A 72,089-nucleotide genomic window follows, 5' to 3' on the forward strand; every position below is an offset into this window, starting at 1 on the left:
TCCTTAATGAAGCTCAAAGAAATTCAATATTACCTGTTTTCATTTCAACTCAACATTTGTCAAATTAAAATCCTGCTCGAAATTTATAAAAAGAAAAGAAGAGCAACGGAGGAACTGGAAGCAAGAAAAAAATAAGTATAAGTTAAGGACCTTCTAAATTTCAATTTGGTAAATCAACAAGCCAGTGGGTGCTCAATGGCCCTTCAACAAGAACCCTTCTTAACCAATAAGTTCATAATTTAGGTCTAGAATCCTAATGTTTCCTAAAAGATGCATTTTCAAGTTCAAGATTCAAAATTTTTATAATTTTTTTACTATTTTTTTATAAATAAATAAATAAAATAAAGATTTTAATATTGGTTTATGGAATGGAATGGAATGAGATGAGAAAAACATAATGAAAATTTAAATGAAGTGTTATAGGATAAGTCACAAGTTCCATTATATTCTTACATAGCAAACATACAATAAATTCTTACAAGGATACTTTGTGAAGGTGATAGCTGCTTAAGTTTTCTATCAATATCATCATGGCATGTGACCAAAAGATGATAGTTTATTGGGATTACAAAGAGTTAGTGGTCCTCACATTAAGAAATATAAGTTATTCAAGTTAGAAGTGGTGGATTAGGGTTCTTGTCTTAAAGGCTTCTGTCACTTGTAACATTTTGGAAGATTTGTCATATCTATTCCTTAAAAAACTAAGGAAAGAAAGCATATCACTTATAACATTTTGGAGCATTTTGCTTTCAAAAAATTCTCATATTCTAAACACATTGTTTTCTCAAAATAAAAGTATTTTTTTTTTTTTTTCCGCGCAAAGAAAGGCCTGGGCTACACACAAGATATAGAGGTCTTGTCTATGGAGCTTGTCTCAGATTACTAGGCTTACCAGACCTCCTTTGCCCCCATGGGCTGAGTTCCTTCTCTTTTTGCCTTCATCTCTTTACCTAATGCTACAATGAATAAAGTTTACTCCATAAATTTTCGTTATAGGTTCTTGGCTACTCCACAGTCCACCTTTTGGGCAAGCATTTTAGCCCCAGCACATTAGTAAGTACATTATTCCAACTCTCAAACAACCTCAGCAAATCTGGCAAGGCCCACCCTTTGCTTGGCTTGAGCTTCTTAGTTGTTGGTTCAACAAATGGCATAGCCTACCCTCCTCAGCACCAAGTCACCCAAATAGTGAACAGTGAATTTTCTAGGCCTCTCTCCGGCGCCGCACTATCTAGCTACCCTTAGGGCCTGGGTTTGCACTCTTACCTCCTCGAGCAGACGATCTTTTGTAGATATCACAATCTCAGCTCCGAAACCTAGCCTTAACATGAATGGTGCCTCCTGAACCACCATCCTACTAGCAGTGTGATAGATAATTCCATAGAGGAGATAGGCAACTCCATCCATTGACCATAAGCATTTTCTAACTTGGGCCGCAAGCATTTTGACATCATCTGGGTTTATCTTCTCCGCCTAGCCACTGCTATGTGGGTGGTGCCCCACAGCTGAATACTAGAATTCCATCCCTAAACTCTTTGCATTTAGAACTCCTTAAACCTGCTATAATTGTATGAAAAGTGATTACCAGACGTGATATATGTCATACCTGCAAACAACAAACTTCTTGAGAAAAGAGGCAGTGAGGCCAACACCTCAGTATCCACCCTTAATGAAATAATTGATGAGGGAGACCAAACCAGGGTCACTGACTAACAAGGATGTCAGCTTGGTGGCAAGTCTATGTGGGATGTCTGCCCACTTCTGCCAATAATCACACCTTTTGTGCAACTCATATGCATCTTTCTGCATTGTGGAAGCTAGTAGTACCTTAATTTGCCCAGCAACGTACCATGTGAAGGACTTGTTAACTTAGTTGGCTACCATAAATTAGTCTTGCCCCACTTCTTGTCTCTGCTTTACCATCACTGCCGTGCCATCATGGAATTCAGCCGTCGGCTGAACCCGCGCCCTTGTTAACAAGGGTCCCGGCAGTGCTGGAAGTGTGCTGAAAACGACGTTCTTCAATTCCACGCTGTGGAACTTCTACTTTCATTTGAACCCACCCCAGCACTTGCATGTGGGTTGGGGCTGTTTGATTTTTCTTCCTCTTGGTGGTGCTGCTCCATCTCTACTTGTTCTACAAAGTACAACTTGGACCAATTTTTTTGTGTTGCCAATGATAATTTCGCTACAAAGTTTAGGTCTGCCCCAAGCTTAACTCCCTTAACCATGAAATAAGATCAATTTGAATAGCACAAAAGATTAATCCTGTTTCACAATCTTCATCTGTCCTGCGCTGTGGGTTTCAATTTCAAAACACCAATATTGTGCTTCTAGGATCCAATCTGAGAAACAAAAAATTTGATTTCTTTGCTCTTCAAATTTTCCATCTACATCTAAATTAGAAATCAGTGCCTTTTACCATCTTTGAATCCATTATAAAACATAAAAATAAAAGAAACAAGAAAAAAGCACCCAATAGAGTACTATATGCAAACATGAGTGTTCATCCATACGTTGAATTGCAACAAGGCTCTAACAAAAATGCACATAAAAAACATACCACACAAAGTGCCAAAAGACACCAAGGCAGGTGATAAAACAAACTAATGAATGCAATAGACATGCCACAGTGACGGAAAAGAAGCATGTATAAATTTTAAACAATGTCCGGGTGCTTACAAATGAAGGAACAGCAAAACAGGCCATGCATCAATAGTATCATACAAGGCATATGCAATCAGGCAAGTCATTTGCAGAAGTAAAAAATCAGACTCCAAAGACTAGAGCAGATTATACAAATGTACAGAACCTGATGATCTCCACTGGTTCACCAATGCCTATTTCATGTGTACCAGACAAATTATCATGGGCGAAGTGAAAACTAAGAGATGGAATAGCGGAGTAACAGATTATCATCGGACAAAGAGGGAAAAACAACTTCAACTTCCTTTTCTGTAATAGATTATAGATTTGAAGGTAAAATAGCACCGAGTCAAAACATTCAAAAATAATAAACAAGCAGCCCAATGCACAAAGCTACGGCATATGCGGGGTCCGAGAAAAGGGTGGACCACAATAGGTCTATAGTATGCAACCAAAAAGCCTGACAAAAAGCATATCTAGCCACTTAACAAGTTAAATGATTCAGAGATAAATACAGGTGCTGCCCTGTTGGTTTTGTCAAACATGAGATTGTCATTGGTTGTATTGCCATAGAAGGAAACAAGCTCAAATTTCAGGGCGCAAAATATGTATATATTTACAGCTTTATGATGGACAAACACTAGAAAAAACAGTATGGCACAGCATAACTTCTCTTTGTAAGATTACAATAATTTACATCAGAAGAACATGCGGAATACCTGGCACAGCCTATGTCTACAATTACAAACACAGAGCAAAAGAGGGCACCCTTTTTTATCTCTGTGACACCTACACAGTAACTGATTGTTCTGAAACAGAAGCCAAGCCCTGCATCAGTCTAACAATCTCAATGGTATCATCTAGATAATACTTTGCCTTGCTAGGTTTTTGACCAACAGTACATGCAAACACTTCTGCCCTGGGAGCTATGGATGGACCTGCCATAGAACTGCTGATCACCTCAAACATGTCTTCATCCGATCGATCATCTCCTATGCACAGAACAAAATCTGGTGACATGCCCCTCTCTTGCATGGTAGAAAGTAGCCGTTTGGCTACAATACCCTTGCTTACGCCCTGTGATATATATGAAAGCATATTAGGTGCTAAATGGAAAATTTTTACACAGGATCCATTTCTCAGGTTTATTTCCACTATGTATGGGCAATGGTTTCAAAAGCCTGCTTAATGAACCGTGCTCTTGGCAAAAAGGATGAATATACTTGGTCCATAATTCTCAGCACCCTACGTTAGCTTAAAAGAATCTAGAATCAGCCATGGCTGTAAGGCACTCACCTATCAGCTGGGCACATGCATGTCATGCGCTCCAAATTTTGCACACATGAAGTACATGCGCCAGGATGATGGGCAAGTGCCTACCGTAGCACCCTCAGCAAGCCTATAATTAGATATAAATGCAACGGAGCTATGATGCTATCAGTTATGACAATAATAATTTCAAGTCAAAGGTCTAACTGTTAACGGTTTCATCCATATCTAAGTAATTATGCACATTTTATAATTCTTTATCTCTTTACTCACTGCAATCAAAGATATCTCATTCTGCATAACATGATCAGCATTGACATGCTTACACTTGCATATGAACGCTGTAGGTTCATAGGTCTAACTATCATTATAGAGACTGATCAAAACAGCATCTCCACAGATGGATTAGATTCTTGAAAATGATATGAGTTGACCAGAGGAATGCCCTTCCCTTCTATCATAATGTAATTCTTCTTTCTCATAATCCATTCTATTTATCATTCATAAGTTCATAAAAAAAATGTGGAAAAAAAAAAAAAAAACATAATTTTAATATAAGGGATTAACCCTTTAGGATCCTAAGTTTCAGGAACCTTGTAGACTTTCTAAAGATGTGAAAATTGTTCGTGTTTTGTTTGTGTTTTGTCCATGTTTAAAATGTGAATTTTGAAAATGTCATGTTACTAGGTTAAGCATATCAGTGAAATTAGGAAACTAAGATTAAATGAAAATAAAGATTTTAGAAATGCAAAACTTTACAGGAATTTTAGTTTCCTAGTACCAAACACCAGCAAAATGGTTTCATTATTTGCTTAACCATATCAAGGTGATGACAATACATTCACTCATTAAGACTGTTAACATGATTCTGCAATATTTTTTTCTCCTGGAAGGAACTTGTTTTATTCAAAAACAAAGGCACATGAAAGCACACAGCTTATGCAACTAAGTAATTCCTCCACCACTAACCCAAACAATCTGACCAAGACATGAATCTCAGCCACCCAGATGCAAGGTTGAGTTGTATCACAGGCAGACTTCCAGTTTGTTTATTGGGTTTCAATGTCACCCACAACTCAACAGAGTGGCATTCACCATTCAGTAGAAATACGAAGATAAAGTTCTATGAAATGTCTTCTCTCCTTTCTGTTGTTTCTTTCTTTCCATTTTTGCTCATTTTCTAATTTGATTTTATCTTTTATTATTATTATTTTTGTTTTCTGGTGATGTGGAGTAATATTTAACATAGCAACATCAGAACTGAGTAAGGAGTATATAATTCAAACCTGTGGCTTAACCTCCACTATATTCTGCCCACTCTTTGCCGTAACTGGCTCATTGGCAAGAACACTCTCAAGATGATCTAGAAGTTCCTTTGCTTGGCAAGATCCAAAATCAGGATCTGCATCCTCATAACACCAGACAAGTGCAGTTTCGTTGTCTTCAATGGTAGACCCATCCGTTGTTTCAGTGTAAAGCTTCATTACTGGTTCTGCGATCTGCTTCCAACTACAGTCTGCCACTGGCACACATGTTTCCCAATCTGCATCTTGTCTCAACCTGCAACCATTCAAATGTAAGCTTCATCTAAATCCCAAAATCATAAATCCAACAGGTATAGCACTTCTAACCTTAGAAAATAACCATGCTCAGCTGCAATTCCCAACTTCTCGCACGGAGAGAACCATTCGTTGAGCGTCTTTCGGCTCCTAGCACTCACAATGAAAACAACATTGTTCTTATCGCTACACAAGGTGTTCAAGATATCTATAGCCTTAGGGGATGGGCTCTTGTCAATGGAACCCTGAGGCATCAAAGTACCATCATAATCCAGAAGGATCGCCCTAATTGTGGTCCTCTTATAAGCCGAAACTATGTGCTCCATTGAGAGCTTCCTAAAGTTGGAATCAAGTGCAACCACTCTAAAACTTAACCCAAAACCAATACCCCAACACCTTCGTCGGACATGATCCCTACAAGTCCTCTCCAAATCTTGAAGAAAGCTCCGAGCCCAGTACCCTACATCATGGGTGCTCACATATCGGTAGTGTTTCTCATGCCGGAGCTGTTTCTCAGGCTGAGGCATTTCCAGGGCACAATCCATAGCATCAGCCACCGCATCAATATTCCATGGATTCACCCGAATTGCGCCACTCAAAGACGGGGAGCACCCAACAAATTCCGACACAACCAACATGCTCTTCTTAGGGGCAGATGGATCCAACCCTAACACCTTATCCAATTTATCATTCCCTTGGCGGCTAATTACATACTCATAAGGGATCAGATTCATCCCATCCCTCACGGCTGTGACCAAGCAACACTCTGCCACAACATAGTAAGCAACTCGCTCATAGAACTTGAGTGGCTTATCTATCAGCACCACTGGTTCGTACCCTTCCTTTCCAAATGCTTCATTAATTCTTTTCACAGTAGAATATGTCTCTGCCTGTACTTCCTTCACATCATTTCCCCGGCCCCTAGCCGGATTCGCTATCTGCACCAAAACCACCTTCCCCTGCCAATCCGGATTCTGCCGAAGCAGCTGTTCCATTGCCAACAGCTTCAAACTTATGCCCTTAAATATATCCATATCATCCACACCAAGCAACATGATCCTACCCTTCTCACCAAACTTCTTAATGAGCTCAGCCACCTTAGTTTCGGTTTCTGGCAAGCTCAGGACGGACTGAAGCTGCCCCATGTGGATACCAACAGGAAGAATTTTGATGCTCACAGTCCGACCATAATACTCTAGTCCTATATAACCCCTTTTGGATTCATAGCTAAGACCCAGCATCCTACTACAACAGGAGAGGAAATGCCGCGCATAATCAAAAGTATGGAACCCAATTAGATCAGAATTCAAAAGGGCTCTCAAAAGCTCTTCTCTTATCGGCAATGTCTTGTAAATTTCCGACGAAGGGAAAGGGCTGTGCAGAAAAAACCCAAGTTTCACTCTGTTGAACCTTTTCCTCAAGAAGGTGGGCAAAACCATGAGATGGTAATCGTGAACCCACACGAAATCGTCTTCTGGGTTTATCACTTCCATGATCCTGTCTGCGAAAATCTTATTAACGGAGACATAAGCCTGCCAGAGCGACCGGTTGAACCGGCCGCCGAGCTCCGGCGATAGCGGAAGCATGTAATGAAACAAAGGCCAAAGCTGTTGCTTGCAAAACCCATGATAGTGTCGGTTAAACAGATCGGTGGGTAAGAAAGTGGGAACGCATTTGAAGCTCTCAAGGAGGATTTGGGCGACTTCATCTTGATCGTTTGGGTGGATTTCCTCCTTCAGACAACCCACATATATGACGTCAATTTCATCAGCTCCTAATCCATCCTTAAGCTGGAGAAGAAGGGAGTTCTCATCCCAAGTAAATATCCAACCCTTACTATTTTCCGATTTCCTCTGAACCCTAATCGGGAGCTGGTTAGCTACAATGATGATGCGATCCCGCTGAACCGACGAGGAAGACGAGTCGCAGGAGACGTTCCCCGACGCAACGTTGTCGAGATCGGAAATTATGCCGGCGACATTCACAATACGCGGAATAAGCCTGCCGATGCGGCCAAGCGATGGAGGCTCGCCGGAGGCGAGCTCCAAGAGATTCGAATACGATTTGGAGACCATTTTTCTGGTTTATACAGGAAACCCACCAAATCAAAGTTGCTTTTCTTTGCAAATATACAAGGAAAAGCTCACTAAATTGAAAATTTTCACACCTGCGGGTGATTTTCCAGGAAATTATCTCTAGAACTTTGAAATAGAAGGAAAATTTGGCGTTCTGAGCTCAGAGGCCGCGTTTTATGAGCAACAAGAGAGATGTGGGGAGGAGAGGAAAGGAAGACGATAGTGCATTTGTGAGAAGAAAGAGCATTATTCTTCACTGAAGATATGCTTTAAGAAGTGAATCAGAGCACGGACGGATAAGCCATGAAGCTTCCAGTCATGGCGATTACAAATTTAAAACCAAAAGGAATATGGAATAGATTCAGATCACAGAGCTACGATACACACTGCAAGAGAATCATTTGGTCGAAATGAATGAGCCCATGTGAAGGGGACTGGGAGACGCAAAGATCAAAGTGATAAAGATGAAATTTTAAACGAAAAAATTGAAGGAAAAATATCAAGAACAGTGACGAAAATAATCAGTTGTTGAAATTCGAACTCATCAGAGAGAGATAGAGATAAGATCATGAATTTTGGGAAAAAAAACAAATGCTAATTTTAGCAGTGGTGCGCCTCATGGAGCTTCCACAAGCCACTTCCAAGCACTGACACGGACGCTAAAAAGCGTATGAGAGTGGATCTTTTTTTTCTCGAGGAAGCAGCAGAAAAAATCTTCAAGGGAGATTTCAAAAACAACACGCCTCAACGATGAAACGCTGCAAATTTAAAGTGCTATTTACCCATCAGGCTTTGGGAAATTTTAGGATGGCTTGTGGGCCTTTAAACAATTGTAAAAAAACAGATAAAATGTAACATTATATTTGGATAATTGACAAAAACATTAAAAAAAAATTTCCCCTATTAAGGGAGATCCACAAAATAAATGCTAATTATAAGTACACAATTAAATTGAAAGTTATAATTTTATTTTTTTTTTCTTCATTTCTGCGCACAATCAATACACTATCAAAATCGATTCACTGTTTGTCGCTTATCGTTTTATTTATTCATTTATTTTAAAACTTTTAATCAAATTCAAATGAAACCCTTCACATGACAACTCATTCAAAGCTGTGTCCGTTCAAAGTGTCCACATATGTATTGACTGAATCCACCACTAATTATAAGTACACAATTAAATTGAAAGTTGCAATTTTTTTTTTATTTTCTTCATCTCTGCACACAATCAATACACTATCAAAGTCGATTCACTATTTGTCGCTTATCGCTTTGTTTATTCATTTATTTTAAAAATTTTAACCAAATTCAAATGAAACCCTTCACATGACAACTCATTCAAAACTGTGTCCGTTCAAAGTGTCCACATATGTACAGAATTCACCACTAATTATAAGTACACAATTAAATTGAAAGTTGCAATTTTTTTTTCTTCATCTCTGCGCACAATCAATACATTATCAAAGTCGATTCACTGTTTGTCGTTTATCGCTTTATTTATTCATTTATTTTAAAACTTTTAATCAAATTCAAATGAAACCCTTCACATGACAACCCATTCAAAGCTGTGTCCGTTCAAAGTGTCCACATATGTATTGACTGAATCCACCACTAATTATAAGTACACAATTAAATTGAAAGTTGCAATTATTTTTTATTTTCTTCATCTCTGCACACAATCAATACACTATCGAAGTCGATTCACTATTTGTCGCTTATCGCTTTGTTTATTCATTTATTTTAAAAATTTTAACCAAATTCAAATGAAACCCTTCACATGACAACTCATTCAAAACTGTGTCCGTTCAAAGTGTCCACATATGTACAGAATTCACCACTAATTATAAGTACACAATTAAATTGAAAGTTGCAATTTTTTTTTCTTCATCTCTGCGCACAATCAATACACTATCAAAGTCGATTCACTGTTTGTCGTTTATCGCTTTATTTATTCATTTATTTTAAAACTTTTAATCAAATTCAAATGAAACCCTTCACATGACAACCCATTCAAAGTTGTGTCCGTTCAAAGTGTCCACATATGTATTGACTGAATCCACCACTAATTATAAGTACACAATTAAATTGAAAGTTGCAATTATTTTTTATTTTCTTCATCTCTGCACACAATCAATACACTATCAAAGTCGATTCACTATTTGTCGCTTATCACTTTGTTTATTCATTTATTTTAAAAATTTTAACCAAATTCAAATGAAACCCTTCACATGACAACTCATTCAAAACTGTGTCCGTTTAAAGTGTCCACATATGTACAGAATTCACCACTAATTATAAGTACACAATTAAATTGAAAGTTGCAATTTTTTTTTCTTCATCTCTGCGCACAATCAATACACTATCAAAGTCGATTCACTGTTTGTCGTTTATCACTTTATTTATTCATTTATTTTAAAACTTTTAATCAAATTCAAATGAAACCCTTCACATGACAACCCATTCAAAGCTGTGTCCGTTCAAAGTGTCCACATATGTACTGAATTCACCACTAATTATAAGTACACAATTAAATTGAAAGTTGCAATTTTTTTTATTTTCATCTCTGCACACAATCAATACACTATCAAAGTCGATTCACTATTTGTCGCTTATCGCTTTGTTTATTCATTTATTTTAAAATTTTTAATTAAATTCAAATGAAACCCTTCACATGACAACCCATTCAAAACTGTGTCTGTTCAAAGTGTCCACATATGTACTGAACCCATGACTAAAGATATCAACATCGATTCATTCAAAATCCTATTCTGTTAGAATCCATGCCCATGCAAGCATTGTGTGTTCTTCAATTGATTCAACCTCATTATCTTCATTAAGTGTCCATTATTTAGTTCACTACACAATTTATTGAATTTAAATAAATTTAGTAGTGTCAGATAATCAATTTCAATGTTCATATGTTGCATTTTTTTGAATTTTTATGATATGTTTTTTTTTTCACGTTCATTTAATGCTCAATTATGCGCACAATTAATATTCTATCAAAGCAGAATCATTGTTTTTCACTCATCTCTTTGCTTGTTCATTTAATTTGAATTTTAATCAAATTCAAATTAAACCCCTTCAAATGCCAACCCATTCAAAGTTACATGTGAATCCACTACCAAAGACATCAACATCAATCTCTTCAAAATCATATTAGGTTAGAAATCCATGCAAGCATTTGTATCTTGTTCAACTAACTATTCAACCTCATTATCTTCATTAAGCTTCCATTATTTAAGTCACTAAACAATTTATTCAATTTGTTAGATTTTTATGTCTTTACTTTTTTCCTTCTCCTTTCATCTTCCCTTGCTTTTTTCTTTATATTCTAATCATCTTTTAATTTCTCTGGAATAATAAATCTATAAATATTTAGCAAACAACATATTTTTTAAAAAATTTTATAATGCATTTTCTTTCTTTCTTTTTTATCGTTTTCATTCAATGCTCGATTCTGCAAACAAGCAATACATTACCAAAGTTGATTCGTTTTTGTCAGTCATCTCTCTCTTTATTCGTTTATTTTGAATTTTAATCAAATACAAATTAAACTACTTCTAATGCCAACTCATTCAATGTTGCTTCCGCTTAAGTGATTGTCCATAACTATAGTGAATCTGCTATCAATGAGATCAACATCAATCCCTTCAAAATCATATTCGGTTAAAAATCCATGCAAGCATTTGTCTTGTTCAATTGATTATTCGACCTCATTATCTTCATTAAGCTTCTCTATTGTTCGTGAGTGCACAATGCAAGCCCTCACACACAAACTTGAAAAAATCACGGAACAAGCAATGCAATCACTCAATGATGAACAATACAAAATAAGCAATCACTCAATAGTGAGAATAAACGAAAATAGCAATCAAAGACACAAGATTTACATGGTTCAGCAATTTGCCTACGTCAAAGGGAGCAGCAATTGAATTTTCACTATCAATAATGTCAAACTTACAATTAGGGTTACAAAATATGATTATATATGAACCTTAAGCATACAGGAACCTTAGAACCTATGTAAATCATCCCTAGAGAAAAATCCTCCAATCCCCCCAACCTATTGATCTCCAAACTCAAATTTTGTAACGTGCACTAAACGAAATCGTCGATGGTTTAGGCCAAACTATTAACGATTTGAAGTGAAGAAGAATTTCTTGCATTCTTCTTGAAACCATCAATAGTTACATTCAACCCGTCGATGGTTACCCCTCAATTCTGAAACCGTCGAGCACACTATCACTGGTTTTCATCTTGTAGACTTCTCTCTTGTTCCTCGCTTCATAGTGCTTTTCTGGTGCATGGGTTTCACTCAAAATATGAGCCACAAACCCAATAATCTCCACCTTGGCAAATATTCACCACTTAGGAGAATTCTAAAAGCATAACCGCTGCTCCACCTAGGAAAGTAGATTGGGGTCGACTCTCGTCTAACACTGGGAGACGTTGATCAAGTTCAAGCAATGCTTGAACTTGTCCATTTTACCGGCTTCATCAGCATATAAGCCGCATTGTCAAATGTATGAACGTTCTCAAGTAGAATTTCTCCTAAATCAATCAGTTCCTTGACCCTGTGAAACTGCACATCAATATACTTTGTCCTCGCATGGTACACCAGATTCTTCGCCAAATAGATGGCACTCTAACTATCACACTGCAGCTGAACTCCACCTTACTGGACACCCAACTCCCTAACCAATCTCGTAAGACACAACGTTTCCTTGGCAATCTCAGCCACTACCATGTGCTCTGACTCAATAGTAGATAAAGTTACAAGCGTCTGCACAATATACCTCCAACAAATAGGTCCTCCCACAAGGGTAAATACGTACCCTATGGTAGACCTTATGTCATCTAAGTCTCATGTGTAGTTAGCATCCACGTACCCTACCACTAATGGATCCCTCTGTTGTCTACTGAACATGATATCATATCTGGTTTGTACCCCTCAAGTATCTAAAAACCCACTTGACCACATCCCAATGTTGTTGACCCGGATTTGATAAGAACTTGCTCACCACATTGACACTATATGCCAGGTCCAATCTTGTATACACCATGGCATACATTAAACACCCAATTGCACTAGCATAGGGGACCTTCAACATATTATAGCGACCTGAAAGTTATGATAATTTTTTTTCCATATAAAATAAGTCTACTTTGAAATCACAACTATAGCGCCCTAAACTCAGTGGGGCCCATGATGCTAATATTTCGTAGATAATTTAAATATACAACCAACGGAAGCAAGATATAATTTTACAACCATGCATACCAGAGTACTACGTCTCAACCTTAATATCAACATCTCCCAAAAACATATTACAACCCCGAATAACCAAAGCAACTAGATATAAATAAAATATTGTCGCAACACTACTCACTCTCAGCTAGCTCATCTAGGTCCCGCATTTAAGCTCCTAGAATCGATTTCCTAAAGGTCCTGAAAATTTTGTATATTTAATGGGATGAGACACTTCTCGGTAAGACAGAATAGATTATTGTCAATATGTGGCTAATATGAGTTCTCATGAATTTAAACACATTCTTTAATTTAATTTATTTGACAGATATGGCATTTGTACAACATAACTCACACCTATATAGTTGAAAATACACATTTCTTTCATAATATAAAATAGTTCATTTAAATAAATTCATTTAAATAAATTCATTTACATAAATTCACATATATGCGTAGAAGAAATCCCCTTTTAGACATACAACATCATCATGTATAAACCCTAATGATCGGGTTGTGCGGTCTGAAGACTAGACCTAGCCCTGGCTAGCCTACCACAAGGCTAAGTCAAACCTCATGTCTGTAAGTCCGATTTGCCTACCTAGCCTGGTCTAGACTCTAAGAGGGTACACAACCCTTCCATGGCCAAATCGACTTTTCATTACCAACACTTCTATCCAGAACAGTGTGGTTGCACTATCTCAAATACTAGCTACGGTACCGTGCTCTCATCACAACCGGTCCTCAGGATTCTTAAACCATATAATGCAATTTAAGTAATAAAACTATAATTAAATTCTCATTTTCGTATTTCAGCATAACAATCAAATCAAACCCAGCACTCAGCCATCATATCAAACCCGGCTCTTAGTCATCATATATGATTTCACAAATTCCACCACATTTCTAGTATTTCCATCAAATAGTTCAAATCACATTTTTACGATAATATCACAAAAATACTCAGATTCAAATATGCAGTAAAATATAATGAAATCTCATGCCACACAATTTATTCAATAATTATAATTATATATACTACTAGAAAACGTGTCATTTTATACCTAATATCTGTTTTACTGAAAATATCGGTTTAATTATCTCCACCATTTATTCAACTCAAAATATGTATTTAAAGGGAAAACGGAGATAACCAATTCTACTCACTTTAATTCTTTACAAAATACGTATAATAAATCAAACCAATAATTTTAATCGATAAAATCATTTAGAAAATCTACTACAATAACCGAAAAATCAAATACTTTAATTCAATCGGTTCAATTTTAAAATAACAATTATTATAAAATTCTTAGGCTCACAAACACCAATTTAATTAACTCGTAATAATAATGATGATAATCCAAAATCTAATTTTCATATGCCAGAATATTCAGAAAAACGTGTATATAATTCCTATAATATCATATTACAATTTAATCAGTTAAATTATAAAAAATTCTAACATAATTTATTCCCCTTACCTCACCCCAGGAGTGGTACCTACAACACTCCTACAACAAATTCACTCCAATTAAAATGTTGGTGGCTGAGATAGGAACCTAGTGATATTTTTGTTTTTCAATCGGTGCACTTATCATCGAGAGATAAAGGAGAGAGAGAGAGAGAAGAGAAAGAGAAAGATAAGGGAGACGTGAGGAGATAGATGAGATGGCGCAGGAATTTGTGTGGGCGGGGTCTCAATGAATGAAATCAATTTTGGTTTCCTGAGGCTTCCTTAAGCCTCGAGTAACTTATAAATATATATATATATATATATATATATATATTATATTATATTATATATATTATTAAATTAATAATAATTATTTATTCTTTAATTAATTCATTAATTAATAATTTTATTTTTTTCTTTTTTTGAAATCACTAAATTCTCCCCTCTTTATAAAAAATTTCGTCCTCAAAATTTGCTAATCAACATTCTTTCCATTTAAAAACCAAGCACTTACCTAAACAACCAGACTCATCTTAGTAGTGTTGGGCCTTGTTAGATAGGTGTGGGTACCTCTGACATATTTCCTTCTCTAATATCTCAAATGGCATAATATATCTACAGCTCAGTTTACCTTTCTTCTCAAATCTTATAACTCCTTTCATTGGTACAATTTTCAAGAATACGTTATCTCCTACACCAAACTCCAGCTTTCGACGGCCGGTATCTACATAACTTTTCTGTAGACTCTAAGCTGCCTTAATTCTGCCCCAAATCAACTGGATTTTCTCAGATGTTTCTTGAATCAATTTTGGCCCCAAAATCTGTCATTCTCCAACCTCGTCCCAATACAATGGGGATTGGCACCTTCAACCATATAACACTTTATATGGTGTCATCTCGATTCTAGTATGATAACTGTTATTATAGGTGAATTCCACCAGTGGCAAAAATCGGATCCAGCTACCTCTGAAATCTAACACACAGGACCTTAGCATATCCTCTAAGATCTAAATCATTCGCTCCGATTGTCCATCAGTCTGTGGGTGAAATGTAGTACTGAAAGTAAGTTGAGATCTCAAAACTTCTTGCAAATTCTTACAGAATCGAGAGGTGAACCGTGGATCTTGATCCAAAACAATGGACACAAGCACACCATGGAAATCCAAAACAATGGACACAGGCACGCTATGGAGTCTAACTATCTCCTGCACATAAAGTTCTACCAGCCTATTCATGGAGTAAGTGACTCTGATTGGAACAAAATGTGCAGTCTCTTTTAGTCGATCCACAATTACCCAAATGGTGTTTTGTCCATGCAATGCTAACGGTAACCCCATGACAAAGTCCATGGAGATGTGCACCCATTTCCACTCAGGAATGTGAAGTGGTTGCAGTGGTCCCGTTGGTCTCTGATGTTCCGCTTTCACTTGTTGACATATCAAACATTATTCCACAAATTGGGCAATCTCCCTCTTCATATTGCTCCACCAAAAGGATTCTCATGGATCTCTATACATTTTTGTACTTCCTTAATATACGGTATAAAGAGATCTATGAGCCTCCTCCAGAATCGCCCTTTTAATCTCTGCGTCATTAGGTACACATAGTCTGGGGTGAAATTTGAGAACCCCATCATCTGAGATATTGAAATCTGTTTGTTGCCCACTTCGTACTTTCTCCACAATTTTCACCAATTTTGCATCTTTCATCTGAGTAGCTTTAATCCTTTCCTGCAAGGTCGGTTGGATTACCAAACTTACAATAAACGCTGAGTGAGTCCCTTCCATCATTTCCATGCCAAACCTCTCCAGGTCCATCCTGATATGGTGTTAGGCCACTACTGTAAAAATTGACCCATCCACTAACTTCCAACTCAAAGCATCAACTACAACATTAGCTTTCCCTGAGTGATAACTGATGGTGCAGTCATAGTCTTTTATAAGGTCAAGTCATCTTCTCTGTCTCATATTCAATTCCTTTTGTGTGAAAATATACTTAAGGCTTTTATGATATGTCAAAATTTCACTCCTTTCACTGTAAAAATAGTGCCTTCAAACTTTTAATGCAAAGATCACCATTGCTAACTCCAATTCGTGCATAGGATAATTATTTTCGTACTCCTTGAGCTGCCGAGAAGCATATGCAATAACCTTTCCCCGTTGCATCAGTACACACCCAAGCCCTTTTCGAGATGCATCATTCTAGATTACAAAACCCCTTTCTTCTAAAGGGATTGTCAGCACTGGTGTAGTGATCAGTCCTTGCTTTAACACTTGAAAACTTTGCCCGCACTCATCTGTCCACTCATATCTCATATTCTTCCTAGTCAACTTTGTCAGAGGACCCAATAATTTGGAGAAACCCTCCACAAATCAGCGGTAGTGTCCTGTCAATCCCAAGAAACTCTTGACCTCGTGGACATTTTTTTATCTTGCCCGGTCCACTATAGCCTCTATCTTGCTCGGATCCACAGAAATAACATCCCTGGATATCACATGCCCCAAGAATGCCACTTGTTCTAGTTAGAACTCAAATTTCTTGAATTTGGCATACAGTTTCCTTTCCCTCAACACCTGAAGCACTATCCACAGATGATCCTTGTGCTCTTCGGGACTTTTTCAATACACTAATATGTCATCAATAAATACCACTATGAACTGATCCAAGTACTAATGGAACCCTATTCATCAAGTCCATGAATACAGTTGGTGCATTGGTCAGTCCGAATGGCATAACCAAAAATTCATAATGGCCATACCTGGTTCGGAAAGCAGTCTTCGATACATCCTCTGATTTAACTTTCACTTGATGATACCTAGATCGGAGATCGATTTTCGAGAACACTTGTGTTCCCTAAAGTTGGTCAAATAGATCATCGATATGAGATAGCGGGTACTTATTCTTTATCGTCACTTTATTTATCTCCTGATAGTCAACGCACATCCTCATCGAATCATCTTTATTTTTAATAAATAACACATGTGCGCCCCATGGAGATACACTTGTTCTAATGAACCCCTTATCTAACAACTCTTATAATTGCTCCTTTAATTCTTTCAACTCGATTAGAGCCATTATGTACGGAGCCTTAGAGATCGGCACTATTCTTGGAGATAGATCACTAACGAACCTTAGAGATCGGCACTATTCTTGGAGATAGATCACTAGCGAACTCCACCTCACGCTTAAGAGGTAACCCAAGAAAATCCTCAGAAAATACATTAGGAAACTCCTTTACTATCGAAATATCCCCCAACTTAACTTCCTTCTCTGGTGTATCCTTTACCCAAGCTAGGTACCCTTGGCACCCATTCAAGAGTAACCTTTTAGCTTGCGTGGCTAACAAAATTGATGGTGAGACGCACACACGCGACCCCACAAATCTAAACTCCTACTTTCTTGGAGGTCTAAACACCACATCTTTCTTGTAGCAGTCGATACTGGCATATCCGGAAGCTAGCCATCCATCCCCAAAATCACCTCGAATCCGTGCATGTTGAGAACTACAAGATTAGCAGGCAACATCTATCCCTGAATACTAATAAAAAAAATTTCAAGTATCCTCCTACACGTTACTACGATCCCTATCTGTATAGCCACTAATAAATCGACACCTAGTGGCTGAGCCTCTATCCCACACTATTTAATGAACTCCCTAACCACGAATGAATGTGTCATCATTGAATCAAATAATACAATAGCTTTAAGTGACAAAATAAAATAGTACCTATCACCACGTCGACGACATCCTCTGCATCTCTCGGCGTAAATGAATACACCTGCGCTTGGGCAGTGCCCCTCTAGTGGCCACCTCAGGGTGCCTAATTATATCCCTGGGACTGATGAGGTGTAGGCGCTTCACTGAAAGGTGGATGGCAGTCTCGTGTTATGTGGCTAGGTCCACCACATTCGGTAATAGCTAGTTGATCTACCCTGGCACTCGCCCCAATGCTTCTAATGACACCTGGAGCAAGGAGGGCATGACTGAGTTCATTAAAGATCGAAGCCCCACCTCTTGTTGCTGACCCACGTAGTCACCGGGCCTCCTCCATGTATTCTAAATGGTGTCAGTCTGAAACCCAGGAGGCAGAGGTCTCTTCCACTAGTTCGCTACCCCCTCACACTCTTGTATACTAGCCTCCACTACTATGGCCTTGTCCACCAACTCAAAGAAACTCTAGATCTACAAAGCCACCACCTGTGCGCGTATTCCCTACCTCTGACCTCTCTCAAGCCTCCAGACCTTCTTCGGCTCATCTAAGACCATGTACGGAGCGAAATAAGATAGCTCCACGAACTTGGCCACATATTGATGTATGGTTAAGTGCCCCTGTGTCAGATTCAGGAACTCCTCCACCTTATCTTCCCTGATGTAAGTGAGGACATACATGTTAAAGAAGATCTCCCGAAAATGGCTCCAGGTGATTGTCGCAAGTCCTAGCCTTTGTTCCTCCACCAACCTTACTGCTCTCCATCATTAGTCTCTTCTATCAATTTGAAAGTGACGTACCGCACCCTCTGCTCATCGGTGCAATGTAAAATAGCCAGAAGCTCCTCAATCTCCCAAATCCAATCCTCAGTTGCGATTGGATCCACTCATCCTGCAAATGTCAGTGGACTCATATGGGTGAACTGCTCGATAATGCAGTCCCGATCTACTTGCGGGTGATTCTATCCTCTGGGGTCCCGCCGAATTTCCTTCCCAACTTGTCGGGCTAAACCTCGCAGCACCACCGAGGTATCTACATCCTCCTCGCTAGAAGTATCCACATTATTATTACCTCTAGTGTCTATGCCCTAATCACTGGGATCTATCCTGAAAATAAAGCAAAGAATAGTTTCTTAGAATCATATTGCTGGGACTTGACCAGTATTACAAATTAGGTAAAACTATAAAATTTCCTACATTCTCGTACGAAAATACTTAGACTTCGCTGATGCACTTTTCTCGTACAAATAAATCATCTCACCTCCAACTCCCCAGTCCAAGGGTCAGCCTTATCGCTCATAAACAAGACCATCAAGGGAATTCTGCCTCCAGGCTGCAAGACAAATCCCAACATCTCAAGTACTCTGACCCACTATCCACGTTATACCTGACCCACTTTACCTCACCTAGGCTACCCTTTTCCTATTCTTATCACCACTCATTCCTATACTCTAGTAATATAATTCCTTTACAGTCTGCAGAACCTAGCAACCTAGGCTCTGATACCACAATTATAGTGACCCAAAAATTATGTTTTATTTTTTTCCATATAAAATAAGTCTACTCTAAAATCACGACTATAGCCCCCCAAACTCAGTGGGGCCCGTAGTGCTAATATTCCGTAGATAATTTAAATATACAACCAATGGAAGTAAGATATTATTTTACAACAATGCATACCAGAGTACTACCTCTCAACCTTAATATCAACATCTCCCCAAAACATTTTACAACCTCGAATAACCAAAACAACTAGATATAAACAAAATATTATCCCAACACTACTCACTCTCAACTAGCTCGTCTAGGTCCAATTTGCCTACCTAGCGTGGTTTAGACTCTAAAGGGGTACACAACCCTTCCATGGCCAAATCGACTTTTTATTACCAACACTTCTATCCAGAACAGTGTAATTGCACTATCTCAAATACTAGTTATGGTACCGTGCTCTCATCACAACTAGTCCTCAGGGTTCTTAAACCATATTATGAAATTTAAGTAATAAAACTATAATAAAATTCTCATTTTTGTATTTCAGTATAACTATCAAATCAAACCCAACACTCAGCTGCCATATCAAACCCAGCTCTCAGCCGTCATATCAAACTTGGCTCTCAGCCATTATATCAAACCCGACTCTCAGCCATCATATCAAACCTGGCTCTCAGCCATCGTATCAAACCCAGCTCTCAGCCATCATATCTGATTTCAAAAATTCCACCACATTTCCAGTATTTGTATTAAATAGTCCAAATCACATTTTTATGATAATACCACAGAAATACTTCGATTCAAATATGCAGTAAAATATAATTAAATCTTATGCCACATGATTTATTCAATAATTATAATTATATAAACTACTGAAAAACAAGTCTTTTTATACCCAATATCTGTTTTACTAAAAATATCGATTTAATTATTTCCACCATTTATTTAACTCAAAATATGTATTTAAAGGGAAAATGGAGATAACCAACCCTACTCACTTTAATTCTTTACAAAATACGTATAATAAATCAAACCAATAATTTTAACCCGTCAAATCATTCAGAAAATCTACTACAATAACCCAAAAATCAAAGACTTTAATTCAATCAGTTCAACTTTAAAATAACAATTATTATAAAATCTCTAGGCTCACAAACACCAATTTAATTAAGTCATAATAATAATAATAATAATAATAATAATAATAATAATAATCCAAAATCCAATTTCCAAATGTCAGAATATTAAAAAAAAACGTGTATATAATTCATGTAATCACATATTACAATTTAATCGGTTAAATTATAAAAAAATCATGACATAATTTATTCCCATTACCTCACCCAAGAGTGGTGCCTACGATACTCTTACGACAAATCCACTCCGGTTAAAATGTTGGTAGTCGAGATAGGAACTTAGTAGTATTTTCTATTTTTCAATCGACGTACTTATCGTCGAGAAATTGAGGAGAGAGAGAGAGAGAGAGAGAGAGAGAGAGAGAGAGATGAGATGGTGTAGGAATTTGTGTAGGGGGGGTCTTAGTGAATGAAATCAATTTTGGTTTCCTAAGGCTTCCTTAAGCCTTAGGTAACTTATAAATTATATATAAAATATTATATATATATATATATATATACATATATATACATATATATTATATTATTAAATTGATAATAATAGTTTATTTATTTAATTCATTAATTAATTATTTTATTTTATTTATTTATTTATTAATTATTATTTTATTTTTTTGGCATCACTTCATCACGAACCTCATCGTCCGTCCTTGAGCATTGAGCGGTAGACAGACTAAAATGACTCGCCAAAGTTGTGCCCGCAGCTTAGCAATAGCCATACTAAACCTTTCCAACACCTTCTCCACATAATCGCCCTAAGATAACCATAGTCTCCCTACAGCTCTGTTCCTGCGAATCTCCATGCCAAGTATCCTCTTGGTTGCACTCAAGTCTTTCATGTCGAACTCTTTTCCCAACAAAGTCTTCAACTGATTCACCTTAGTCAAGTCTTTAGTAGCTATGAGCATGTCATCAACATACAACAATAGAAATATAAGAGACCCATCTTCAAGACTCCTCACATGGACGCAACAATCGTAATCCCTCCTCCTATAGCCAATGCGGATCATATAAGCACCAAACCTTTTATACCACTTCCTCAGAAACTGCTTCAACCCGTAAAGTGACTTCTTCAGTTTGCAAACTAAGTGCTCCTATCCAGGTTGGCTAAACCCTTCTGGTTGTGTCATGTAAATCAGCTCCTCCAGATCGCCATGGAGGAACACCGTATTTACATCCATCTGCTCCAGATACATATCATGTTGTGCCACCAGTCTCAATACTACCCTGATGGAAGTTGTCTGACCAAATGGGAGAAGATTTCATTATAATCTACTCCCTTCCTCTACGAGTATCCCTTTGCTACCAAGCAAGCCTTGTACTTCTCTTTTTCCCTTTCTGACACTGCATCTTTCTTCCTATATACTCACTTGCATCCAATCACTCGCTTCCTAGCTGGAAGCTTCACCAAGTCCTACATCTTGTTCTTATGCAATGATTCCATCTCCTCTACCATAGCGCCTACCCTTCTCCTGGCTATACATGGCCTTCTAAAAGGTAGTAGGATCCCAGCTGCTAGTGACAAGCACATAAGACACCATATCATCAAAATCATACATGGGGGGTGGCCTGACGATGTGTTTGGGCCTATCTACAGCTATGCTACAACACGGCTACTGGTCATCTAAGCTAGAACTCCTTGTGTTTTGAACACCATCATCTCCACCTTGAGTTTCTGACTCCACCTGCACCTCCGACTGATCTCTCGAGCTAGAACTCCCTGTATTTTTGCCTTAAGTCTCCAACTCTACCTAAATCACATGCTCATTGCTGCTACAATTTTCTAGCACCTGTTTCTCTTCTTCTTCCCGAGTACGCGGCAACATGGATTTCTCATCGAAAACCACGTCTCTACTTATCACCACCTTGTTTGCCATTGGATCCCACGACTTGAACCCTTTCATGCCTTTCTAATATCCCAAAAGGATGCATCATCTAGACTTCACCTAAAGTTTAGATCTCTCCTCACCAGGAATGTGCGCATAGGTTGGACACCCAAATACTATCAACCCGGAGTAATCTACCTCGTTACTTGTCCACACCTCTTCAGCAACTTTCCCATCTTGTGATGCCCTTGGTGATCTGTTTACCAAGAAACAAGTCATACTAACCGCCTCGACCCAGAAACTCATAGTAAGCCCAGCATGCAACCTGAGACACTGAGCCCTTTCAACTAGAGTTTGGTTCATCCTTTCCACAACACCATTTTGTTACGGTCTCCGGCGTACTATAAAATGCCTCCTTATGCCATGTTGCTTGCATAACTCTCTACAACTCGAATTTTTGTACTTAATTCTATTGTCTATCCTGAGGAACTTAACTTTTCTCCTGGTATAGTTTTCAACCTCAACTTTCCATAGTTTAAACTTGGCAAACGTTTCCGACTTGTGTCGCATGAAGTAAAACCAGACCTTACGTGAGTAATCATCAATGAAACTCATGAACTAAACATGCCCCATTCATGATGCCACCCTCACTAGCCCCAAAACGTCCAAATGAATATAGTCCAGTACTCCCTCCACCATGTGTGTGGCTATCATAAACTAAACCCTATTCTGCTTCCCAAACACACAGTACTTACAGAACTCTAGCTTACATGATTTGACCTCCTTTAGAAGATTTCTCTTGCGAAGTTCATTCATTCCACGCTTACCCATATGTCCTAAACACATATGCCGCAAAATGGTACTATCAGACTCAGACTCAACTGCTGCAACTCCACCTACAACCGTGGTACCCAGCAATGTGTATATATTCTCTAGCACTCTCTTCCCTTTCATCACAGTCAGAACACCTTTGCTCACCTTCATTACCCCACTTTCAAATTTTTAACAAAACCCGTTACAATCTAAGGTTCCAAACGAAACCAAATTCTTCCTCAACTTTGGTAGGTGTTTCACATCACATAACGTCCTCACCACACCATCATACATCTTGATTCTAATATTCTCCATCCTGATAACTTTGCACGTAGCATCGTTCCACATTACAAAGGAACCAGAACTCACCAATTTGTACGTAGTGAACTAGTACTTGTTTGACCTCATATGATAAGAACACACCAAGTTCAAGATCCAAAAATCTAAGAACTTATCCGACCTAGATGAACCAAGAGCATATCACCGTCACCGCTCCCAAAATCCCTTTCTTCTACTACATTCGTCATGTTTGACGAACCTTCTTTGGTTTAAGCAACCCGTTTCTTCCTTTCCATACACTCAAGTTTTATATCCCCTATTTCCTACACTTAAAACTCTGCACATCCTTCCTCTTCCTGGATTTGGACCGAGCCCTAGGGTTGCTCGATCCACCCTGAAAGTTGCTCCTCCTACGATCCTGATTCCCCTTCACCACGAGCCATTCACCATGTGAACCCTCATCACTGGCATTCTTCCTTTGATGGAACTCAAGCAATGCACTCGTGATGTCCTCCAACTCCAGGGTTTCTTTTCCCCAAGTCAATGACGTAACTAGGTTCTCGCATGTAGGAGGCGTCAATAAGGAATTCAACAACATCAATGCATTGTCTTCTTTCTCGAACTTCACATCAACTTGCTTAAGATCACTAACGATCTAATTGAATGTATTGATGTGCTGGATCAGGTCCAAACCCTATGCCTTCTTAAGAAAATATAGTTTTTGCTTAAGATATAGCTTGTTCATCGAAGGCTTAGACATGTACCGGCTTTCGAATTTTAGTCAGACCGCTGCCGGAAATTCCTCATCTATGACGCGATACATCACGTCATCGGCTAGACAATGATGAATAATGGACACAACTTTCGCTTCCAACTCGTGTCATTTGTATCATTCAAATTCTTTCCGTATAGAACCTTCACCATACCTTGCTGCACTAGTAAGTCCTTCACCCTCCTATGTCAAAGTCCAATGTTTCCCATTTTGTCCAACTTATTAACATCGAACTTCATCAAAGATATCCCAGCAATTGTGAACCAAATGCTTTGATACCAATTGTTGTTCACGAGTGCACAAAGGAAGCCCTCACACACAAACTCGAAACAATCATGGAACAAGCAATGCAATCACTCAATTTTGAACAATATGAAAGAAGCAATCACTCAACAATGATAATAAACAAAAAAAAAAATGATCAAAGACACAAGATTTATGTGGTTCGACAATTTTCCTACATCCATGGGAGCAGCAATTGAATTTTCACTGTAAAAAATGTCAAACTTACAATTAGGGTTACAAAATATGATTATAAATGAACCCTAAGCATATAGAAACCTTAAAACGTATCTAAATCATCCCTGTAGCAATCCTTGGAGGAAAATCCTCCAATCCCCCTAATCTACTGATCTCCAAACTCAAATTTTGTAACGTGCGCCGAACAAAACCGTCAACCATTTAGGCCAAAGCCGAGGAGAATTCTCTGCATTCTACCCGAAACCATCGATAGTTACACTCAAACTGTCGATGGTTACCCCTCAATTCAGAAACTGTCGAGCACACCATCATCGGTTTTTATCCTGCAGATTTCCCTCTCGTTCCTCGCCTCACGGTGCTTTCCTGGTGCATGCGTTCCACTCAAAATATGAGCCAAAAACCCAACATTCTCTATTATTTAATTCAATGCACTATTTATTCAATTTGTTTTTAATATCTTTACTTTTTTTTTTCTTACTTCTTTAATCATTTCCCCTTACTTTCTCTTCTAATTATCTTCCAAATTCCCTCAAATTATAAATGTATAATTATATGCATGCGTCTTTGCATATTCACTTACGCTTTTTAGGTATCTTTGATATTGGATTCTCTAATACTAAAGATCATAATTAAAGGTGATAAGTAACTTATTTTTCTGGTTAATCTTGTTTATTTTTTTTTCTTTTTTTGGTTAATTTTGTTAAAGTTTGAGTAATTTTTTCTTTACAAATTTTGTTTAAGATAAATTAAGATTATTAGTTACTATTGGCATCCTTTTAGAAGTGGATCTATATACCCAATTTCAATTATTAACTAATAATAGCCAAAATCCAGTCTAATTTTTGAAATCATTTATATCTAGACTTATTTACTCTTTCTTGAGTATGTCTTCAATTTGGTATTAATTGTTATTTCTTAAATGCTGTGTAACTTCTTAGGTGGAAGAAATATTAATCTGGGTAAGAATTGATTAGTCAAAGTTTCAATGAATGATGGATCACACTATTATTTTTTCATCATGTAGTCTGATGGATGATCTCAGAAAAGAAAAAGGAAAAATCTTTGCATCAATTGGATATTAATTGTTAGAAATATGTAGTGGATTCTTTCATGGATGTTGCTACTTAAAAATTGTGACAAATATTATAAGAAAATTAATTTCAAAAAATATCATTCACCTAACTATTTAATGAAATTCCTACAAGAGGGCATCAAACAAATTATTATTGTTAATTGTTAAAAATGTTTATGTTTTTTTTATATTAATAAATTTATAATTATTATCCTTAATTGGTGAAAAAAAAAATTTCTTGGGTATTAACGAAACACGATTATTTATTACTATAAAGTTTTAGAAAAATAGATTTTAGAAAGTTCATTTACCGACTCTTTGATGAAATTTCAGAGAAAAAAAGTGTTGAATAGAATATCGAATGTAAAAGAGAATAGAGAACAAAAATAAGCAATTGGTTAATTATGACTCTTAGAGTTCAAACACATTTTTAATAATATTAAAGCATTGTCTTATTTTTACACATTTTTATAATGGTTTTTAAACAATTTGCAAGAAACAAATGTAATTTAACACCAGTACTATATTTGGATCATTAAAAAATAAAAATAAGAAGAAATATTTTCTATTAAGGGAGAGGAATGAAAACAAATGCAAGTGATAAGTACACAATCAAATTGAAAGTTTAAGATAATTAATTTGCACATTCACATGTTGCTTTTTTTTTTTTTTTTTTTGAATTTTTATCATTTTTTTTATTTTTTTTTCATTTTCATTTAATGCTTGATTATGTGCACAACCAATATACTATTAAAGTCGATTTGTTGGTTGTCAATCAGCTCTTTGTTTATTCATTTATTCTAAATTTCAACTTGATTCAAATTAAACCCCTTCAAATTCCTGTCCATTCAAAGTTGCGTGTAATTCAAAGTGCCCATAATAGTAGCAGACTAGGGCCATAGACATCAGCATCAGTCCCTTCAAAATCCTTGTTGGAGTATGTGGCTCATATTGAGTGGAACACATACATATGGAAAGCATGGTGAGCAAGAATAAGGAAGCTATGTCGCAGGAAGAAATCATCAATGGTTGGGTTGACGGTTACGTCGACGATTTACCCTTAGGAGAAAACTGTTGACGGTTTCAATCTTTGCATTTCAATCTCAGTACTAAACCGCTAATGGTCTTGTTCGGCGCTAATTTTAAATTTTGAATTGGGAAGATTAGTAGGCTAGGGATTTAGAGGAAAAGCCTCTGGGGATTGCTACAGGGGTACTTTAGGAACTTCTTAAGACCTTTGTATATGTAGGGTTAACATATAAATAATATTGTATCCTTTGTTTGATGATTGATAGTGAAAATTCAGTTGTTTGCTCCTATAGACGTAGGCACATTGCCAAACCACGTAATCTTTTGCGTCATTGATTATTTGCTTTCTTTTATTATCTATGTGTGGTTGTGTTTCCGTATTATTCATTGTTGGTTGATGCATTGCACGATTTGAATTTTACGTTGCCTATTAATATTTTGCACAACAAATTGGTATAAGAGCCAGGTTGGTTACGATGGCTAGGATTTCTTCTGCGAAGTTTGACATTGTCAAGTTCGATGGATCATGAAATTTCAAACTATGGGGCTTAAGTACTTGTTGGTGTAGTAAGGTATGGTGAAGGCATTATACGAAAGACAACTGGAAGACATAGATGGCATGAGTTGGAAGGAAATGAAAGCGCATGCTATGGTGACTATTAGGCTTTGTCTGGTTGATGATGTGATATATCACATCATGGATGAGGAATCACCGGTGACAGTTTGGTTGAAACTGGAGAGCCGGTTTATGTATAAGTCATTGACAAACAAGTTGTATCTTAAGAAAAAACTGTATGGGCTTAAGATGGCAGAGGGTTCGAATTTGAATCAACACATCAACGTATTCAATAAGATCATCAATGATTTGAAGCAGGTTGATGTGAAGTTTGATTATGAAGACAAGGCGTTGATACTGCTGAATTCCCTACCTACGTCTCCTACGTATGAAAATTTGGTTACGACTCTGACATGGAGAAATGAAACTCTGGAGTTGGAGGATATCATGAGTGCTTTGTTAGGTTTTCATCAGAGGAAGAAATCCAGCAATGAGAATTCTCCAAGGTGAAGGGCTTGTGGTGAAAGGTAATTAGGATCGTGGAAGAAGCAAGTTCCGAAGTGGACCGAGTAACAATAAGGCTTGGTCCAATTCCAAGAAGAGGAAGGACATACGGTGTTTCAAGTGTGGGGAAAAGGGAAACATAAAATCAAATTGTCCAGAGAGGAGGGAATGCAGAAAATAAAGAAGGTTCATCATAATCGGCAAATGTAGTGGAAGAAGGAGACTCAGGGAGCAATGATGGTGACATGCTTTTAGTTTTATCCTATTCAGATGGTCTCATGGATTCTTGGATCTTAGATTCGATATGCACTTTCACATAACGCCAAACAAAGATTTGTTCACCACTTACAAGTTGGTAAACTCTAGTTCTATTCTTATGGGAAATGATGTTTCATGCAAAATTATCGGAATATGGAATAACAGAATTAAAATGTTTGATGGTGTGGTGAAGACATTATGTGATGTTAGGCATATACCGAAGTTAAGAAATAATTCAATTTCACTAGGCACTTTAGATTGTAGCAGTTTTAGTTACAAGTCTGAAAGTGGGGTAATGAAGGTGAGTAAGGGTGTTCTAACAGTGATGAAGGGGCAGAAAGTACCAAGGAATATCTATACGCTGCTAGGTACCATAGTTATAGGTGGAGTTGTAGCTACAGAGCCTAAATTGGATAATATCGTCTTGTGGCATATGCGGTTAGGGCATATGGGTAAGCGTGGAATGATGGAGCTTTATAAGAGAAATCTTTTGAAGAGGGTCAAATCAGGCAAGCTAGATTTCTACAGGTTTGCATGCTTAGGAAACAGAATATGGTGTAGTTCATGGCAGCTACACACAAGACGGAAGGAATCCTAGACTATATTCATTCAGATGTTTGGGCGCCAGTGAGAGTAGCATCACGAGGAGAGCATATGTATTTCGTAAGCTTTATTTATGATTACTCACGAAAGGTCTGGGTGTACTTCATGCGGCACAAGTCAGAGATGTTTGCCAAGTTTAAATTGTGGAAAGCTGAGAAGGAAAACCAGATCGGGAGGAATAACTAATGCCTCAAGATAGATAATGGAACTGAGTACATTGATTTGAGGTTCATGGAGTTGTTCGAGTTGTATGGCATAAGGAGACATTTCACAATACACATGACATCATAACAAAATGGTGTGGTGAAAAGGATGAACCAAACCATAACTGAAAGGGCTCAGTGTCTCCAGTTGAATGAATGGCTCGCGAAGAACTTCTGGGTAGAGGCAGTAAATATAGTGTGTTTCCTAATTAACATATCACCAAGGGCAGTACTAAATGGGAAATTTTTAGAGGAGGTATGGACAGACAATGCGGTAGACTACAACAGTTTAAGGGTGTTTGGATGTCCAACCTATATGCATGTTTCTAGTTAGAAGAGATTGAAACTTGATGCAAAATCAAGACGGTGCATCTTTCTAGGGTATCAAAAAGGGGTGAAAGGGTTCAAGTTGTGAGATTTGAAGACAGACAAGGTGGTGATCAGTAGAGATGTGATTTTCAATGAGAAATTCAAAGTTGCAGCGTACTTAGGAAGAAGAAAAGAAACAACTTCCGAAAAAGTGCAGCAGCAATGAGCATGTGGTGCCGGTCGAGTTAGAGACTCAAGGTGGAGATGATAATGTACATAACGCAGGGAGTTCTAGCTCAAGAGACTAGCAATAACTTAGTATAACTATAAATAGACCCAGATGCACTATCAGGCCACTACCCAGGTATGAATTTGATGATTTGATGTCTTATGCACTTATCACTACTAGCTACTAATTTTCAAGAGGTAGTGCACAGCCAATAGGAAAGTATATGGATGGGTTGGAATCACTGCATAAGAATCAAACACAAGAGTTGGTGGAGCTTCCTAAGGGGAAAAGGGCGATAGGATGCAAGTGGGTGTATAGGAAGAAAGAAACGATTTCAAAAAAAGAATGAGAGAAGTTCAAGGCTTGGTTAGTAGCAAAGGGTTACTCACAAAGGAAAGGGGTTGATTATGATGAGATCTTCTCCCATGTGGTTAGATACACTTCCATCAGGGTAGTGTTGGCATTGGTGGTGCATTATGACATACATTTGGAGCAGATGGACATAAAGACAGCGTTTCTCAATGGTGATTTGGAGGAGCTGATTTACATGGTACAACCAGAAGAATTTAGTCAACCTGGGCAGGAGTACTTAGTTTGTAATATGAAGAAATCACTTTACAAGCTTAAGAAGTCTCTGAGGCAATGGTATAAGCGGTTTGACTCCTACATGATCTGGATTGGCTACAGGAGGTGTGAGTATGATTGTTGCATTTATGTGAAGATTATTGAGGATGGTTCACTCATTTATCTATTGCTTTATGTTGAATACATGTTGATTGCTGCGAGGAATATAACTGAGGTAAATTAGTTGAAGACTTTATTGAGTAAAGAGATTAATGTGAAAGATTTGGGTGCAGCAAAAAAGATTCTTGGGATGGAGATTCGCAAGGATAGAGCTGCAGGGAGATTGTGGTTAACTTAGGGCAGCTATGTGGAGAGAGTGTTGGAGAGGTTTTGCAAGTACACTGTTAGCGAATCATTTTAGGTTGTCTACCGTCCAGTGCGTAAAGATGGATGATGACATTCATGACATGTCAAAGGTCCCCTATGCTAGTGCAGTGGATTGTTTGCAGTATGCTATGGTATGTACAAGATTGGATCTGACACAATCATTCAGTGTGGTGAGCACGTTCTTTTCAAATCCAAATCAACGACATTGGGATGTAGTCAAGTGGATTCTCATATACTTGAGGGGTACTACAGACTATGACATTATGTTCAGTAGGCAATAAAGTGATCCTTCAGTGGTAGGATATGTGGATGTAGACTATGCAAAGGACTTAGATGACAGGAGGTCTACCACAGGGTACATATTCACCCTCGTGGGAGGGCCTATTTGTTGGAGGTCCATGGTGCAACCACTTGTTGCTTTATCTATTACTGAATTGGAGTACATGACAGTGGCTGAGGCTGCCAAGGAAACGTTGTGGCTTACATGATTAGTTAAGGAGTTAGGTATTCAATAAGATGGAGTTTAGCTACATTGTGATAGTCAGAATGTCATATATTTGGAAAAGAACCAGGCGTATCATGCAAGGACTAAGCACATAGATGTGCGGTTTCACATGATCAGGGAACAGGTTGCTTCTGGTGAACTACTACTTGAAAAAATTCACACATCTGAGAATGCAGCAGATACGTTGACAAAGGTTGTTACCATGGACAAGTTCAAGCATTGCTTGGACTTGATCAATGTCACCAGTTGCTAGATGGGAGGCCTTCTAACCTGCTATGGATCTGCGGGTTATGCTTTCATATTTCTCCTAACGGGTGAATATTCACCAAGGTGGAGATTGTTGGAGCATATGACTTATATTGAGTGGAACACATACATAGGGAAAACATGGTGAGCAAGAACAAGGAATATGGGCTATAATAAAAAACTGTCGATAGTTTGGTTAATGGTTACATCAATGGTTTACCCTCGGGAGAAAATCGTCAGAGGCTTTAGTTTGTGCATTTCAATATCGGTATTAAACAAACCGTCGACGGTCTTGTTCGATGTTGGTTTAAAATTTTGAATTAGGAAGATCAGTAGGTTGGGGATTTGGAGGAAAAACCTTTGGGGATTGCTATAGGGGTACTTTAGGAACTTCCTAAGTCCTTTATATGTGTAGGGTTAGCATATAAATAATATTGTAACCCTTGTTTGATGATTGATAGTGAAAATTCAGTCGTTTGCTCCCATGGACATAGACACATTGTCGAACCACGTAATCTCTTGTGTCATTGATCATTTGTTTTCCTTTATTATCTGTGTGTGATTGTGTTTCTGTATTATTTATCGTTGGTTGTTGAATTGCACGATCCGAATTTTTTGCTACGCATTGATATTTTGCACAACAATCCTTTTCGCTTAAAATTTGTGCAAGTATTTGGTTGTCGTTCAATTGATTATTCAACATAATTATCTCCATTAAGTTTCCATTATTTAATTTACTGCATGATTTATTGACTTTGTTGAGTTTATGTCTTTATTTTTTTCCTTATTGCATAAAATCTAGCACACATTTTCTTTTTAACCTTCCCTTAAATTTGGACATATTAGAGTAGGCTTTTTAGGTATCTTTGGATATTATATTCTCAAATATTAAAGATCATAATTTAAGGTGATAAGTATTTTTTATTTTTTTGGTTAATTTTTTTCTCATTTTTTGGGTTCATTTTGTTAAAGTTTGAGCAATTTTTTCTTTACCATTTTTGCTTAAGATAAGTTAAGATGATTTGTCGCAACTATTATCCTTCTCAAAGAGGAATTAACCCATTCTCATATTAACTGATATTAATAGCCAAAATCTATTGTGATCTTTAAATTCATCTATGTATATAATTATTTCTTTAATTGATTTATCTCTGAGTATGCTTTCAATTTGGTACTAATTGCTATTTTTCAAACGAGTGCAACTCCTAATAGAATGTTTCTTGGTGCAAATGTATTTGGGTTATTATTGTTAATTGTCAAAAGTACTTGAGTTTTTTTAGATATTAATGAATTCATAGCTATTATCATTAATTGTCGAAAATATTTAGTGGGTTTTTCTTGGGTATTAGTGAATCCATAATTATCATCATTAAAAAGTTTTAGAAAAAAATAGAATTTAGAAAATTCATCTGCCAACTCTTTAAATAAATTTCCGAGAAAGAAAGTATTGAACAAAACATAGTATGCAAAAAAGAGTAGAGAGCAAAGATAGTGATTATTTATGACTCAATCTTCTATCACATTTTTTGATAATATAAAGCAATGTTCTATTTTTGCTTTTTTTTTTTTTTTTTAATGTTGTTTCGAGATCAATTCTTTTATAAAATTTTTGTTCTTGGCAAATTTCAAGTATGGCTTATCAGCATTATCGTCAAGTCAATAACTTCTCTTAGAATTGATTACGTGCAATGTTTTTTTAAATATTTTACTTGATTATTTATGATGTTTAACTTAATTTGTCTCAAACCTAATTTGTCTCTTAACTATTTCCATAGCACTTGTTGGATATGTCACGTTTTTTTTTTTATAAAAAAAAAAAAAAAACTTAATTCTATCTTATGAAATTTTGAAATTGAATTAATATGAGAAACTTCTAACAATTTTAGCCATATAGTTGACTTTTGTTTTTAAGTGTCAAATTTGTTAGCATGACTTAAAACATGTAAATGAAAAAAAAAAAAAAATTTAATTTTTTTTTCTTTTCTGTATGTAAAGGTTTAATTTGCAACTTTTGGTGTTGCCTTCTTTTCCTCATTAGAAATATAAGTTCAAATTTTTTTGATGAATAGAAACGTATGCTTGCAAGTGCGTAAAATTTTTAAATAATTGCTTAATAGATTTGAAGAAATAAATGAGAGAAATTTTCAATTGGAAAAAAAAATAGGTGAATGCTTCAAAAGTTACAAAGTCTGACTTTATGATAGAATTGATGAAACGTTTACGACCTTAATGACCTTTCCTTTTAAATTTCAACCTCTAAAAGGGGTTTTTGTTTTAAATTGTTTATTTCAACTAAGATCAATTCTATTTATATAAGTATTTAAAAGTTTTCTTCAGTAGTTTGAGAGTTTTCATTGTTTGTGTGTGCATATGTGTTTATACAATCTAAGGTATAAAAGATATTGGCAGTTTAATTTCACATAGGCTTACCATAATTTTTCTTCTTCATTTTCTATTAAATTATTAATGTTTTCCTTGTTTTAAGATCTAGATAATATTTTTTAAGCATGAGGTTTGCTTTAGACGTGGTTCACATTTTCTTGTATTTTCTATTAGATCAATTTCTTGACCAATTTATCTAATTCTCTAGAAATGGTAGGAACACAAATTAAACCCAATGAATCTTGCCATGATCGAAGATTATAAATCTACCTTCAAAACTCAACCTAGTGTTTTTAAATCTAATACAGTTGTCTTGAATTAATTTGCTAATTTTATGTTGTTCCTTATGTCTTATGTAACTTATGTAATAGTTTAATCATATTTTTCTAATATTGTTGAGGCAATTTTTGGTATGAATGCCTCAATGGATTCGAGCTCTATGACAAACCTCCTTTGGTTTCTTTAAGTATCAAATGTCTAGCAACTAAGAATGCACAAGGTCTCTAGAGTGGTGATCTGGGTGAACCCTTTGATGCTTTAGTCAATAAGAGAATCAATATAGAAATATGGAGAGCCCGAAGTTAATATGTTTTTTGTACAGGGAGATGAGACACCTATATTGACTTTGAGAGGTAAATAGTAAGGATATCAGATAAAGAAAGGGTAGAGTGGTGAATTGGAGGTGCTGAAGTATAAAGCAATGGAGTGTTTCATAAGAGCGGTTTCAGAGAAACATATTGAAAAATTTACTTGCTTGAATGTTTTAAAAAGTTGAAATTTTTTTTTGAATAATTTTCAAGTCACCTATTGTTGAAGAAGTCAAATGCAAGTATAGAACATGTGTCTTATTTCAAAAACACTTGTAGTTTATTTTTATTCAATAAGAAAGCTTTATGTCACTAGGTGGCTTTACAACACTTGGTGTAAAGTTTAAAGTTTATTATCCTAAAAAGGATGAAGGTCCCTAAACTATTTGTACCATTCCAAAGGAATAACATGAACCCTTTTTTTCTACAGTCTTAATGACATAATGAAGGTAAAATCTCACTGTCATCAATACTTATGAAAGAAGCTCAACTTTGAATAAAAACTTTCGAGAACACATTGAGGGCAAATATATCGCAAGTGCTATTCTCATCCTTCTATCTAATCTAAAATAAGGTGATTCTGGCATAGGGTCATGTCTATTATTTTGGTGTTAGTGATTCTAGTAAGGCACACAATTATTCATCCAATCAAACATGCACTTTATAAAAAACAACAAATAATCTCCATGATAACTAGTAAATGAATGATTGAGAAACTAGATATGCACAGAATAAACAAAATGTAGTAACAAAGTACACCTCATTTGAAGTACAACACACACATTAAACAATCATAGAACACATAGCATGCAAGTAAAAAAGAAAAAGGCAAACAAATTAAAACTAAAACTACGACTTGGATTTCATGAACAAGGACAAGGGAAACAAGAGGAAGAAAGAAGGATGAAGACACAATTAGTTAAAAGAGGGCTTGATCTCTTTAGATTCTAGTGGAGTTGCCAAACTATCAATTTAGATTTTGTAGGAGGTAACACTAAAGGGAAAGAGCGGAGGGAAAGGAATAATGAAAAGAGAACAAGTTGGAAAATTAAAACTATCGAATCAAAAGAGTGGAGTTGAAACTATATTTTTTTGGAGAGGAAAAACAAAGAAACCCTTAAAATGATCTATAAATAGAGGAATGAATATGAATTTGATTATGCACAAAGAAGGTTGTCATCAATCAAGCTTGTTCAGGATATTATGCTTGCCTTTGAGCACTTGTCTTGTATACATGAGATGAGTAATCATCATATCAATAGTAGTGTAAGTTTTATTCTTTGAATATAATAATGCCTCAGTAAAAAAAGGGAGCATGACTCCTCGACCAGTTTAATGTTTTTTATTACTAGAACTAGAATAGCATAGAGAGCTTTTTAGGTGGGGGGGGGGGGGGATGTTCATTAGTTATTGTAAAACTTACTAGCTATTTTGTAAACATACTTAGCCTACTTGTTTCCTTCGCTAAAGACATGTTTCTTATGGAGGTATGAATAATGAATTGTGTTGCGATACAGTTTATCACATGACTCTCATTTGTTCTTATGTTTGTTTACTGTTTCTACTTCATTTACATTTGATGGTTGTGAATTTGTTCATATGGTGAAACAGTGGTATACTTTTTGCTGACTAGTTGAGCTAGTGTACTAACATAGTGTTACACGACCATTCATAAGAAGTAAGTGTTCGACCCATGAAAAAAGTGTAGGCACCTTGTGACATCTACTCAAGAGTAGTTACCATCATTTTAAAAGAGGGAAATTTAGGAAGGAATTTAAAAAAAAAAAAAGTTGGGAGATGTGTTCCATTTGTCCTAATCACAAAATCAACAATAGTATATGATTTTCATAGCGATGTGGGTGGCCACAAGAAGTGAAAAGAAAGATATATTTTTTTGAAAAAGTATTTATTTGGATAGGGAGAAGCATTTAAAATAGAAGTCGAGAGGAAATATGGTGGATTTGTAATGTGTGTGTGTGTGTGTGCGCGCGCAAAAGGTGGACATGTGGAACATATCTCCCATATAGAATTAGACAAAATAAATAAAAGAAATTCGAGTCTTGAAAGTCTCTACCCTAGTTTTAGAGCAATATGTTGAAGGAAGGAGATGCACATTCATGAAAGAGAGTGGATCTTCAATTTAAGGTACATAAGAGAAGCTTAAAAGAAGCTGAAGAGAGTGGAGTGGGGTATTGATAATCTAAAGATTTATTCAAGAGCAACATTAAGAAAGAAATAAATCTTAATTAGAAAAAATGCCACATTTTAGAGTGGAGGGGGAGAACAATATGTAGGTGAAAAAAACCACACTCCTTTTGCTTAAATAAAAGAAAGAATCCACTCTTGAAATATTCTTCCTTCTGTCGCCCTTACACATTGCCCAGTAGAACTTTTGCCAAAAACAGTGATTGAAGATTCCTAAAGTTCCTATATGGTGTCGGCAAATGTGTTGTAAGCTTAAATATGAAGAAATAAAAGGTGGTGTTTGAATGAATGAGTTTGTGTGGAAACATGGGTGTGAGTGGGTTCATGTAAAGGTGATTGTATATTTGAGATTTCAAATTTCAAATGAGGGCATTCAAATAACTTTCTTTGGTTCATATAGTTGCATGGTTGGGCCAAAATTGAGCTATTGAAGATGAAATGAACTTGAATATCTAAGATGAAGTAGGTTTTAGCTTGTGATGTACGAGTGAAACTAAGTTTCAACTAAAATTTTTTTTTGGGGGATTGAAATGCAATTGAGTTTCAAACTTGCAATCTCATTTTGGAGTTGGGTTTCGAAATTGAGAAATTTTGTGCAACTATGTTGCTTTTCACAATTGCATTCCAATTTGGAAATGTGAGTATCAGTTTTGTAATGTGAGTCTCCTTCGGTTTCAATTTGAGATTTCATGTGTAAGTAGGTGCCGTATGAGTTTGGATTTGTGATGAGTGGAATTGGACTTTAATCATATTTCAATTTTTGCAATTTTGGGTTGAATTGAGTCATGATTTTGGAAATCTCTAGTATAATTAAGCATTGGTTTTCACATTGCAATTTTGAGGGAATTTGATTTCAAGTTAAGGTTATGAGAGGAACTAGATTTTAATTTGGTTTGATTTGCAATTTGAAGCGAAATTGTAATTCAATTTGGAATATTGATATCAATTAAGCTTCAATTAGGTGAGTTTCAAGTGAAATTGGAGGGGTTTTTTTCCTAGTGAAATTAGGTTTTAATTCAAAAGTTTGGTGTAGTTGAGTTTCAATTCTGAATCTTTAGATGTTTCGATTTTACTTATCATTGTGGTGTGTCACAACTGACGTTTCAATTTGAGTCTTGGACATGGTGTTGGATTACAAGGTTTAAATTGAGGTGATACAGTGGAATATTAACCTTTAATTTAAACTGTAGATATGAGATTGAGAATTAATTGTGTTAGTGTTAAGTTTCATGTCGGGTTGAGAATCAAGTATCGCAAAAGGGTGTGCATGGAGAAAGTAAAAAAGAGGTTGAAACATGGTTTTGAGGTCAACTGGTTGGATTTGATTGTGTAAAACAAGATTGTTCGAACCAAATGGACCATAAAATTAACAAATCCTTTATTCATAAAATACAATGCCTAAATTTATGAGGACTAAGAACAAAATAACAAGAAACTAACAATTTCTTGGCCCCAACTCAAAAAACTATTAAGTCATAAACTCATGAAAACTAAATAATTGCTCAAATGTACAACTAATTATAAATAAATTAACAAAAATCATGAATGCATTTCACAAATTTAAAAGATAGTAGAAAAAGAAAAAATTGAAGTAAGAAAAACCGAAATCTAAGCGTTTGGGGTTCTCCCAAACTAAATCCCAAAATTTCTCCAAATTAACAACAAAAAGCACTTCTAATCATTTAATGCAAATCTAAATTGATTATATTGACAACATCATGTTAACTTGAGCTAAAATTGGAAGAAATCAAGAGTAAAAATAGAAGAGAATGTAGATAGAATACCTCATATGTCCTCTTATATGGGTCAAATTTAATGAAAATCTTGAAAATGGTTATAAGGAGCTTCAAAGGTCCTCGTCGATTCCAAAATCGAGGTCCAAAGGTCGTTCAAGAGAGGGGAATACAAGAGAAGATGAAACTCGTAGAGGGATGGGGTCTCAGGTCTCATGTTTGGAGAAGAGGAGAGAAGGAAGGAAAGTTTTCTTTCTTTTACCAGCGCTTTTGTATCATTAATTTTTTTCTCCCAAAAAAACTAGAACTCAATTGAGTAACCATTATGCGAGCTCTCTTTAGGAAATCGAGTAATAGTTATGTGGACAGACCCATACAAGTCTAAGTAGGGGAGCTTCCACTCAATTGACAAAACTCTTATTAGGTTTTAAATAACATTTTTTTTAATAATATACTCACTCAATTTGCATTTGTACGAGATCTAAATTTAGATCAATAAATTTGAGGTGGCTATTTGAAAATAAAAAAAATAAAAAAAGATGCAAACCGAGTGTAGTGAAAAGCTATCTTTTTTTTCCGATGACATAAGAACTTTAGCCACCAACAAGCCCTTCGGACCCCCTAGTGCGGCACTAACCTACGGATTAGCGTCCTCCCCCTAGGTCTCGCTGATTAGGTAAAGTCCAGAATGCGGACACGGCTTCTGTGCATCAGTTGAACGTTCAGTCAACCCGACCCCCGGGACATATCTCCATTACCATCCACGATCCCCGCTGTCTCATAGAAAACTCTCACTATCCACAGTCCCCGCTAACTCATAGAACGAACTCTCACCATCTACGGTCTCCGCTGGCTCATTGACTAAGTTCTCACCATCCACAGGTACCGCTGGTTCCGTAAGTGTATCTATTTGAAATTGAACCTCCAATACTCATTTTTTCATGCTGATAAATAAAAATATTAAAAAGCAATCCTAAAAAAATAAATAAAAATACATTATATATAGAGCCTGAACTCTTAGATGACCTTAAATCCTTTTCTTTTTTTATACAACAAATTGCTAGTAGTAATAAAATATAGTGACCATAAATGTTGAGTCCTCAACTAAAATATTTTTTTTTTCATTTTTAATAGTATTATTCCAAAAAAACTAGTTGTCAAAGTACTAATATATTTTCCGAAAAAATTATTTAATTAAAAATATAATTTTGTCAAAAAACTCCAAATAAATTTCTATAATTAGCTATACGACATTAAATTAAAACGTATATAGCCTTTGAAACACATGGCAGCATCAGAATCTGACACATGTATGGTAAAGCAGAAAAGGACATAGTAGCAGAGGACAAAGTGAGGCGGGCCCTCTTCAAAGAGATAAGGTTCAAGCGGCGTGGGGTGGCACCTAGTGGCAGTATGTGCTGGCCATGTGGCATCATGCTGTCCATCCGATTCCGACCCCCATGTGAGGATCCAACGGACAGGGGAGTACCTCGCTCGATGAATCTTCCGAGGCTGGTACCAACTTATAATGCCTGGTGCTGGGGCCCGCCAGCCCAGCCTTTTAAGAGGAGCAAGGGACAAATTTTGGAATAGGGAATGTTTGTGTGCAATGAAGGCATACGGTTGTTGGTGTACTTGCAACGGATCTTGCGAATTCTCACTCTGCCGAGGGTTGCAAATAATTAATTATGAACACTATACGGATAAGCGACAGCCTTTATAGATTAACGAAGATAAAAGTAAAAAACGTAGACCATACTTAAAAAGTCAACCTTATTTGAATGCCTATTTTTTAATTTTATTTGGATCAAAAATTTTATTTGAGGGAAAAAAAATAATAAATGAATAAATATTATTTTTTATTTTAATTTATTTATTTTTATCAATTAATATTAAAAATATTTTTTTCTATTATAGTTAAGATAAATATTAATTATGTATAAAATAATTAAAATTTTATTCATTAATTTATATATTATTGACTTTTCTTCTTAATTCTATTCATAACATAGCACAAAACAGTAAATTTTCTTATATAAATATTTTTCATTTCCTTTGAATTTTACAAATTCTAGGGGAGGCTTTGATATCCACATAATTTTTTGAAAAAAAAAATTTTTTTACAATATTTTGCAGACACAAGCTTGGCATGAATTTCATTATTATTTCAATAAATGAAATATAAATATTTTTAAACTTAATCTAAATTTAAGTCTAGTCAAATATAATTAAAATTTGATGAATACATATCTATGTGTGCACGCGCTTTTCTTTTTTTTTCAAAATTTGATGAATATATTTGAACACCATAAATTTTGCCTCTATTTATAGGCAGTATAAAGGGGTGGTATGGAGCATTTGTCTTTTCCAGGTCATGATTTTTTTTTTTTTTTTTAAGATTATGGAGTATTTGTCTTTTTAATGTGATGAATTTTTTTTTCTTTTTTATTTTTTTTCCCAGTTTATACAAGGGAGAATATGAATGAATTTTTTCTTAATTTAAATTTATTTTAATTAAAAATATTTAAAAAAAGTTCGGATGAAACTTTATTTTCAGGATTGATGTGTCCAGAAAAACACTGGATGGTCCAGTATTTTTTTAAAGAAAATACGCTGAAACATCCATCATTTTTTTAATAAAAGACGCTACTCCAAATAATATTTTTAGTTAAAAATATTATTTGGAATAACGCTTTTTGCAGGAGAAATAGTAATAGTCTTTTAATGGAGTATGCATGTTTGAAAATTAACCCAATGACTTATGATAATATCACACATCAAAAGACTAAAATAATAGCCTGTGAAAACTCGTGTTGTTTGGTCGGTAAAAGTAAATTGTGGAAGTGGTTGCCTCACCTGCTAGTGGTGTGCAAAGGCATTGAAGTTGTTTTTTTCTTTTGTTTTTTGCTTTTTACTTATTTTGTGAACTATAAATTGAAATATTTTTAATATATTAGGGATTTTTTTAAATAATATTTGCTATTGCTGCTATAAATAGCAAATTCATAATTGTCCAATTTTTTTAATAATAAATCTCTTTATGTTACACTAATTCCTACTGATTCATGAGCAATAATTTGAAAAGAAAAAATCACCAATCATAAATCGTAATTAGGAGTATTTAAACTTATTGCTGTTAATTTTAACTCCTAAATCTTTTTATCACTTTCAATAGCTATGAGTGTGTTCTAAAATTTGTATAATTTACTTCAAAATGGATTCACAACTTGTTTATGAATTCGTCATGTAAAACTCTTTTGTCATGTCTGGTTTGAAGAATGAAGCAAGATAGGACACGAATATAATGAAACTTCAAATGAAGAGTATGACAAAATCAAGTGATAAATTTGATTCCATTGTTCTTAATTCTATTATATTCTTACGTACTGAACATGCAATTTTAATTTATAATGGATAAGGTTCAATAAAGATTGTCGTGAACTAATTACTTCCTTCTAATTTTTATCAAAGAAAATAAAGATATTTTTATGAGAACAATTACAATTTGTATATTTCTTATAGTAATATAAGAATTTGCACATCTTAACATGAGATACTAAGTTAGATTAGCATGTTCATATGTTTATTGGTTCAACGGTTTGAAAACTTTAAGATTGCATTCAATATTTTAAAAAATTAAGTATTTAGTTGTTCTTGGAGGTTATAAATGCTATATATATATGCGGTGCTAACATTTTCAATTGCTAATAATAAAAATAATAATATCAAAAAATTAATTATCAGTAAAAATGTTGAGTTTTAACCTTATAGTGATTTTAACTATGAAATGTAACAACTTAAACTACAACAATAATAACTACAACTTACTGCAGATATTTTTGATTCTTACACTTTCTTTGTTTTAAAAGTATAAGTTAATAGGTAATTAGCTAAGATCACATACCAAACTTTAAAAATTTATTAGGGGTTGAATTAGTACCACCCTGTGAACTAGAGTCTTGTGTAATATGGCGTGGAGTAGTCATTACATGACTAACAAGGAACAACATACAATATAATAAAATACCACCTAAGTTGTGTTTGGAAATATGAATTTTAGGGCATTGAATATGTGCGGATTTTAAAAAGAAGAATCAATTTTATTCTACATTTTATCCAAATATGCACAAAACTAAATTCAAAAAAACAAGGACCCTCATAAGGTTTCTTAAATACACTCTCCTAAGATTTCATAAATCCCATAAACATATATGAAGATGTATGTATTTTTAACGGACTTCAAAATATGTTGATTTGTGAAAATTTTAAAATCTTAAGAGAGATTTATGTATTTTTGTCAAAACCTTAAGGCATGAAAGTGTCTTTTTACCGTTTTATTTATGAACGGTTTATGTTTAAGAATAAAAAAGCTATAATAGTAAAAATTTTATAATTGACAAAAGGAAATGCATAATAATAATCATTAAATAAATGGTAATAATAAAATTTTTTAGATTGCTAATGGGGAGGAGTAAACAAAGAGGTGACTATTCTAAAAATTTACCATGAGAATGTTAATTTATTTTAATCTTATTTTTATATGATGGAATAAAAGAAATAGTCACAATATTTTCATAACTTTCATACAAAACTTTATACAATCATACTACATTGAACTTGTGTAAAAAATTCGACAGTCTCCTTTTAAAATCGAGTATACCCATCCACGTTTGCATATGTTCAAAGAAAACAACTTTCATCGGCAAACAGTCAAAGTATTTTCACAATTTTCATACACAACTTTATACAATCATACTACATCAAACTTATGTAAAAAATTTAGTAGAATCTCCTCTTAAAATCGAGTATGCCTATTCATGCTTGCACCTATTTATAGAAAATAACTTTCATTGGTAAATAGTCACATCATTTTTATAAATTTTATACACAACTTTATACAATCATACTACATCAAACTTGTGTAAAACATTCGACAGAGTCTCCTTTTAAATTCGAGTATACCCATCCATGCTTACACCTATTAAAAGAAAACAACTTTCATCAGCAAACAGTCACAGTATTTTCACAACTTTCATACAAAACTTTATACATTCATACTATTCAAGTAGCATTTTCTAATTACACCTATATATTAGGGAACAACAAATAAACATTTCCAATTATACATAAATAATGTAATGAGATATGAAAGATAATACATAAGAATGAAACAAATGTACAACACAACATACAAGTAGGTACATGCACGACAATGCTGGTACTCAAGTGCCACACGCACGTGGTCTCCACTGTTAGGGTGGCTACCGTTTGCGTCTGCCCTCTCCTTTTTGGTCATCCCCATTAGGTCTCCTGCCCCATCGTCATCTTGTACCCCTACCATCTCCACCTTGAGGTACTTCATCATCATCTGTTGACCTTATAGGTGGTCACGCCCGATTTTGATTATGACAAATACTCATTGTTTCTAATGAGTGTTTGAGATTATGTGCAGGAACCTCAATAGTCAAGATCAAGATTCACGTAAAGTAAATGAAGCTTGAAGAGCAATTTATATTTATGATTGTAATATATGTTTCTCCTGCATAATTGGTCTGTAATAGTAAATTAGGGTCTTTGGTTTGTAATAAGTACACACATCACATGCATGGTCAAATATGTAAGCTCAAGATGAAAATGACCTTAGGGATTGCAGTCGACCGATACTAGATTTTTTCAGTGTTTTCAAAAGGACCTATAAATAACCCTAAGACACTCACTTATGCATACACATGTTTAATTATTTGAAATAGGGTGATTGTTGACTAAAACATAACCGAATTGCACAAAATGTGCAGCTTCGGTCGACCAACCCTTATAGTTCATTTGTAGCCTGGTCGACCGAACCTAGGTCCAGGTCAACGGTTGACCATGTTACGGTCGACCGAAATATTGTAGTTCAAATGGTCCTAATCGACCGAAACCTCCTGATGTCAACATTTTGACTTCTTGGTCGACCGAGAGAAAAATGTACTCCAACACTCTGGTCGACCGAGGGTCCTCGAGAGAAGTCCTTAGGGTTTGGTCGACCGAATCACCTAATTCAAATATCCCTGGTCGACCAAACCGCGCAAGTTAGGAAAATTGCCTCTCCTGATCGACTGACCACCTCAATTCAAAATCAGCCTAGTCGACCAAACCTCGCTAAAGCTGAAAAATTGCACTTGGATCTCCAAGTCTGGTCGACTGAACTCATAGTTCATTTCTTGCTTGGTCGATCGAACCTCAAGAACTTTGGTCGACCGAATCTATTCTGGTCGACCGGTGATCTCGGGTTGCTCCGAATTTTTACCGCGGTTAGCTATTTTTAAATGGGGTTAATTATGGTTAAAATGATTTTAAACAATATTAATAATACCCTACATGTCCTAATGACTATAATTCTTTCAACATCTATAAATAGCCCATCATTTGCAAAGATTAGAATGGGATTAACTATCTTGATTAGGAGAGATTCTCCAAAATTCCCAAAACCCATAATACTCATTTCTAAACTCCAAACACTCATACTTACATTCTCTTATTGCTTTTACTCTCTGTAAGTTGGTTAAGTGATTGTTCTTAAAGGTTTGCTCTCCTTGTGTGTTTGATTGATTCGATTTTAATGAGAGCTAAACCTAAGTGTTCTTAAGGGGCTTTGCCAATAAGCCTATTCTAAGAAGACTTGTTTTAAGCTTCTGTGTATTGCATTTGTGTTGCAATATCTTAGAAAGCTTGTATTTATTTTTGGGTTGCAAAAACGTTTTCAAAAACATTCTCAAATATCTTGTGTGATTTATATCGATATATTTTTGAAATATCTTAGAAAGCTTGTATTTATTTTTGGGTTGCAAAAACGTTTTCAAAAACATTCTCAAATATCTTGTGTGATTTATATCGATATATTTTTGAAAAGATATTTGTATTTGTGATATTGATCTTTGTTGTAAATATTTATTCACGTACATATCATTTGCTGAATACAAAGATTATATATATTTTTGCAAACCAAACATACACATTACTAGAGCATCATACGATTGAGAAAATATGCTGATTGAAATATACATATATATTGTTTGGCTAGTATCTTTGTGTGAGCTGTTAGATTGAACACATATTGTGATATAAAGATCATATTGGTTTACACTCTCACGCACTAATTACATCGATAGTAAATATATTTGAGAGTTGACATATTGTAAACCACACTGAGCTTACATATTAAATCATATTGTGGTGTATGTGACAAAGCATATCTGGGTACACGTCTGCTTTACATGAAAGCATAATCACTGTACCAAATTTTGTTGATTGAGCAAACACTGTTGTATTTCCAAGCGTGGCCTGAAGAGGGAGACTACCCCTTTGAAATAGTTCCGGATTGGCTTAGACTCAGTTAGGAAAGCTTGGTACGCCATCCTGTTAAGGCGTGTAGGTTGAGGTCTATAACGCCCCAACTTGAGTCTGTCAGGGAGCACTGCATCTCTCGTCCTCCACCTGGACCAGACAACAGGAGGTGGGCCTTATTGGAGTAATGACTGGCCCCACAGACCAACACGTGTCCTTTTCAGTGTGTTTTGTCCTCACTCACACACTTCCTGAGAAAACTTCCCAAGAGGTCACCCATCCCAAGATTGCTCCAAGCCAAGCACGCTTAACCATGGAGTTTTTATGTGATGGTTCCAAAAAAAAAAGGTGCACCTTATTGATATGGGTAGTAACATATAATCTTTTAAGTCTTTCATCCATGGGGTGGTATGAATGATGTGCATGATTTAAATTCCGCATATTACATTTATTGGAGCATTTGGAACTGCATAGAAAGACCCTAGGTTGTATTATACGACTATCTCATTTAACCTAGGAGATAAAAGTTTAAAATTCCAATTCACCTCCCTCTTGGGAATATACCAATTCTAACAATTGGTATCAGAGTCTCGTTACACTTGACTTAAATGTTTTTGCAAAAATATTGTAATGAGTCAAATTGCTGTATCCCCATTCAGCGAGGGACAATCACCTTCCAGTCCTTCATTGTTTTGTGGTGTCGATTACACCACCTGGAAAATTTGGATGAGCATATTTATAAAATCAATGGATTGGATGACCTGGCGAGTGATTGTTAATGGGATTCGTTGCCCTTAAATGAAAATGATTCTAGGTTAATCCATGCGAATTCATGTGCCATGGACTTACTACACGGTGCTTTAGATTCTTATATTCTATTTGTGTTTGTGGCATGTCATAGTGCATAGGAAATCTGGATTGATCTAGAAAAGAGATATGGAGAGACCCAGGAGAAGGAGATTGTAACTCCTCCGAATGCTCCGAGCTCAAATGATCAGAAGGAGGTAAATCATGAGCTAGAAATCAACGAGAAGGTATATGATTCTCACTTTAGCTTGTTTGATGGTTTTTGGGATGAATGTTGTGATGTGTCATATACTGAATCGTTTGTTGATAATATTGTAAATGGTTCATGCAATGTTTACTATGAAAAATCTTGTGATGAATCATCTGATTGCTTATGTGATGTTACTGTGATGATTCTCGTGCCAAATCATGTAATGTATCAAATGCTGGATCATCTGTTGAATATCATAATAATTCCGTTAATGATGTATGTGATGATTCACATAATGAATGTTGCAATATATTATGGAATGAACCATCTGTTGCATTTTGTGATAAATTTGTTGATGATGCATGCAATAATATATGTGAAAATGATTGTATTAAATCTTTTGTTGAATCATGTGCATCAAATTTTGGAAGCATGACATCTTATGAAAAATCGAAAAGGAAAATCCTTAATGCTCATAAGATTACAATTAGGATGTTTAAGTAGAGAATCTTTTTGAAAAACAAAAGTAAAAATTTGGCTGCACAATTAGAAAATCTAAAAGACTATCACGCCATCTTAGAAAAGAGAAAGATTAAGAAGATCTTAAAAATTATCTGCTTAGAAGAAGAAATTGATGATTATTCTAGAGCTACACTCAAAGTTATAAATGAGAAGAATAATCATAATAAGCATAGAGATTAAAAAGAAAAATCTTTTCAAAAAGGATTTAGGGCTATCACATAATTCCCACTATCATGTCTCTACAAGCAATCATAAGAATTGTAAGCATATCCTTTCACGCATTTACAAAACCTGCTTGCATTATAAAAGAAAGGGGCACAACTGATTTATTCTCTCATCCAGAAGTGCCAGAGGGTTAGAAGAAGAAATGATGTGGGTAATCATCAAAGCAAACCCCGTAGGAAAAATGGATTTAAATTGAAATTATTTTCTAATTAATCTTTCCTTAGTGTTTAGGTTTAAGGGTTGTGATGACTATAGGATTGGAAAGTGGTGCGTGCTTAAAATTCCAAATCTGAGTATATGCATTCATTATACACTATATTGAATACTATGATCATTAGAAATTCAAGCAAGATATCCAATATGAACTTAATTCATTTATATCACAATAATTAGATAAAATATGAAAACATTGGCTATAGCATACTTGAATGAAATCCACTTTCAAATGGACAAGTCTTTCTTGCTTGGTAAATAATTGCAAATGCTTAATCCATACTTGAATGTACAATTCTTAAATTGAGCATATATTATCCATTGCACAAGTTTGTGGTTTAGGGAATCCATCTCACACTATATATCATATAATCCTAAACCCACCCTTGAACTTTATAGCCTCAAACAAGCAGCAGTCATCACTCTAGGTGTAAGCACTAGTTATTAGAAATTCCTAATCCAATTATAAGATATCCTCTCAGAATCAAAATTAGAGGCATCCACTAGGGAATTCATATTTTATTATTAAATCAAATTTTTCCCTTTGAGTTTAATATTTAAATCCCCTAATCTTGATTCACCTATCCCCTTCATAGGAAATCCTTACCAAACCACGTTCATATTCGGTAAGGTCTCTTCTACTCACTATCCTTGCTTCATAATTATAATTATATCTAAAGGATACATACCACTGTCCAAAGAGTTGTGTTCAAAAATTCATATACTCCTAGTTGCTCTTTGTCAAAAAGGTGTGGACATGATTACTATGCATGAAAATATTTTTGAATAATGTCCACTTGTTCTAAATACTCTTCTGAACTAAATGATAATTTAATCCTAAGAGTATTCATTTTTTATTCACTTCATAAGCTCTTAATTCATAAAATCATATCCTTTAGAGCTTCATATCCTTAGAGAAGAGTTAAATGGCTACGTTGGTTGTAGTAGGTCTCAATCTAGACGAGTGCACAAAATTCAAGTAGACCTATGCACATGCAGTTTAAATTGAAAGCCATCCCAACTTAGGCCTCTCACACGCATTGAAATTCATATCAATAGAGCCAATATAGGCGTAGAACTTTCAAAGAAATAATTATTGTGACTTTTTGGTCTAATAAATCTAAAGCATTCACGCCAAGATTAAACCATTGGAGATCTTATAACTCTTGGTTAAAAAAATTAGAAATTAAGAAAAGGCATAAAATGAATAAGTACATAACTCACGGGGAGCATTTATCTTTTATGACTATTTATATTAAATGCTCTCATAATTCTTACTTTATGCCTAAATGTCCACATGAGTACTGTATGGAATTCCTAACTATCTATGGTCATTTATTGTTCATGTTATCTAGTTGGATGGTTTACATTTTATATGGACTGTTGATTGTACTACTGGATTGCATGCGTAGTCTAGAAAGCCTCCTGCATGATAGATGCAATTGATGAGAATTGTATGCTGGTAGTGGATATAGGTTCTCGTGTGCCTTGAGCTGAAATATAAATTGCTTGATTGAACCTATTAGGTATAGGTTTTATGGGAAAATGTCCAATTTACAGACGGCATGCTGTCGAAATTTTGACAGGAATTTTCCAAAAAAAAAACCTTGTGCTAAAAATGATTATGATAAAATTAATATTAAAACATTTTTGAAAGGATGAGTGAAACGAAGTAGATTATTAAAACTTCATCCTAGCATAATCATCAACTGTTTAGAAAGGCTCAAATCCATCCATATAGGACGCACATAAATGATCCATTTGCATCACTTTCATTTATTAAATATTGAGGCTCTTGAGAATACCCTAAACATTATATCCAGTGCTTAAAGTCTTATGATTTGATATGGAATGTTTTTGAGTCATAAACATTATTGCATGCTTCAATATATACTTTTTGATGCATCTATGATCTATAGGGACAACTATACTAATCAAGTGACAAATGCAATTGACAAATACTCAGTATAGTTGATTTAAATGATTTGGATTGATGACTTATACTATAGGCATAATGAAATTAATCTTTAGTTAGTATAAGTAGTTAAAGAATCTAAGCATGTACTCAAATTGAAAGGGGGAGCATCTAGAATTAAATTACTACCTTGTTTTGCTTACCTATATGTTTAGCTTAGATCTTGAATGAATTTATTGTGGCATGCACTTGAATGAAAAGATTTTATTGAAAATCATAATCTGAAGTATGTTTATATTGCCACAACTGTTTGTACTTGCAATATGATCGTGCATGTGATTGTTGAACTTTTAAGATCATTATGATTTTGGTTTTCTGGTTATCTTTAGTATGTGCTTTATTGACAAACCAGAAAATTTGTTGCTTGCTTGCTTTAAATTAAAATCTTATTTTTCTTGCAAGCAACCCCCAACACCATTTTGCAAACATTAAAAAGGGGATGTATATTATAATTATATACATATATATATTTATCTACTTTAACTTTTGGCAAGATCAAATTTCAAAACAAACTCTTTTTCCTCTTGCCTTATTATTATTATTATTATTATTATTATTATTATTATTATTATTATTATTATTATATACATACATGTATTTCAAAATTGCATAACTTTGAGTATAGTCTTAATTGACTATCATGCTTTTAAAATGAAATGCAATATGTCATGCATATGTGTTGAATGATTAATATTTCTTGCATGTTGAATTTATTTGATAGGATGAGTATATAAGAAATGCACTTAAAAGAAAATCATCCTTGAGCTTAATTCAAGTAAGCGTGCATGCAAATATACATGGGAATTTAAGTCCCAATCTTAGAATAAATCAGTAAGAACTTAATGCCTAAAATCTCTTGCATGCTAAGTAATACTGAGAAAAATGAACATATGATGGATGTGCTTAAATGAAATTCATTCTTGAGTATAAATGCACTTATGTATGCCTGAGACTATATCGGGGAGTTTAACCCCCATCCTTGAGAAGAGAATTATAACTCACCAAGCTCATTGGGCTTATACTATTAACTGGTTTTACTTTGTGAGTCTGATTTGTTCCATTACTTATATTGTGTTAAAAACCTAATAAACTCTCACAATTAATATCAGTATAAGTAGCTAACAGGTCTAATGCACAGTAGAAATGCTTCTTAGATGTTTCATAATTTGCATAAATTGAGGGGGAGCTCTCAAATAAAATTTAACAAGTCTTAGCAACTAATTTCATTGTTGTCATGTTTTCTTGCCTTAGACTTTGTGAGTGTTGATTATTTTGTGTGTGCATATTTCTTATATTTATAGCATGATCATATTGGACTTAATGAGTATTGATTGTAACTTGTAATGGCCACCTCCTTTGTCCACTTCATGATGATATTGAAATTGATACTTGATTGATAGACCATACTGAACTGTTTGAGTAGTTGTGGATAAACTGTTAGGATATATAAACTCAAACAGGTTCCATTTATACAGGATTTATTTTGGAAAGTCCAATTTACAAATGGTACTCTGTCGATTTTATTTTTTTTTAAATATTTCCAAAATTCATAATGTATAAATGTAATACTTACCCATTGCCTTGAGTGTTAACTCACATGACCCTTTTTGTTGTTGCCAAAAAGGGGAGATGAAAAGGGGCAAAAATATTGGGTAAAGTAAATTCACTAAAATACATTTGAGGCATATTGATAGGGGGAGACTTCTTAGGCTTAAACCCATATTTTTGTTGATTGTATTTGTCATCATCAAAAAGGCGAAGAATGTTGACCTTATAGGTCACACCCGATTTTGATTATGACAAACACTCATTGTTTCTAATGAATGTTTGAGATTATGTGCAGGAACCTCAATCGTCAAGATCAAGATTCACGTAAAGTAAATGAAGCTTGAAGACCAATTTATATTTATGATTGTAATATATGTTTCTCCTGCATAATTGGTCTGTAATAGTAAATTAGGGTCTTTGGTTTGTAATAAGTACACACATCACATGCATGGTCAAATATGTAAGCTCAAGATGAAAATGACCTTAGGGATTGCGGTCGACCGACACTAGATTTTTTCAGTGTCTTCAAAAGGACCTATAAATGACCCTAAGACACTCACTCATGTATACACATGTTTGATTATTTGAAATAGGGTGATTGTTGGCGGAAACAGAACCGAATTGCACAAAATGTGCAGCTTCGGTCGACCGACCCTTATAGTTCATTTGTAGGCCGGTCGACCAAACCTAGGTCCAGGTCAACGGTTGACCATGTTACGATCGACCGAACTATTGTAGTTCAAATGGCCCCAATCGACCGAAACCTCCTGAAGTCAACATTTTGACTTCTTGGTCGACCAAGAGAAAAATGTACTCCAATACTCTGGTTGACCGAGGGTCCTTGAGAGAAGTCCTAAGGGTCTGGTCAAACGAATCACCTAGTTCAAATATCCCTGGTCGACCGAACCACGCAAGTTGGGAAAATCGCCTCTCCTGGTCGACCGACCGGCTCAGTTCAAAATCAGCCTAGTCGACCGAACCTCGGTAAAGCTCAAAAATCGCCCTTGGACCTTCGAGTCCAGTCCACCGATCTCATAGTTCATTTCTTGCTCAGTCGACCAAACCTTAAGAACTTTGGTCGATCGAATCTATTCTGGTCGACCAGTGCTCTCGGGTTACTCCGAATTTTTACCGCGGTTAACTATTTTTAAACGGGGTTAATTATGGTAAAAAATGATTTTAAACAATATTAATAATACCCTACATGTCCTAACGACTATAATTCTTCCAACATCTATAAGTAGCCCATCGTTTGCAAAGATTAGAATGAGATTAGCTATCTTGATTAGGAGAGATTCTCCAAAATTCCCAAAACCCATAATACTCATTTCTAAACTCCAAACACTCATACTTACCTTCTCTTATTGCTTTTACTCTCTGTAAGTTGGTTAAGTGATTGTTCTTAAAGGTTTGCTCTCCTTGTGTGTTTGATTGATTTGATTTTAATGAGAGCTAAACCTAAGTGTTTTTAGGGGGCTTTGCTAATAAGCCTATTCTAAGAAGACTTGTTTTAAGCTTCTGAGTATTGCATTTGTGTTGCAATATCTTAGAAAACTTGTATTTATTTTTGGGTTGCAAAAACGTTTTCAAAAACATTATCAAATATCTTGTGTGATTTATATAGATATATCTTTGAAAAGATATTTGTATTTGTGATATTGATCTTTGTTGCAAATATTTATTCACGTACATATCATTTGCTGAATACAAAGATTATATATATTTTTGCAAACCAAACATACACATTACTAGAGCATCATACGATTGAGAAAATATGCTGATTGAAATATACATATATATTGTTTGGCTAGTATCTTTGTGTGAGCTGTTAGATTGAACACATATTGTGATATAAAGATCATATTGGTTTACACTCTCACGCACTAATTACATCGATAGTAAATATATTTGAGAGTTGACATATTGTAAACCACACTGAGCTTACATATTAAATCATATTGTGGTGTATGTGACAAAGCATATCTGGGTACACATCTGCTTTACATGAAAGCATAATCACTGTACCAAATTTATTGATTGAGCAAACACTGTTGTATTTCCAAGCGTGGCCTGAAGAGGGAGACTACCCCTTTGAAATAGTTCCGGATTGGCTTAGACTCGGTTAGGAAAGCTTGGTGTGCCATCCTGTTAAGGCGTGTAGGTTGAGGTCAGCCCGCTAATTGACCTTGTTGTAAAGGTTTAGGTTAGTCCTGTGCTAATTGACCTAGTTGTAATCGGTACTGCTCCACCCTTAAGTGAGCCTTTAGTGGAATCCTTGGGCTTACGAGCTAGAGGCAGGGACGTAGGCACAGTTGGCCGAACTCCGATAACATATCGCGTGTCTATTTACATTTTCGCACTTTATATTTACCGCACATATATGTTATGGTATGAATGATGTGCATGATTTAAATTCCGCATATTATATTTATTGGCGCATTTGGAACTTTATAGAAAGACCCTAGGTTGTATTATACGGCTATCGCTTTTAACCTAGGAGTTAAAAGTTTAAAATTCCAATTCACCCCCCTCTTGGGAATACACCAATTATAACATCATCCATATGAAGCAGATGGGGAGATGACTAATGTAATGATAAAGGGTGGGAACGAGGTGAAATGACCAGTGCATCCATGTCCTCAGCATTTATAATGTTGTCAAACATAAATGGCGTGGATGGGGTGGTAGGAGAGTTGTACGAGGTACTTGAATATGGTACGCTATCTGAAGGCCACGAGGATGAAGGTACATCTCCAAGATATGGTATTCTATTGGATGGCTTGGCTATATCAGGTTTCATCGAACAATATATGGTGCTGACAGGTTGAAGACGTTCTCACTCAGTACTGTTGGCTTTACAAGGCTTGACATCCTGTTTTGATGCTAATAAACAAGTGGAACTTAACATATTTGGTTAAATGACGACATTTTAGGACTCAAGTATGAGAAAGTAAGGTCAAGTGTTCAAAAGGATTCATGAAAGCTTATATTTCAAAGAATAATGATCATATGAAGCTTAAAGCATGGATTCAAGGGTGACTTATTAAAGCTTGAAGAATATGAGAGCATGGATGTTAAATAGCTTAAAGTATACCAAAGCTTGAAGAAAAGCAAGAGAGCTCAAAGAAAAACAAGCATGAAGACTCAAGCACTTAGAATGTCAAAAGCCCTAAGAAGTCTTTATGCAAGTGCTTCATATTTTAAATATCTTTTGGATTATGTTAAAGCTCATTAGGATGCAATAAAGACTTAGAGACCAATTTTTTTAAAACCTTGGAAAATGTTTTTGAAAGATCACATTTAAGTTTTTCAAATAACAAAAGGTTTAAAAGCATAAAAAAAAATAGAAGTTTTGAAAAAATTGACTGCTCAGCCAACTAACCAAAAAGCCCTGAACTTTCTCAGTCGACTAACAAATATAACCATTGAATAATTGCCCAGTCGATTAACCATTTTAAACCAAGATCAGTCAGCCGACTAACAAGCCCAGCCAACTGACACTTTTTGAACTGTGTTCAGTCAGCTAACTGACAAATTAATGGAATTAATTTTTGGAGACCAAAAGGTTTTAGCCGCCTGTCCAGCCGACTGACCCTACGGGAATTTGAATTTTGAACTTCAATGGGAAAATTCTAAAAACTAGTTTTTCAAATATAAACGTTATAAAAACTTGGTGGATACTCTAAGTAACTTGGGAAATAAGGAAACTCATCCTAAAAAGTCTATAAATACTCCTTTAACCCAAGGAATTAATTACCCAAGTATAATATCAGCATTCAAGCTCTCTAAATTCAAGCTTCTCTTGCTCACTCATTGCAAAAATGATTTGTTGAGATAATCTGAAGTGCTGAATTTATCCTACTCTGGTTTTTACTACTGATCCTCATTTAGAGAAGGAATTTGTGAATTCTATACTTGAGCTTCAATTCTAATTTGTCTTGATATTTAAATTCTTGAAGTATATAGTGCTGAATATTGTACTAATCTGCTCTGTTTTGAGAGTATTCTTGTATGCAGCTTTTATTTCATATTTCTTTTAGTTCTTGGATGATTCAAGGTGTTTGGATCATTGACCAAGCGTGGGGTATCGCTTGGAGAGGTGACTACTCTAGCCTATTGAAAGATTGACTGAGTGTGGGGTATCACTTGGAGAGGCGGTGCTCTAGCCCACTGAAGGAGTGTGTAACGGTTTTGTTCTGCGTAGAGAGGAATTAGTTAGTGAATCCTTAAGTGGTTTGCCTAAGGTGAGGACGTAGGTTGGGGATAATCCAAACCTCGTAAAAATTTGGTCTCATTCTCTTTCCCTTACTCTCTTTAAATTCCAACAAACATATAAACTACATGGATGTTTTAAATTCCTTAATCATAAAAGCTAAGTGGATTGGAATTTAAATAAACCAAAGTTTAATTTTGATTTAGAATTGCGAAAATCGGAAGGAAGTACGTTGGTTGATCAATACTTTATGAAAACCTCAAAGGGAGTATGTTGATTGGTTAACGCCCAAAGACAAATTAACTAAGATTTTATTTAAATTCTGAATTGTTGGGATTTGAGTTGTGGTTTGCATTGAAGAAACAAATTTCATTACTACAGGGCTTAAATTAAATTTATATACACAGGGCTGTTAACAAAAGCCGAGAATTGTTCTAAACCTTTCTTGATTGAATGTTTGATTGATTGGTTACTTTGTTGGTATATGGTTGTGGATTGAATATTATTTTTGAGAATTGTATAAAAACTTAAGTATTTGTTGTGTATTAGATATGTTGACCTTATAGGTCACGCCCGATTTTGATTGTGACAAATACTCATTATATCTAATGGGTATTTGAGATTATGTGCAGGAACCTCAATTGTCAAGATCAAGATGCACGTGAAAGCAAATAAAAATTGAAGACCAATTCATGTTTTCAATTGTAATATATTTCTTTGATGTAAAGGGTCTTTAATAGTAATTAGGGCTTATGGTTTGTAATAAGCTCACACACATCACATGCATGATCTATTACGTAAGCTTAAACCAAGTATTACCTAAAGTAACCTTAGAAAGACCTTAGGGTTTACCCTTCAGTCGACTGACACGGGATTTTTTCGATGTCAAAATGACCCAAAAATGACCCTAGGTCACTCACCATTGCACCTATGAATGTTGGGTACTTGAATAGGATTTGTGTGAATCATAACAGGACCAAAATGCACACTTTGTGCACTTTCGGTCGACGGACCTTGGCAGTTCATTCTGCCCCCAGTCGACCGAACCTAGTCTAGGTTAACAAGTTGACCATAGCTCGGTCGACCGAACTGTTATAGTTCAAAATGGCCCGATTGACCGAACCCTCATGAAGTCAGCACTTTGACTTCTTGATCGACCGAGAAGAATTTGTATACCACAAACCTGGTCGACTGAGGGTCCTCGAGAGAAATCCCAACGATCTGGTCGAGCGAATCATCCAGTTCAAAAAGGCCTGGTCAATCGAACCTCGATAAAATGAAAAATCACCTTGAGCATGTACATTTCAGTTGACCACGTCTCCAGTTCAAAAGTGTCTTGATCGACCAAACCATATGAACTTCGGTCGACCAAAAGTTTTTTGGTCGACTGGACCTCTCGGGTTGTCCTGATTTTTTTACTGTGGTTAATTTTTTAAAATAGGGTTAAAATAGTTAAAAGGTTATTAATCTTTTCCAATAATACTAGACTTCTCCCCAACGGTTATATTTCATGGGGTGTCTATATATACCTTTTCATTTGGGATTATAAGCATAAGATTAGCATATTTGATTAGGGAAAATTCTTTGAAAATCCAAAAACCCATAATACTCATTTTCATACCAAAACCACTCATACTTACCTTCTCCTATTGCCAAAGGTCTTTTGTAAGTTAATTGAGTGATTTCTCAAAGGTTTGCTTTCCTTGTTTATTTGATTGAAACGAATTTCTTGAGAGCTAAACCTAAGTGTTCTTAGGGGGCCTTGTTCATATGCCTATCCTAAGAAGACTTGATTAACCTTCTAAGTATTGCATTTGTGTTGCAATTTCTTAGGAAGCTTGTATTTGTCCTTGGGTTGCGAAATAATTTTCAAAACATACTCAAATATCTTGTGTTTCATATTTGATATACTTGTGAGAAGATATTTGTGTTTGTGATATTAATCTTTGTGCAAAAGTTATTCACTCACATATTATTTGCTGAATACAAAGATTACTCATCTTTTGCAAACCAAGCATATACATTATCTGATCTAAGTAACCGAGATATCATATTGATTAATATACATGAGACTTGCTTGATATCTTTTTGTGAACACCTTGGCTGAATATGTTGTGATACAATGATTGCTTGATTGATACTCTCACGCACTCATTACATTGATAGTATATATATATATATATATATATATATATATATATATATATATATATATATATATACATATTAAATCATTTTGTGGTGTATGTGACTAAGTGTATCTGGGTACACATCTATTTTACACGAAAGAAAAATCACTGTATCATTTGATTGTATTTCAAATCTATTGTATTTCCAGGCACGGGCTTGAAGAAGGAGACTAGTTCTTTGAAATAATCCTGGATTAGGTTAAACCCGATTAGGAAAGCTAGGTGCGCCATTCTATTAAGGCGTGTAGGTTGAGGTCAGTCCCACTAATTAACCTAGTTAAGGTTGAGGTCAGCACTGTGGTAATTGATCTGGTTGTAATCGGTGTCGCTCCACCCTTAAGTGAGCTATTAGTGGAATCCTGGGGCTTGCGAGCTAGAGGCGGGACGTAGGCACAGTTGGCCGAACCCCGATAACATATCGTGTGTTTTTTTATATTTCCACACTTTATATTTACCGCACGTGTATGTTATTATGTGAATGATGCGCTTGATTTAAATTTCCATATATTATATTTATCGGCGTATTTAGAACTGCATAGAAAGACCCTAGGTTGTAATATTCTGCTAACGTCTAGTTCAACCTAGGAGAAAAGTTTAAAATTCCAATTCACCCCCCTTTTGGGAATACACGAATTCAATCAATTGGTATTAGAGCCTCGTTGCACTTGACTTAAACGTTTTTGCAAAAAGATCGTAATGGCTCACTTTGGTGTATCCCCATTCGGTGAGGGACAGTCACTTTCCAGTCCTCCATTATTTTATGGTGTCGATTACAACACGTGGAAAGTTAGAATGACCATATTTTTGAAATCTATGGACTGGAGGGTCTGGCTTGTGACTGCTAAAGGAAGATGTGCACAAATAAATGAAAATGATTTTAATATAACTATTTCTAATGCCATGGATATGCTATATCTTGCGTTAGATTTTGATATTTTTGTTGAGTTTGTGGCATGTCAGACTGCAAAAGAAATCTGGGATGAACTAGAAAAGAAATATGAAGAATCCTAGGAGAAAGAGATCACTCATCCGAATGCTCCAAGTTCAAAAGATCAGGAGGAGGTAAATCATAAGTATATAGCATTTACAGTCAATGAGGTATATGATTCCCATTCTATCTCTTTTGATGATCCCTATACTGAATGCTATGTTGTGTCACATGCTGAATCATTTATTGAACATAATGATAGTTATGTTAATATTGCATGTGATGATTCATCTGTTGATTCCTATAATATATTTTTTGATGAATCTTCAAATTTTTCTTGTGATGATAATGGTATGAATGAGTGCAATGATTCATGTTTCTTTCAATTTGATAAATCATGTGATGAATCATTTGATGAGATGCCTTCATTTGGAAAACTAGAAAAGACCTCATTTAAAATGCATAGAATTCTAGTTGAAATATAAAAGAAGAAAACATTTTTGAAAGATGAAAATGAAAAGGTGGCAAAGCACTTAAATGATTTGAAGGAATATTGGGCCACACTAGAAAGGAGAAAAATGGAGAAGGTTTTGAAAATCATTTTCTTAGAAAGAAAAAGTAAAAATTATTCTGAAATGTTTTTCATATCCCCATGTGATAAAGACAACCTAAACAACCCTTTCGGACCTAAAAAAGAAAACTCGTTTCAAAAAGGGTTCAGGTTGCTTACATAGAACCAACAAACTAGCCTCACTGAAGAAAAATGGAATAAATAAGCACAATCTTTCACGTATATTCAATACCTGCTTATTTTTCAAAACTGTGTGGCACATATGGTTTAATTCCTTACTTAGAAGTGCCATAGACTTAGAAAAGGAAATGAAATGGATAATCAGCAAAGCAAACCCCGTAGGACTTAAGGAAAAACGAATTCAAATAGAAACTGTATTCTAGTTATTCTTCCTTTGTTCCTAGGTTTAGGGGATGTGATGAATGTAGGCTTGGGAAGTGAATGTTGTTTAAAATGAAAATCTTAGTATACACACTCAATCTTGTTATATTAAGACTCTTTATACACTTCCAAATGGATATGACATCTATGCCCAGTACTTAATTCTAAATGCTTAACCCATGTTAACATGAAAATCATAAAGTTAAGCAACAGTTGTCCATTGCACAAAATTGAGTGTTAGGGTTCCATCTTATATCTTATATCACCATACCCTAAACTCACTTTTGAACATGAAAAGCCTAAATCGAAATCAAGTCATCATTCTAGGCTTAAAGCATTATTGATCATAAATGACCAATATATATATATATATATATATATATATATATATAGATTGAGTGCTTCTCATAGCTATAACTAAATCAGAGGTATCCTCTAGGGAATTGGTTCCTTTGATTTTAAATTGCAAAACCTTTAATTCTGGTTTATCTCATCCAAAGGAAATCCTTACTAAACCACGATCATACTCGGTCAGGTTTCACCCATTCCTCGATTTGTATCCTTGCTCCTCTATATCATCATTTATGAAGGATACTCTCCAATCACCAAAGAGCATAGTTCAAGAAAAGTCACATACTCCTTAGTGCTTGGTGCCAAAATAGTTAGAACTCGAAGGGAAGTACTGTCAAAGTAATTGCAAAACTGGGATGATCTTGATACGTGCTTAAATTCTGTAATATCTCTTCACCAAGAATCCCTAAAAATCATGTTTATATTGTAATACATCAAATTTGAACCTAAGGGGGAACTTTGGATCAAAATGAGGCAAAATCGAGAAAACTCACTATGCTCAGTCAACCGAGCATTGTATGAGTAAAATCTCCCGGTTGACCGAAACCCGTTGACTTTGACCTTCCCAGTCGACTAAACCTCAGTGAACATATTCCCATGCTCGACCAAACGTTTTAGTTTTCCCTTGGTCGACCGAACATGGATACAGTGCTCCCTCTCGGTCGACCGTCCATCTTAGTTCCAATTCTCCTCGGTTGACCGAGTAGTTTTGGTGATGGAGAAGTTGAATCGTCAGTCGATCGTATATGCTTCTAGTCGACCGAGCTGCGATATATATATATATATATATATATATATATATATATATATATATACTTTCTCCTCGTTTAAAGCTCATTTGTGCGAAAATTTTGAGAGATCTTTCACCTTTCCCTGCTATTACCAAGCAAACCTTGATTTTGGGTCTTCCATCCTATAGTCATGGCACACCACAATGAGCACATTGAAGCCCACGACATAGCACATGCTGAGGATGAGTACTTCATTTCAGAATGATGCAAGGTCAGATACATATGGGAGTTTTGTCCTAAGGAGGTGATACTAGGTAAGATCTTAGACTTGGAGTTCATGAATCAGTATTTTTTAAATGTAATGGACATGTTTGAATACCAAGGCTGGAAAACATTTATTTCCTATTAGCTTGGGGGCCATTACCCAATGTACGTTAGGCTATTTTATACAAATTTGGGTAATGATGAAGATGGGTACTTCTCCCGAGTACTAAGGACCGATGTACGTTTCAACGCACAGTACCTTTCAGATGTCCTTGATATTAACCGTGGAGATTTGGAGTGCCCAAATGTGGTAAATTCCTGGATCCACGAATAGGAATTCACAATTGCCACATTTGCGAATCTGACCCTATCTAATCCAGGCATGGCCAGCCAAAATCATCCCCTATAGTATAGACAGTTTACGTTAGAGGCCAGAGTTATGCACCACTTGATCACTTATAATGTCCTGCCCAAGGCAGGTTCTAGAGTGTAAGTGTCTTTTTTAGACCGCTTTATTATGTGGTGTCTGTTTTCCCGAAAGAAATTAGATCTACCCAACTTGATGATCCGATGGATGATGGCCAAAACGATTGGCCACCAAATTATAATGCCATACGTGGGTATACTGAACAAGCTGTTTAGATCCATTTGAGTCACTTAATCAAATGTGGCTTCACTGAAGAGAAGACGACATGCTGACATTTTCTCTGGAATGACCCTCAGACTTATGTGGTATATCTGGTTGCCTTCTAGGGGCGCAGCAGCATAGGAAGAGGCCTCGCAGGAACCACCACAGCCCGCGCAGCCATCAAACATGGATCTTATGGCAACCATCACCAGTTTTTCTGACTCATTCATACAGTTTCGAGGATCAGTCTAGTTAGACCTACGAGATTTGGCATCATCATCCACTGTGCTTCGTGAGGAGTTCCGGAAGTTCTCCATCTCTACTGCCAGTCATTTTACTGATCTAGAGAGGTCTATGACAATCAGCTTCAGTGAGCTGAACGATCGCATCCAGGAGATGCAAGACGAGAGAGACCAGATAACCATGGACTTTGACTTTGATGCCGATGACGATGGTGATGGAGGTGATGATGGAGGGGAGTTCTAGACTCTGGAGAGTAGCCTACAGATCAGATTGTGTGGCCTTGATTTATTTTATATTATTATATATCATCTGGTCTGTACCTAAATAAAATAGCTTTTACTTTTATTTTGTATTATCATGACGATCACATACACCTTATGCAGATACTATCATGTGTTACCTGTTTTGATTATGATATATATCAGCAGTACTTTGATGTGCTCATGCTTGTGGTTAAATGACTGCTCTATTGAAATGCATGATTAGTATAGAATGCCTCTTGCATGGCGGATGCAGTCGATGAGAATTGCCTGCTAGTAGATTATAGGTTCTCGCATGCCTTACTCTTGAGATACTGCTTATTTGAGAATCGTTTTTATGCAAGTAAATTTTGGGAAATGTCCTGTTTACAGCTGGCATGCTGCCGAATTTCCTGTAGAAATTTGCCCAAATGACTAAAACAATACTCTTTTGTGTGTGCAAAATCTTAATATGTCACAGTTGATTCATTTGCATTGAAATCTTACATTCCTTAGGGTTGATCGTGCATATATACATTTAAAGTAATTGGATCAAAAAGCATACTCATAGGGGGAGTCACTTAGCATTAAAATAATTAGGCCTTGAGAAACAAATATGTATTCTTAACTATATATTTGTAAGACTTGATATTAGGCCATCATGCTCTCATTGCTATGTATTGCTTGAAAATATGGATTTGTTCTGGCCACGAACATGATTATGATAAAATTGAGTTTAAAATCTTTTTGAAAGGATGAGTGAAAACCTAAAGAAAATTTAAATCTTATCTTCACATAATCATCAGCTATTTAAGGAATCTTGAGTGGAATTTACAAGTCTAACTAACCTATAATTGTTGGTATTTCTTATTGGTTTAGACTTTGTAAAGTGACTCATGTCTATGTGTGCACATTTCATATTTCTATTGTATGATCATATTGAAAGTTCACTTGCTTATTAGACCATACTGGACTCTTTGAATAGTTGTGGATAAATTGCTATGATATATATACACTCAAACAGGTTACACTTATACAAGATTCATTTTGGAAAGTCCGGTTTGCAAACGACACTCTGCCCAAATTTTTAAAAAATATTTCCCAAATTCTTCTTGTATAACTATAATACTTACCCATTGCCTAGGTTATTAACTCGTATGACCCTTTTTACTATTGCCAAAAAGGGGAGATGGAAAGGGGCAAAAATAATGGGTAAAATGATCTTGTTTAAAAAAAAATTGGATGCTTATTGATAAGGGGAGCCTTCTTTAGCTTAACCCTATATTTTTGCTTGTCATATTTGTCATCATCAATAAGGGGGAGAATGTTGACCTTATAGGTCACGCCCAGTTTTGATTATGACAAATATTCATTTTATCTAATGGGTATTTGAGATTATGTGCAGGAACCTCAATTGTCAAGATCAAGATGCACGTGAAAGCAAATAAAGCTTGAAGACCAATTCATGTTTTCAATTGTAATATATTCCTTTGATATAAAGGGTTTGTAATAGTAATTAGGGCTTATGGTTTGTAATAAGCTCACACACATCACATGCATGATTTATTACGCAAACTCAAACCAAGTATAACCTAAAGTAACCTTAGAAAGACCTTAGGGTTTACCCTTCGGTTGACCGACATCGGATTTTTTCGGTGTCTTCAAAAGGACCCAAAAATGACCCTAGGTCACTCACCATTGCACCTATGAATGTTAGGCACTTGAATAGGGTTTGTATGAATCATAACAGGACCGAAATGCACACTTTGTGCACTTTCGGTCGTCCGACCTTGGCAGTTCATTCTGCTCCCGGTCAACTAAACCTAGTCCGGGTCAACAAGTTGACCACAACTCAGTCAACCGAACTATTATAGTTCAAAATGGCCCGGTTGACTGAACCCTCCTAAAGTCTATAGTTTGACTTCCTGATCGACCGAGAAGAATTTGTATACCACCAACATGGTTGACTGAGGGTCCTCAGGAGAAATCCCAACGATCTAGTCGACTGAATCGTCTAGCTCAAAAAGGCTTGGTCAACCAAACCTCAATAGAATGAAAAATTGCCTTGAGCATGTACATTTTGGTTGACTAAGTCTCCAGTTTGAAAGTGTCTTGATCAATCAAACCATATGAACTTTGGTCGACCAAAAGTGTTTTGGTTGACCGAACCTCTCGGGTTGCCCTGATTTTTTTACCGTGGTTAATTTTTTAAAACAAGGTTAAAATAATTAAAAGGTCATTAATCTTTTCCAATAATACCAGACTTGTCCCCAACGGTTATATTTCATGGGGTGTCTATATATATCCCTTCATTTGGGATTATTAGCATCAGATTAGCATATTTGATTAGGAAATTTTTTTTGAAAATCCAAAAACCCATAATACTCATTTTCATACCAAAACCACTCATGCTTACCTTCTCCTATTGCCAAAGGTCTTTTGTAAGTTGATTGAGTGATTATTCTCAAAGGTTTGCTCTCCTTGTTTATTTGATTGAAACGATTTTCTTGATAGCTAAACCTAAGTGTTCTTAGGGGGCCTTGTTCATAAGCCTATCCTAAGAAGACTTACTTAAGCTTTTGAGTATTGCATTTGTATTGCAATTTCTTATGAAGCTTGTATTTGTCATTGGGTTGTAAAATTATTTTCAAAACATACTCAAATATCTTGTGTTTCATATTTGATATACTTGTGAGAAAATATTTGTGTTTGTGATATTAATTTTTGTGTAAAAGTTATTCACTCACATATTATTTTCTGAATACAAAGATTACTCATCTTTTGCAAACCAAGCATATACATTATTTGATCTATGTGACTAAGATATCATACTAATTAATATACATGAGACTTGCCTGATATCTTTGTGTGAACACCTTGGCTGAATATGTTGTGATACAAAGATTGCTTGATTGATACTCTCACGCACTCATTACACTAATAGTAAATATATATATATATATATATATATATATATATATATATATATATATCTGAGAGTTGAAATACTAGACCATATTGAGCTTACATATTGTCGCGGCGTCCCGGGAGCGCGTGTGCCCCGGGCGGCGAAATTAAAAATCATTTTAATATTTTCAGGAAAAATATGGTGTAGGAGTCGCCACTAACCTTTAGTGCGGTTAGAACACGTGATCACTACCCCGTTAGGGGTAGAATCGGTCTACATTACCAGAGTTGGGGTCGGGAGTTCGGTTACGCGAGGGGAAGGTACGAGCACCCCCTACGCGCCCGTTCTTAAGAACGGCACCTAATTAATTTAAAATTATCCCTAAGTTAATCTAATAAATCTTTACATTACTCCTTTTTATGAATTTATAAATACATAGGAAAATAAATAAATATATACATATATTCCCTCAGAGCTTAGGGTACGTGATGCCCAAAGGCTAATACCCCTTGCAATAAAATCATAGGGATGAAAAAAAAAAATATTTTATTACAAAAATAATAATGATAATAAAATCAATAAATAAAATAATAATAAAATAATAATAATAATAATGATAATAATAAACATCATAATAATAATAATAATAAATAACGGTGAAAATAATAGCAATGATAGTACTAACAATAATAATAATAATAATAATACCTCAGCATATGTATATATATACGTATGATAATAAATAACATGTACTCTAATATATGGTAATAATAACACGTAACTCAAATGTATATATACACCAATAGTGATAATACCATCTACCTTAACATATATATATATATATATATATATATATTTGCACAATAATAATAATAATAATAATAATAATAATAATAATAATAATAATAATAATACCACGTACTAGGATATGCAATATTGACACACGTATGTATATGTATATAATAATTATAACAATAATAATATTAGTGCTCATAGGCATACCTAAATAATACAATACATACTTTAATATTAACATATGATTAATGATGAAATGTACAATATGAAAATAATTAATGAAATTAAGGAAACAATACGATCTTACAATGAATATATAAACTATACAATATGGAGATAAATCAATTCTAAAATTAGTATGTACTTACACCATTATGAATATGACAACAAGATAATGAAATTATGGAAACACTCAATGTAAAATCAATATGCAAAGATCCTAACAATTCTAAAAATACCATGAACAATATGAATGAATCGAAACCCTAATATATATATATATACGTAATTAACATAACAATAGGGAAAAATCCAAGATATACGGCATTAATGCAACAATACTAATAATCCAAAATATACCATATTAACACCATAAAAATATTACGATTTAAACTAAAAACAAATATTACAATTGAAATCTTACCTTGGCAATAAAAAGAAAAATCTTACAAGAATGAGAACAAACAAATTAATATTTATAAATATGGACATTAATTATTAAAAATCTTGAAACAATAAATATAAGTAAATGTTAATAACAAACAAAATTCAAACTTTACAAAAAATGTGTGTGTATATACCTGCTGTGTGTGTTAAAAGTTCCTGTAAAGGTGTGTGCTTTAATGTGTGTAAAAGTGTGTGTGCGGGTGTATAGTGGGGCAGTGTGTGTTTGTGTTGTGCATCTTGAAACAGAGGATTTACAGAGAGGTTGCAGGGCTGCTGTGGAAGGGTCGCCGGAGTCACGAACGGAGCAGGGAGGCGGCTGCTGAGGTGTGGATGGCGGTGGAAACAGACGAGCTTCTCGTCGGGGAGTTGCCGGGGCTGGTGGTTTGCGAGGATAGAGGCTTTGCAGATTTGTATCCTCTTCCGCAGGTTGTTGCACGGCTGGGTCTGAGTCTGGCTCGACAGTGATGCCGGAGAGGTTAAGGGCGGTGAAGAGGTCGGAGCTGGGCACAGGTGAGGTAATGAGGGGGCTGCCAGATTGGATCTGGGAACGGTGCGGTGGCTGGAGGCGTGCGTGGAGGTGCTCGGCTGGGGTTGTGTTGCAGGGAAAGGGGGCGGTGTGCGTCTGCCGAGAATGAGAGAGAGAGTGAGCCGTGAGTGAGAGATAGAAGAAGATGGAGAAGACGTAGCAGCGCTGTGCGCTGCGTGTGCCTCCGGCCCCCCCTTTGTGCACTGCCCTCCCTTGACCTTTTATAACAAAAATTCCCCAAAACCCTAGCTAAATAATAAATAATAATAATAATAAAATAGAAGTAAAAAACAAAAATAAGTAATAATAATAATACTAATGATAATAATAAAATAATAATAATAGTAATAACAAAGATAAATAAATAAATAGAATAATAATAATAATAGTAATAATAAAGGTAAAAATACTAATATTAAAAATAATGTCAATAATAATGAAAATAATAAATAATAATAATAATAAAAAATATAAATAGAAATAAAAATAAAAGTAATAATAGTAATACTAATGAAAAATAATCATAATAATAATAATAACTAAAATAATAGTAATAATAGTAATAAAAATACTAATAATAATGATAATAAAAATAATAATGAAAATAATAAATAATAATAATAATAAAATAGACGTAAAAAATAAAAATAAAAGTAATATTAATAATACTAATGAAAAATAATAATGATAATAAAGAAAATAATAATAATAATAATAATAATAATAAGTTTAGTGAAAATTAATAATAATAATAAATAAAATATTAATAATAATAATAATAATAATAAAATAACAATAATAATAATAATAGTAATACATATATTGGGCCTGGGTAAAAATGGGGTGTCTACACATATTAAATCATCTTGTGGTGTATGTGACTAAGCGTATCTGGGTACACATTTGCTTTACACGAAAGCATAATCACTGTACCATTTGATTGTATTTCAAATCTATTGTATTTCCAAGCACGGGCCTAAAGAGGGAGACTAGCCCTTTGAAATAGTCCCAGATTGGCTTAGACCCGGTTAGGAAAGCTAGGTACACCATCCTGTTAAGGCGTGTAGGTTAAGGTTAGCCCCTCTAATTGACTTGGTTAAGGTTAAGGTCAGCCTTGTGGTAATTGACCTGGTTATAATCGGTGTTGCTCCACCCTTAAGTGAGCTATTAGTGGAATCCTAGGGCTTGCGAGCTAGAGGCGGGGATGTAGGCACAGTTGGCCGAACCCCGATAATATATCGTGTGTTTGTTTATATTTATGCACTTTATATTTACTGCACGTGTATGTTATTATGTGAATGATGCACTTAATTTAATTTTCCGTATATTATATTTATCGGCGTATTTGGAACTGCATAGAAAGTCCCTAGGTTGTAATATTCTTCTAACATCTAGTTCAACATAGGAGAAAAGTTTAAAATTCCTATTCACCCCCCCTCTTGGGAATACACGAATTCTAACAAGATAAATCAACAAGAAGTCAATAATTCATTCAAAGAATTAAAAGAGGTTAAGGATTCTTGAAAAGTATTAAAAGAAATTTTTTTAAACCTAATTCACCCCCTTCTTGGGACTATACCTTAGTTTTCAATTGGCATCAGAGTGGGGTTATAAAAAATCATAACAAGTAGTTATATAAAGATCTAGATGACACACTTAGGTGTAGCTCCCTTTGGCGAGGGTCAATTCTCAACTAGGTCACCCATTTTTTGTGGTTTAAATTATACATTTTGGAAACAAAGGATGAGAATCTATCTACAAACCATGGCTTGGAAAGCATGGAAGGTTGTCACACATGGTGACCTTATCCCCACTAAACTTGTAGATGGCAAAGAAGTGCCCAAAGAAGAAAAAGAATGGACCGACGATGACCATAAAATGCTACAAATAAATTCTAGTGCTATGAATGTTTTATATTATGCTCTAGATATGAATGAATTCAATAGAGTCATGGCTTGAAAATTAGCCAAAGAAATTTGGGATAAATTATAAGTAACCTATGAAGGTACTATTGATGTAAGGGGCAATCGAATCAATATGCTCACTAGCGAGTATGAAGCTTTTAGGATGAACAAGGACGAATCTATCACTAGTATGTACACTAGGTTTACCCACATAATAAACTCTCTAAATGCATTAGGAAAAACCTATACCACCTATGAAATGATCTGAAAAATACTTAGAGGGTTGCCACCTATATGAGAACCAAAAGCCACTGCCATAACAGAAGGAAGAAATTTGAAAAACACCTCCTTAGATGAAAAACACCTCCTTCAAAAGTAAACTCTAGTAGTAAAGATGAAGAGGATGAACTAGCTTTCATATCTTAGAAACTTTCAAGAATACTAAGAAGGAAAAATAAATTCAAAAGAAGAATCCAAAACTCAGAATCAAATGAAGAAAAAAACCAATACAAAGAAATCAAAGAATAAAATCCTCACATGTTATAATTGCAAGAAGGATGGACACATAAAATCGGAATGTCCGCTACTTAAGAAAGATTCTAAAAATAAAAAGAAAAAGGCTATGAAAGCCACTACTTGGAACAATATAAGTACAAGTAGTTCCGATAATGAATCAAGTGACCAAGAGGTTTCTTGCTATATGGCTTGGGACGATGAGGAAGGTCCTCATCCAAATCCTTAAATGGTTCTTGTGATGATTCAGCAGAAGAATTCAATGTGTGCCATTTTATGAAGAACTTCAAAATGATTTATTCAAGATGCATAAGATGTTAGTTAATGTGACTAAACGATACACATCATTGAAAAACAAGAATGAAGGAGTTAGGAAAGAATTAGAATCCCTTAAAATTGCGGAAAGAGAAAAAGACTTAAAAATCATAAAAATAGAAAATAAGAATGAAGCTGTGGTAAAAGAGTTAGACTTTAAAAATCTTGCTGAAAAAGAAAGGGATTTGAACATCTAGAGATTAGAAAGCAAGAATGAAAAGTTCTAAAAGAGCTAGAAGATCTAAGATCCCAAACTTCTATGGAAAATGAGAAAGATCAATATATTTATGAATTAAAGAGTAAAATCAGAAAAATATCTCAAAATCAAGAAAAGGCCAAAAATATACAAAATTCAGAAATTTATGATTTTAAGAAAGAAATTGAGGGTCAAGCCAAAATCATTTACAATTTCACAAAGGAAAAAGAAAATTTTGACAAAATGATTGACTCACAAAGAATGTCTCTAAATAAAGAAGGCATAGGATTTAATGGAGTTGAGAATAAAAAAAAAAAAAAAAAAAAAAAAAAGAATATTTACATGAGATACTTTACAAAACTATCTAAAAATGATGCTAACACTTCTTCAAATGCCTACACACATACACCACATGTTTTCTACATAAGAAAAAGGGGCATGTTAAGTTCGAATGTCCATTAAAGAGGAAATGTGTGAAAATAAAACAAATTTGGAGAATTAAAGAAACTTCTTCTAAACCATCCGAACCCAAGAAAGTATGAGTACTTAGATAAAAAGCCTTATTCAAATCATGAAAAATCTCAAAGAAGAGTTTAAGAGCTTATTGAAACTAATGAAAATTGTTGGTCTCAATTAATGAATGAATCATACAAGGCTTAAATTAGAAAGCATTAAGATATGTGAAGTTTGGATGTTTATATGAAATCAAAAGAAAAGAAAATTTGAAGCAAATTGAGCTTATTGCATGAGTATTTTGATAAAGAAGAGAGCTTGGCAGAGAAATTGTGAAAGAAACGAACTTTAAAAGAAAACAAAAGTTAGCCGAGTGACTGAACAACACCTTAAGGAGAAAGGATAGGTCAGCCGACTGACTATAAGCTTAGCCGACTGACTGAAGGTAAAGATTTTAAACAAGTTTAATATGAAATATATTTGAGAATAAGAGATACTTGAGCAACATAAGAACAATCTAAGGCAAAGTTTAGTACAATGCACATGATAATGATATACTCCATGCTTATATGATATGCAATATACTACATGTGTATATCTTGAAATTTGTATCTTGAAATCTCTAAAGACAATGAAAATATTGATGATTTATGGCTCACTATATTTTGAAAATCCGAGCATAAAGTTATTAAGTATGATTTAGAAACATAAATTTTGATATGATTTGATTAAATCTTGACCATGCATGCTAATGATGGATCACATAGATAAATTGAAAAATTTTCATCTAAATAATTTAGTATCCATGAGCAGTGCATAATGTGACATTAGCATTGATATCTATACAGTATATTGGTATCCATGAATATGTCAATTAATATTTGAGCATGACAAGCATAATTATATCCATGAGTATGTTGTGACATTGATACGATATTGGTATTTGATATTAGTATCCATGAGCATATACATGATATAAATCAATGTTTGAAACATAGGATGATCAATTTAAAAACATAATTAGTATCAAACATGAATGTATTAAATTCAGGGGGAGTCATATGACTTATTGCTTGTACTATGTTTTGTTTCTCCCTAATTTTTCAATCGATATAATGAATTAATGAAATTTTCAATTAGTATTATTCTTTAATGTTTTAATTGGAATCACAAATTCAAAATTTAAATTGGTATCATGAATTAATGAAATTTTCAACTGGTATCATGAATTAATGAAATTTTCAAAAAGGGATAATGCTGTTAGTAAAGATGTTACAACACATATATGAATTACAAATGTGAAATATACATGACTATATGACTATTGAAACACACTACACATGTCATATTGAAGAATAATGAATTGAGTGTGTACATATGCTTGATATGCATGTTTGATATTCATATGCTCAAAATATGATTTTATTTGAATGTAATCATTTTTCATATCCTACTCTTTTTGATTGATGTCAAAAGGGGGAGAAGTTTTGAGCAAAAATTGAGCATGATATTGAAAAATTTGAACATGATATATATATATATCAAAAGGGGGGAGAAGTATTTGATATTGAATGATCTTGAACTTAAACAATGTAATGAGCATGATAGTAAAAGAGCTTTTGAAATTGATCTTGATATTGTTAAGTTTGTTGAAATGATACTTATTGTAAGGGGGAGTCTTTTTAAGGCTTACTCATATTTTTTACTCTTTATTTATCATCATAAAAAAAAGGGAGATTGTTGACCTTGTAAGGCTTAACATCCTATTTTGATAATAACAAATAAGTGGAACTTAACATATTTGGTTAAGTGATGACATTTCAAGACTCAACTATGAGAAAGTAAGGTCAAGTGTTCAAAAGGATTCATGAAAGCTTATATTTCAAAGAAAGATGATCATATGAAACTTAAAGCATGGATTCAAGGATGACTTATTAAAACTTGAAGAATATGAGAGCATGGATGTTAAATAGCTTAAAGTATACCAAAGCTTGAAGAAAAGTAAGAGAGCTCAAAGAAAAACAAGCATGAAGACTCAAGCACTTAGAATGTCAAAAGCCCTAAGAATTCTTTATGTAAGTGCTTCATATTTTGAATATTTTTTGAAATATGTTGAAGCACATTAGGATGCAACA

General features: G+C 34.9%; 1 protein-coding gene across 3 annotated transcripts; it reads right to left on the reverse strand.

Moving 5' to 3' along the window:
* Positions 1 to 3,178: 3,178 nt before the first annotated feature.
* LOC131152838 (alpha,alpha-trehalose-phosphate synthase [UDP-forming] 6) lies at positions 3,179 to 38,489 on the reverse strand. Of its 3 annotated transcripts, XM_058104730.1 has the most exons (4): positions 38,186 to 38,489; positions 5,547 to 8,307; positions 5,202 to 5,475; positions 3,179 to 3,723 (listed from the first exon to the last, which is right to left on the reverse strand). In XM_058104730.1, exons 2-4 carry the CDS (start codon positions 7,547 to 7,549, stop codon positions 3,436 to 3,438), a joined length of 2,565 nt encoding a protein of 854 aa, XP_057960713.1. In that variant the 5' UTR covers positions 7,550 to 8,307; positions 38,186 to 38,489; the 3' UTR covers positions 3,179 to 3,435. The 3 variants fall into 3 exon arrangements, with proteins under 3 accessions (XP_057960713.1, XP_057960712.1, XP_057960714.1); XM_058104729.1 differs by lacking the exon at positions 38,186 to 38,489 and having other exon boundaries at positions 5,547 to 8,338; XM_058104731.1 differs by lacking the exons at positions 3,179 to 3,723; positions 38,186 to 38,489 and having other exon boundaries at positions 5,205 to 5,475; positions 5,540 to 8,342.
* Positions 38,490 to 72,089: the final 33,600 nt, after the last annotated feature.

This window comes from Malania oleifera, chromosome 4 (genome assembly GCF_029873635.1).
Source record: "Malania oleifera isolate guangnan ecotype guangnan chromosome 4, ASM2987363v1, whole genome shotgun sequence".
NCBI lineage: Eukaryota > Viridiplantae > Streptophyta > Magnoliopsida > Santalales > Ximeniaceae > Malania > Malania oleifera.

Excerpts from the sequence above, each read along its gene's own strand:
- LOC131152838 (XM_058104730.1), bottom strand. The coding sequence starts at position 7,549 with ATGGTCTCCAAATCGTATTCGAATCTCTTGGAGCTCGCCTCCGGCGAG. Across the intron at positions 5,476-5,546 it reads GAGCATGGTTATTTTCTAAG|GTTGAGACAAGATGCAGATT; the intron begins GTTAGAAGTGCT and ends GAATGGTTGCAG. Across the intron at positions 3,724-5,201 it reads TAGTGGAGGTTAAGCCACAG|GGCGTAAGCAAGGGTATTGT; the intron begins GTTTGAATTATA and ends TATATATCACAG.